Raw genomic sequence first — 51,867 nt, 5'->3', positions numbered from 1 at the left:
GGAAGATTTTGGGGAGGATTTTGGGGTGGATGTTGGGGACGATTTGGGAAGATTTTGGGGAGGATTTTGGGGTGGATGTTGGGGCACGATTTGGGAAGATTTTGGGGAGGATTTTGGGGTGGATTTTGGGGATGATTTGGGGGGATTTTGCACTTATATCGGGGGGCACACCGCTCCTGTCCCACACCTGTTTTTATTCTGGTTTGGGGTGGGGGGGGGGGGGGGTCCTCCCCTCCCCCCGGAGGAACCTTTTGAGGGGGGGTCCCACCCGCGCTGGGGAGTGCCGCCCCCCCCGTGACCCCCCCCCCCGTTTCCCCCCCCCAGAGCCTCTGGTTCGGGCCGGGGGGGGCGCGGGGGGGGGGTCCCCCGGGAGCCGCGGGGCCGTGCAGAGAACGCACTCGCTGCCGGTGCACAGCTCGGCGCTGCTCGCCTTTCCCAGGGTACGGGGGCTGCAAATGGGGCTGGGGACCCCAGAACATGGGGAGAGGGGGCTCTGGAAATGGGGGGGTACCCATAAACGGGGAGGGGTCCCTGCAGAGAACGCACTCGCTGCCGGCGCACGGCTCGGCGCTGCTCGCCTTTCCCCAGGGTACGGGGGGCTGCAAATGGGGCTGGTGGACCCCAGAAACATGGGGAGAGGGGCTCTGGAAATGGGGGGGTACCCATAAACGGGGAGGGGTCCCTGCAGAGAACGCACTCGCTGCCGGCGCACGGCTCGGCGCTGCTCGCCTTTCCCCAGGGGCTGGGGGACCCCGATTATGGGAAGGGGGGGGGCCTGGAAAATGGGAGGGACCCAAAAAAGGGGAGAGGACTCAAAAAATGTGGAGAGCGTCCCAAAAATTGGGGAGAGGGACCCCAAAATGAGGAGAAAACCCCAAATGCCAGTGCTGGGAGGGCTCAGGGTGCTGGGGGGGGTTTTGGGGTGGGGGATTTATTTTTGGGGGCCCCCCCTGACCCATTTTTTGTGTCCCCCCCCACCCCTCCCCAGAGTGTCCCCCCCCCGGGACTGACCTGGAGATCAACCCCACGCTGGAGTCGCTGTGTCTGAGCATGACGGAGCACGCCCTGGGCGGTACAGTGGGGACATGGGGGGACACTGGGGGGACATTGGGGACACTGGGGGGGACATTGGGGGGACATTGGGGACACTGGGGGGACACTGGGGGACATTGGGGACACTGGGGGGACATTGGGGGGACATTGGGGACACTGGGGGGACATTGGGGGAACATTGGGGACACTGGGGGGGCACTGGGGGGACATTGGGGACACTGAGGGACACTGGGGGGGCACTGGGGGGACACTGGGGACACTGAGGGGACACTGGGGGGGGCACTGGGGGGGACACTGGGGGACACTGGGGGGGCACTGGGGGGACATTGGGGGACACTGGGGGGACATTGGGGACACTGGGGGGACATTGGGGGGACACAGACACCAAGGGGGACATTTGAGGCCCCTGGGGGTGGGGACACGCAGGGATTTGGGGCAAGGATGGTGGGGACACCAAGGGGGACATGGAGGGGACACTGGGGGTGGGGGACACGGGGAGGGACATTGGGGACATTTGGGGACATGGGGGGATGGAGGGCAGGAATTGGGCTGGGGGGGGCACAGAGGGACCCCCGGGAGTTTTGGGGACCCCCTGACCCCCCGTTTTTTCCCCCCTCCCCCCAGACGGCACAGACAAAACCTCCACCATCTGATGGCGCCACCCCCTCCCCAAATGGGGGGGGCACCTCCTGACCCCCCAACCCCCCCCCAAAAAACACCGGGGGGAGGGGCAGCCCCCCCTCCCCTCCCCCACCGCCCCCGGGGGGTTTGGGGGGGTCCCCGGTGAGGGGGGAGGGGCCATGACACTACAGGGGGGGCTTTTGTTTGGGGGGGGTCGCGGGGGGGGGGGTCGCGGTTTCCTCCGTTTTTGAAATCCCCAGGATTTGGGGGATTTGCGGATTTTATTTCCTCTTTTTTCGTTTTTGGGGTGTTTTTTTCCTTTTTTTTGTTTTTGTTGTTTTTTTGGCTCTTTATTGTTATTATATTATTATTAATTAATTATTTCTGTCCTGGCCCCTCCGGGGGGGGGGGGGGGGGGGGAAAGGGAGGACTCGACCCCCGCCCCAAATTTAGGTACAACACCGCCCCTCCCCCCACGCCGGGCCCCCCCTCGGCACCGCCCCTCCCCCACCCCCGCCCCTCCCCCACCCCCCCCCCCCCCCCTTTGTAGCGCCGCGGCCCCAAAATAGAGACAAAAATCGTTATTTTAGATACATTTTATTATGAATCCTTTTGTTATGATATGGCTGGTAACCATTGACCTTATTAAACACAAAAACCGCACAAAAACCGCCGCTCTTCTGCCCCAAAACGGGGCCAGGGCTGGGGGAAACTGGGGGGTGGGATTTGGGGGTGGGGGGTAATTGGGGCGGTGGGATTTTGGGGGGGGTCACCCCCTCCTCACTCGCTGGAGGACTCGGAGCCTTCGCTGCCGCTTTCCTCCTCCCCCTCCTCCTCCTCCTCCTCCTCCTCCTCCTCCTCCTCCTCCTCCTCCTCCTCCTCCTCCTCCTCCTCCTCGCTGCCGCTGCCCTGGGGGCTGCGGGGCGCCGGCCCCCCCCTCCTCGCTGCCTTCCTCCTCCTCCTCCCTCCTCCTCCTCCTCCTCGTCGTTGTCGCTGCCGAAAATCTCCTCCTGGTCCCGCGCGGCCCGGGCGGCGTCGCTGCCCCCCCGGCGCCCCCCCGGCCGCCTTCGGCCTCCTCCTCCTCCTCATCCTCGCTGCAGGCGGAGCCGCCCCCGCGCTCCGAGCCCGAGCCGGAGCCTTCGGCCTCCTCCTCCTCCTCCTCGCTCTCGCTGTGCCCTTGTCCCGCTCCTCGTCTGCCCAGGGGGAAAGGGGGGACAGCAGTGGGCTGAGCCCCCTCCCCAAAACCAGGGGGGAAATGGGGCTGGGGGACTGGGGAGGGAATGGGGAATTGGGTGGAAACGGGGGAATTTGGGGAGGGGGATTTGAGTGGGAAATCGGGAATTTGGGGAGGGGGTTTGGGGTGCGGAAATTGGGTGGGAAATGGGGGAATTGGGGAGGGTGTTTGGGGAGGGAATGGGGGAATTGGGTGGCAAAGGGGGAATTTGCGAAGTGGATTTGGGGAGGGGGCTTTGGGTGGAAATGGGGGGATTTGGGGAGGGGGATTTGGGTGGGAAATGCAATTTGAGGAGGGGGATTTGGGTGGGAAAGGGGGGATTTGAGAGGAGGGATTTGGGATGAGGGGAATTTGGGGAGGGGGGTTTTGGGTGGGAAACAGGCAGATTTGGGGATGAGGGGGATTTTGGGAGGAGAATTTGGGGAGGGGATTGGGGTGGAAATGGAGGATTTGGGTGGGAAATTGGGGAATTTGGGAGGGGGATTTTGGGTAGAAAAGGGAAGGATTTGGGGACGGGGATTTGGGGGATTTTGGGTAGGAAATGGGGGAATTTGGGGAGGGGGATTTGGGGACGGGGGAATTTGGGGAGGGGGATTTGGGGCCCGAACCCGATCCCGGCGCTTCCTTCTCGGCCTCCATCTCCTCCTCCTCCTCCTCCTCGGGCTCGTGGTTCTCCAGCTGCGCCCGCCGGGCCTCCTGCGGGGGGATCGGGGGCTCAGGGGGGTCCCGGGGGGGTCGGGACCCTCCCCAAATCCCCCCCAGACCCCCCCCCCAAATCCCCACCTGCGCTCGAGCTCCTTCTCGTTCATGTCCCGGTGCTTCACCACCAGCACCGCGTTGGTGCCCGACTGCACCCCGGCGCGCGCCCGGCGCTTGCTCAGCCCGCACCCTGCGGGCAAACGGGGCTCGGGGGGCGCCCAAACCCCCAGGGACCCCAGGGACCCCCCAAAACCCCCAGGGACCCCCCAGGGACACCCCAAAACCCCCAGGGACCCCCAGGGACACCCTGCGGGCAAACGGGGGTCAGGGGCACCCAAACCACCAGGGACCCCCCTGAACCCCAAGGGACCCCAAGGACATCCCCAAACCCCCAGGGACACCCCAAGACCCCTCTGAACCCCCAACCAGTCCCTCCCAGTCTCCCCCAATCCCCTCCCAGTATCCCCCAGTTCCCCCAGTGTCCCCCTAGTCCCATTCCCAGTATCCCCCATTTTATCCCATAGCCCCAGTTTATCCAGTACATCCAGTTTCCCCAGTACCCCCCAGTATCTCCCAGTACATCCCAGTACGTCCCAGTCCCCACAGTGTCCCCCCATTTTATCCCATTCCCAGTACCACCCCAGTACATCCCAGTTTCCCCAGTTTATCCCAGTACATCCAGTACGTCCCAGTCCCCCCAGTATCCCCCATTTTATCCCATTCCCAGTACACCCCAGTACGTCCCAGTTTCCCCAGTACCCCCCAGTTTATCCCAGTACGTCCCAGTCCCCGCAGTGTCCCCCATTTTATCCCATTCCAGTCCCTCCCAGTACATCCCAGTCCCCCCAGTTTCCCCAGTATCTCCCAGTTTATCCCAGTATGTCCCAGTCCCGCCGTGTCCCCACCGGGTCTCCAGCTCGTTGTAGTAGACGCCGTCGCCCTCGCGGAGATGAAGAAATAATTCTCCTCGTAGCCCTTGCTGGCCTTGTTCTTCACGTTCCAGTTGTACTCGCGGGCGATCTTGTAGTCGTACCTGGGCAGGGGGCGCGGGGCCGGGGTCGGGAGGGGCCTGGGACCCCCAAAAATACCCAAATCCCCCCCCAAAATCCCGGGGTTCTGCCCCAAAACCTCCCCAAAATCTCGGGGTTCTGCCCAAAAATCCCCAAATCCCGGGTTCTGCCCCAAAACCTCCCTGAATTTTGGGAGCTTTGGGTTCATTCATTGCAGGGATTGTCTTTTGGGTCCCTTTAAGTTCTGGGGACCCTTCCCCGGTTTTGGGACCCCTCCTTATTTTTGGGACCCCTCCCCATTTTTGGGGTGCCCTGCCCAGTTTTTGGGATGCATGCCCGGTTTTTGGGGACCCCTGCCCGTTTTCAGGGGTGCCCTGCCCAGTTTTGGGGACCCCTGCCCGGTTTTTCGGGACCCCTGCCCGGTTTTGGGACCCCTGCCCGGTTTTTGGGTGCCCTGCCCAGTTTTGGGACCCCTGCCGGTTTTCGGGACCCCTGCCTGGTTTTTGGGACCCCTGCCCGGTTTTCGGGACCCCTGCCCGGTTTTTGGGGACCCCTGCCCGGTTTTTGTGACCCCTGCCTGGTTTCGGGGTGCCCTGCCCGGTTTTCGGGACCCCTGCCCGGTTTTCGGGACCCTGCCCGGTTTCGGGGTGCCCTACACGTCCTCGGGGGCGTAATCCACGTCCTCCTCCTGGTCCCGCTTGCGCTTCCTCAGCGTCTCCTCCACGGGCAGGAAATAGGCCACGAACTGGTTCCCTTCCTCGTCCATCATCCCCTGCAATCAGCACAAAATTACCCAAAATTGGCTCAAAATTACCCAAAAATCAGCACAAAATTATCCCCCAAAACAGCCAAAAATCACCCCCAAAAACCACCCCCAAAATCACCTCAAAACCAGCCCAAAATCAGCCCAAAATCACCTCAAAAACATCCCCAAATCAGCAAAAAACACCCCAAAATCACCTCAAAACCAGCCCCAAAATCAGCAAAAAACCAGCCCAAAACAGCCCCAAAATCAGCAGAAAACACCCCAAAACCAGCCCAGACTGGGGGATTTGACCATGGCCTGTGACATCATCTCCAGGACTGGGGTGATTTTGGGGTGAATTTGGGTGATTTTGGGACCTGATCATGGCCTGTGACATCATCTCCAGGACTGGGGTGATTTTGGGGTGAATTTGGGCGATTTTGGGACCTGATCATGGCCTGTGACATCATCTCCAGCGCCGCCGCCCCCGAGGTGTCCTTGGGCGCCGGGTCCGAGTCGAAAATCACTTGGGCACAGGGGTTGATCCACATCTGGGGGGAAAACGGCAAAAACGGGGAAAAATGGGGGAAAATCAAACAAAAAATGGGGAAAAATCAAACAAAAAATGGGGAAAATGGGAAAAGCGGGGGGAAATAGGGAAAAATCAGAAATAATGAAGGAAAATGGGAAAAAAGAGGGGAATGGGGATAAAATAGGGAAAATGGGGGAAAAAGAGGAGAAAATGGGGGAAAATGAGGGTAAATGGGAAAAACGGGGAAAATGGAAAAAAATGGGGAAAAGAAAGAAAAAAATGGGGAAAAATTGGGAAAAATGAGGGAAATGGGGGGAAATGGGGAAACCCGGAAAAATGGAGAAAATGGGGAAAAATCAGGAAAAATGGGGGAAAACCAGGAAAAACCCAAGGAAAATGGGGAAAAAGCAGGGAAAAAAAGGGAAAATGGGGGGAAATGGGGAAAATGGGTAAAATGAGGAAAACCAGGAAAAACCAGAAAATGGGGAAAAAATGGGGGGTTGGGAGGAGGAAGAAGGGAATGGAGGAGTGGGGGAAAATGGGGCATGGAAAATGGGGATTTGGGGAGGAAAAATTGGATTTTGGGGGGGAATACTGAATTTCGTGGGAGAATATTGTATTTTGGGGCAGGAATTTGGAATTTAAAGGTTTGCAAAGGAGCTGGGGGCGCCCCAAACCCACCTTGAAGTCGGGGAACACGGGCATCACCTCCAGGGGCGTCACCCGGGGTTTGCTGTAGTGCTGAGTGATCTGCACAGGCGAGGCCTGCGGTGAGCCCCAAAACACAGCCCGGGGACCCCCAAAACCCTCCCCAAAAAACCCCAAAACCATCTGCAAATTGTCCCAAAATCCTCCCCAAACTCACCCCAAAACCATCTGCCAATCTTCCTAAAATCCTCCCCAAAAAACCCCCAAACCTTCCCAAAAATCCTCCCCAAAAAACCCCAAAACCCTCCCCAAACTCACCCGAAAATCCTCCCCAAAAAACCCCAAAACCCTCCCTAAAAACCCCCCAAAACCATCTGCAAATCTTCCCAAAACCCTCCCCAAACTCACCCCAAAACCACCCCTAAAATTCCCCCAAAATGCCCCAAATCCGCACCGGTTTCTGGGCGTCCTCGAAGGTTAAACTGCCCCAAATCCCCAAATTTCCCCAAAACGCCCCAAACTGCCCCAAACTGCCCCAAATCTCCCCAAAATGCCCCAAACGCCCCAAATCCGCACCGGTTTCTGGGCGTCCTCGAAGGTTTTCTCGATGGCGGCGATCTGGCTGTCCCTGTCCTTGTAGATCTCCTCCTCTGTGAACTGCTGCTTCACCGAGACTCCGATCCTGACAGCGCGCCCAAAATCACCCAAAGTCACCCCAAAAACATCCCAAAAATATCCCCAAAATCACCCCAAAAACATCCCCAAATCACCCCAAAAACATCTCCAAAATCACTCCCAAAATTACCCAAACTAAACCCCAAAACACCCCCAAAATCACCCCAGATTCACCCCAAAACACTCCCCAAAATTACCCAGAGCTAACCCCAAAATCACCCCAAAAATCCCCCAAAATTTCCCCCCAAAAACTTCCCCCAAAAACCCTGTAATTTCCTGAAACCCTGAAATTTCTCCCAAAAACTCTGAAACTCCTCCTAAAAACCCCGGAACTGCCCCAAGAACCCCAAAACTCCCCCCAAAAAACCCCGCAATTTCCCCAAACAACCCTGAAATTTCCCCCCACAAATTCTGGAACTCCCCATAAAAACCGCCCCCAAACTCCCCCAAAAACGCCGTAATTTCCCCCAAACATCCCTAAGTCTCCCCAAAAGCCCCGAACCGGCGGGAATTTGCCCCAAACCCCCCGCGGCACTGACTTGACCTCGGGTTTCTCGTTGCTGACGCCGTAGCGGTTGAACTCGGTGCTGATGTACTCGGTCTTGCGCATCCAGGGCACCACCTTGGCGTGCTGCTGCGACCTGGGGGCACGCACCGCGCCGAGGCCAAACAGAACCGGCCCAGAATCAGCCCAGAATCGGCCCAAAACCAGCCCAAAACCAGCCCAGAACCAGCCCAGAATCGGCCCAAAACCAGCCCAGAATCTGCCCAGAATCAGCCCAGAATCAGCCCAGAATTACACCAAAATCAGCCCAAAACCAGCCCAGAATCAGCCCAGAATCTGCCCAGAATCAGCCCAAAATCTGCCCAGAATCAGCCCAGAATCTGCCCAGAATCGGCCCAAAACCAGCCCAGAATCAGCCCAAAACCAGCCCAGAATCAGCCCAGAATCGGCCCAAAACCAGCCCAAAACCAGCCCAGAATCAGCCCAGAATCTGCCCAGAATTACACCAAAATCAGCCCAAAATCAGCCCAGAATCAGCCCAAAATCAGCCCAGAATCAGCCCAGAATCTGCCCAGAATTACACCAAAATCAGCCCAAAATTGCATCAAAATCAACCCAGAATTAGCACAGAATCAGCCCAAAATGACACCAAAATCAACACAAAATCAACCCAAAACCACCCCCAAAATCAGCCCAGAATCAGCCCAAAGTCACCCCAGAACTGCCCCAAAACTGCCCCCAAAATCACCCCAAAACCATTTGGGATCTGGGGCAGATTTGGGGTCTGGGGCAATTTTGGGGTTCCCATTTGGGATTTGGGGCAGTTTTGGGGTCTGGGGCAGTTTTGGGGTTCCCATTTGGGGCAGTTTTGGGGCAGTTTTGGGGCAGTTTTGGGGGGCCCATTTGGGGCAGTTTTGGGGCAGTTTTGGGGGGCCCATTTGGGGCAGTTTTGGGGCAGCTTTGGGGTGCCCACTTGGGGCGGATTTGGGGCAGATTTGGGGCAGTTTTGGGGGGCCCATTTGGGGCAGTTTTGGAGCAGTTTTGGGGCACTTTTGGGGATCCCATTTGGGGCAGTTTTGGGGCAGTTTTGGGGGGCCCATTTGGGGCGGATTTGGGGCAGCTTTGGGGGGCCCATTTGGGGCGGATTTGGGGCAGTTTTGGGGGGCCCATTTGGAGCAGTTTTGGGGCACTTTTGGGGATCCCATTTGGGGCAGTTTTGGGGCAGTTTTGGGGGGCCCATTTGGGGCAGTTTTGGGGCAGTTTTGGGGGGCCCATTTGGGGCAGTTTTGGGGCACTTTTGGGGATCCCATTTGGGGCAGTTTTGGGGCACTTTTGGGGATCCCATTTGGGGCAGTTTTGGGGCAGTTTTGGGGGGCCCATTTGGGGCAGTTTTGGGGCACTTTTGGGGATCCCATTTGGGGCAGTTTTGGAACAGTTTTGGGGCAGTTTTGGGGGGCCCATTTGGGGCAGTTTTGGGTTCCGGGGTCACCTCTTGGAGCTGGTGGGTGCCTGGATCTCCTCCTCCAGCAGCTTCTCATCCGCGGGGTCCAGCAGCACTGGGAAAATGGGGCAAAAAACCCCAAAATTGGGTCAGACCAAAGGACTGGGGTCAGAACGAGGGGTTTGGGGGAAATCACCCCAAAACGGGGTCAGCACCGGGGGAAATGGGGGCGAAAAGCCCCAAAATTGGGTCAGACTGTGGGGTTTGGGGGTCAGCACTGCGGAAATGGGGCAAGAAACCCCAAAATTGGGTCGGACTGTGGGAAACCACCCCAAAACGGGGGCAGACCAAAGGGTTTGGGGGCAGTCCAAAGGGATTCGGGTCAGCCCCGGGGTTGTTTTGGGGTGATTTTAGGGCAGTTTTGGGCGCAATTCTGGGGGTAATTTTGGGGCGGTTTTGGGGGCAGGTTTTGGGTGATTTTAGGGCAGTTTTGGGGGTAATTTCGGAACAGTTTTTGGGTGATTTTAGGGCAGTTTTGGGGGCAGTTTTTGGGCTGTTTTAGGGCAGTTTTGGGATCCTTACCCCCAGGATCTATCCTGTTCGTGTCAGGGTTGATGAGATTGATGGGGGCAGTTTTGGGGGCTGTTTTTGGGTGATTTTAGGGCAGTTCTGGGGGTGATTTTGTGGCAGTTTTGGGGGCAGTTTTTGGGTGATTTTAAGGCAGTTTTGGGGTTGATTTTAGGGCAGTTTTGGGGGTAATTTTGGGGTGGTTTTGGGGGCAGTTTTTGGGTGATTTTAGGGCGGTTTTGGGGGTGATTTCAGGGTGGTTTCTGGGTGGTCTTGGGGTTGTTTTTGGGGCAGTTTTTGGGTGATTTTAGGGCAGTTTTGGGGGCAGTTTTTGGGCTGTTTTAGGGCAGTTTTGGGATCCTTACCCCCAGGATCTATCCTGTTCGTGTCAGGGTTGATGAGGTCCATGGGGGCGGTTTTGGGGCAGTATTTTGGGGCAGTTTTTGGGTGGTTTTGGGGCAGTTTTAGGGCAGTTTTTGGGCAGTTTTGGGGGCAGTTTTTTGGGTGATTTTTGGCCATTTTGGGGTCCTTACCCCCAGGATCTATCCTGTACGTGTCAGGGTTGATGAGGTCCATGGGGGCGGTTTTGGGGCAGTATTTTGGGGCAGTTTTTGGGTGGTTTTGGGGCAGTTTTAGGGCAGTTTTTGGGCAGTTTTGGGGGCAGTTTTTTGGGTGATTTTTGGCCATTTTGGGGTCCTTACCCCCAGGATCTATCCTGTACGTGTCAGGGTTGATGAGGTCCATGGGGGCGGTTTTGGGGCAGTATTTTGGGGCAGTATTTTGGGCGGTTTTGGGGGCAGTTTTTTGGTGATTTTGGGGCAGTTTTTTGGGTGACTTTTGGCCATTTTGGGGTCCTTACCCCCAGGATCTATCCTGTACGTGTCAGGGTTGATGAGGTCGATGGTGACCCCCAGGTCAGGCTCTGTCAGCAGATCGTGCTTGTGCTGCTTCTCCAGGGACGTGGCCTTGTACTGCACAAACCTGGGGGCAGGACCCCAAAATCAGCCCGAAAACCCACCAGGGTCAGCCCCAAAACCCACCAGGGTCAGCCCCAAACCCACCCCAAAACCCACTGAAATCAGCCCCAAAACCCACCAGGACTGACCCCAAAACCCACCGGGATTGGCCCCAAAATCCACCCCAAAATCAGCTCCAAAATCAGCCCCAAACTCAACCAAAACCCACCCCAAATTCAGCCCCAAAACCCATCAGGATCAGCCCCAAAACTCATGAGAATTGACCCCAAAACTCACCCCAAATGCCACCAGGACTGGCCCCAAAACCCACCCCAAAATCAGCCCCAAACTCCCCTCAGGATCCCCCCAAGACCCCCCCAAGACCCCCCCCAGAACTCCTCAAGACCACCCTGCACCCCCCAGAAACCCCCAGACCCCTCCGGGACATCCCAGACCCTTCCCAGGACCCCCCAGACCACCCCAGGACCCCTCAGGACCCCCAGGACCCCCCGTTACCGGCTCTGGTCGAAGGGGTACGTGATGAACTTGGGGTCGAACGGGATGTCGGGGAGGCTGTTGCAGAACTTGACCCGGCAAACGACCCCGGACCTGAGGAGGGGGAACCGGGGGGGGGCTCAGGGGGTCCCGAACGGGGCCCGGGACCCCCAAACCCGCCCCAATTCACCCCAAAACCGCCCGGGACCCCTCCCCGCCCCCCGCTCACCTCTCGGGGAGGGTCCGGTGCGAGCTCGGCCTGCGGGGAGGGGGGGGCGCGTCATGACGTCACGGGGGACCCCCGAACGCCTCCGTGACGTCACGGGGGGCCCCGTTGTGTACCCCACACACACAGCGCGGGGTGACGTCACGGGGGAATCCCGCCCCACCCCCACCCCGCCGCCACCGAGCGCGCCCCCCCGGCTGTGCGTGATGCGATGTGACGTCACGGCGGTGACGTCACGCCCCGTTACCGGTGGCCCGGCTCATCGCGCTGCGCCTGCGTCTGGATGGTGGGCGCCATGTTGACCCGCTACTTCCGGTCCTGCGCGGCGCCTGCTGACGACGTCACATCCGCCGCGCGCCGGAAGTGGCGGAAAACATGGCGGCGCCTCCGCCGCCTCCGGCCGGGCCGGGCCCGGGGCCGCCCTCAGCGCCCGCGGGGCCCGGAGCGGCGGCGGGGCCCGGAGCGGGGCCGGGACCGACCCCGGGGGCCGCCCAGGGCCCCGCGCTGCCTGCCCAGGCCGCGACCGCGCAGGCGCAGGACTTCGATCCCGTGCAGCGCTTCCGGCTGCTGCTGCCGCAGCTGAAGGAGAGCCTGCAGGTGGGCGGGGCCTGCGACAGGGGCGGGGTTTGCCGCCGGGGATGGGCGTGCATTGCCGCCGGGGATGGGCGTGGTTTGCCGCCGGAAACAGGCGGGGTTTGCCGCCGGGAATGGGCGTGGTTTGCAGACCACATTGGGCGGAGTTTGCCGCCGGTAATGGGCGTGGTTTGCCGCCGGGAGTGGGCGGGGTTTGCCGACCATATTGGGCGGAGTTTGCCGTCGGGATTGGGCGGGGTTTGCCGCCGGGAATGGGCGGGGTTTACCGGCCATATTGGGCGTGGTTTGCCGCCTGGATTGGGCGGAGTTTGCCGCCGGGAATGGGCGTGGTTTGCCGCCTGGATTGGGCGGGATTTGCCGCCTGGATTGGGCGTGGTTTGCCGCCGGGAATGGGCGGGATTTGCCTCCTGGATTGGGCGTGGTTTGTCGCCGGGAATGGGCGGAGTTTACCGCCGGGATGGGTGTGGTTTCCCGACGTGGGATGGGCGGGGTTTCCCGCCGCTAAGGGGCGTGGTTTTCCCGTGGGGGCGTGTCTCTCCTTGGCGTCCCCCGGAATTTTGGGGGTCCCTGGGGGGGTCCCAGGGCCTCCCTATCCCCCCCTCCCCGTTTTCCCTCCCGGTCATTTCCCACTGGGGCTGGGGGCGATGGGGCGGCTGTGGCTCCACCCCCTGACCCCCGTGACCCCTGTGACCCCTCCGTGACCCCTCTGTGACCCCCCGTGACCCCCCCGTCCCGCAGACCCTGATGAAGGTGGCGGCGCAGAACCTGGTGCAGAACTCCAGCATCGACAACGGGCAGTGAGTGACCCCAGGGACCCCCAGGGACCCCCAGGGACCACCAGTATAACCCAGTGACCCCCAGGGACCCCCAGGGACCCCAGGGACCCCCAGGGACCATCCCAGTGACCCCAGGGACCCCCAGGGACCACCAGTATAACCCAGTGACCCCCAGGGACCCCCAGGGACCACCATTATAACCCAGTGACCATCCCAATGACCCCAGGGACCCCCAGGGACCCCCAGGGACCCCCAGGGACCACCAGGGACCACCAGTATAACCCAGTGACCATCCCAGTCCCTCACAGTATAACCCAGTATAACCCAGTCCCTCCCAGTATATACTATATTTACTATATATATCCTATGTTACGATATTATAATTATTATATAATATTTATAATACATTTATATATTATGTGTCTGTGTATTTTATATACATTCTATTATATATAAATATGTTTATTTTTGTATGTATATAGTTTACATTTACATGTATGTTATATATATAAAAATACATGTATTTTATATATTTTTAATGTTATATTTGTTATTTTTTATTTGTTGTATTATATAATATTGTATTATAATACTATATTATATATTACAGTGTGTATAATATGTATATTATATATTGTATATTATAACCCAGTATAATCCAGTTCCCTCCCAGTGCCCCCCAGTCTCTCCTAGTGCTCCCAGTATAACCCAGTATAACCCAGTGACCCCCCAGTCCCCACCAGTTCCCCCCAGCCCCATTCCCAGTGCTCCCAGCCCATTCCCAGTCCCCCCCAGTATATCCCAGTCCGTTCCCAGTCCCTCCCAGTATATCCCAGCTCATTCCCAGTGCTCCCAGCCCCTTATCAGTCCCCCCCAGTATATCCCAGCCCATTCCCAGTCCCTCCCAGTATATCCCAGCCCATTCCCAGTCCCTCCCAGTGCTCCCAGTCCATTCCCAGTCCCCCCCAGTATATCCCAGCGCGTTCCCAGTGCTCCCAGCCCATTCCCAGTCCCCCCCAGCCCGTTCCCAGTGCTCCCAGTCACTCCCAGTCCCCGCAGGAAGAGCGCTGACGGGGCCCTGCAGCGCTTCGACAAGAGCCTGGAGGAGTTCTACGCCCTGTGCGACCAGCTGGAGCTGTGCCTGGTGAGAGAAACCCCAAAATCACCCAAATTTACCCCAAAAATATCCCCTAAATCCCACAAAACCCCTGTGCGACCAGCTGGAGCTGTGTCTGGTGAGAGAAACCCCAAAAACCTCCAAAATCACCCCAAAAATATCCCCAAAATAACCCCGAACCCCCTGTGCGACCAGCTGGAGCGCTGCTTGGTGAGAAATACCCAAAATCCCCAAATCTGCCCCAAATATAACCCCAAAAATCCCCTGTAAGTCCCATAACCCCCCCCCAAACCCCCTGTAACCCCTATAAACAGCCCAAAATCCCCAATTTTACCCCAAATTTTGGGGTTTTATTCAGCGTTTGGCCCACGAGTGCCTGGCGCCGAGCTCTCCAACTCACCCAAACCCCCATAAACACCCCAAAATTCTCATTTTTCACCCCAATTTGTGTCTGTTTTCAGCGTTTGGCCCACGAGTGCCTGGCGCAGAGCTTCGACAGCGCCAAGCACGCCCCAAACCCCCATAGACACCCCCAAATCCGCCCCAAATCCCCCTCAAACACCCCCAATTTCCCCAGTTTTGCCCCAATTTCACCCAAATTTACCTTTCTTGCAGAGGCTGGCCCACGAGTGCCTGGCGCAGAGCTTCGACAGCGCCAAGCACGCCCCCCGCGCTGGTGCCGGCGGCGCCCAAGGCCGAGGGGGGGTCCCTGGGGGGCTCCCTGGGGGTCCCGGGGGTCCCGGGGGGCGCCGAGAGCCTCCCGTACACGCAGTACCTGCCCCTGATCAAGGCGCAGATCGCCGGCGCCAAGGACATCCACAACGCGCTGCTCGAGGGCACCAACAAGATCACGGGGAGATTGCCGCCCCCGGGGGGGCCCTGAGGGGATTTGGGGGGGTTTGGGGGGATTTGGGGGGTCCTGACCCCATTTTGGGGTGATTTGGGCAGGTTTTGGGGGGTCCTGGGGGTCCCAGGGACATCCACAACGCGCTGCTCGAGGGCACCAACAAGATCACGGGGAGGCTGCCCCCTCCTGGGGGGCCCTGAGGGGATTTGGGGGGTCCTGGCCACATTTTGGGGGGCTTTGGGGGGTTTTGGGGGGTCCTGGCCACATTTTGGGGGGGTTTTGGGGGGTCCTGATGGGGTTTGGAGGGTCCTCGGGGTCCCAGGGACATCCACAACGCGCTGCTCGAGGGCACCAACAAGATCACAGGGAGATTGCCGCCCCCGGGGGGGCCCTGAGGGGATTTGGGGGAGGATTTTGGGGGATTTGGGGGGTCCTGACCCCATTTTGGGGGTCCTGATGGGGGTTGGGGGGGTCCTGGTGGGGTTTTGGGGGGGCTGCAACCCCCAGGACACCCCCAGAGCGGTGCTGGGGTGGGAGAGGGGGGACTGAGGCAGGGGCTGGGCCGGTTTGGGTGATTTTGGGCTGGTTTGGGGCAGTTTTGGGGGACTTTGAGGGTTTTGGGACCCCAAATCCCGGTTTGAGGAGTTTTGGGGTAAAACGTTGGATTTTTGTTAAATAAACCCGAGTTTTGAGAAACCAGCTCTTCGGCTTTTTCTCTGCGTGACGTCACGGGTGTGGGAGGAACATGGGACAGGCGGGGATTCGCCGTGACGTCACGGCCGGCGCGGGTGACGTCACACCCGTCACAAAAAAAAAAAAAACCGCGAAAAAAAAACCCCGGCGCGTTTTGGGCCTCTCGCGCCGCCGTCCGACGCCACCGAGTCTCGCGAGAGGAAGGGCGGGAAGTCTCGCGAGAGCGGGGCCCGGGAGCGACGCGGAGCGGCCGCGGGTCGGGACCGGAACCGGGAACCGCAGCAGGGCCCGGGAATCGCGACAGGGCCCGGGAACCGCAGCAGGAGCGGCACCGGGAGCGCCTCAGGCGGCGGCGGAGCCAGGCCCGGAGCGGAAGGCAGCGGGTGAGGGAGGGAGGCGGCGGCGGCGGCGCTCGGGGCGGCACCGGAGCCCTCAGGGCACCCTCAGACCGCTCAGATCCCTCAGGGCATCCTCAGAGCCCCACCCGGAGCCCTCAGAGCCCCCCGGGGCCCCTCAAAGCCCTCTCAGAGCGTCCGCGGAGCCGTCAGGGCAGCCCGGGAGCCCTCAGGGAGCCCTCAGGACCCCCCAAACCCCTCAGGACCCTCTTTACACGCTCCTTGTCCCCCCAGGACCCTCTTTACACTCTCCTTACCCCCCCAGGACCCCCTTTACACACTCCTTGCACCCCGAGGCCCCTCAGGACTCCCCAGACCCCTCAGGACCCCCTTTACAGGCTCCTTTCCCCCCCCGGCCCCTCAGGAGCCCCCTCAGAGCCCCCACAGCCCTGATTACGCTCCCCGGCCCCTCAGGAGCCCCCAGACCCCTCAGAGCCCCCTTTACAGGCTCCTTGCCCCCCCCAGACCCCTCAGGAGCCCCTCAGAGCCCCCCCAGAGCCCTGATTACGCTCCCCGGCCCCTCAGGAGCCCCCTCAGAGCCCTGAGGACGCTCCCTGGCCCCTCAGGAGCCCCCAGACCCCTCAGAGCCCCCTTTACAGGCTCCTTGCCCCCCCTCAGAGCCCCCCAGAGCCCTGATTACGCCCCCCGGCCCCTCAGGAGTCCCGCCACAGCCCTGAGGACGCTCCCCGGTCCCTCAGAGCCCCCCAGAGCCCTGATTACGCCCCCCGGCCCCTCAGGAGCCCCTCAGAGCCCCCCACAGCCCTGATTACGCCCCCGGCCCCTCAGGAGCCCCCCAGAGCCCTGAGGACGCTCCCCGGCCCCTCAGGAGCCCCCTCAGAGCCCCCCACAGCCCTGATTACGCCCCCCGGCCCCTCAGGAGCCCCTCAGAGCCCCCCACAGCCCTGATTACGCCCCCGGCCCCTCAGGAGCCCCCCAGAGCCCCCCAGAGCCCTGAGGACGCCCCCGGCCCCTCAGGAGCCCCTCAGAGCCCCCCGGAGCCCTGATTACGCCCCCCGGCCCCTCAGGAGCCCCTCAGAGCCCCCCGGAGCCCTGATTACGCCCCCCGGCCCCTCAGGAGCCCCCTCAGAGCCCCCCACAGCCCTGATTACGCCCCCCGGCCCCTCAGAGCCCCCCACAGCCCTGAGGACGCCCCCGGCCCCTCAGGAGCCCCCTCAGAGCCCCCCAGAGCCCTGAGGACGCCCCCCGGCCCCTCAGGAGCCCCCTCAGAGCCCCCCGGAGCCCTGATTACGCCCCCCGGCCCCTCAGGAGCCCCCCAGAGCCCTGAGGACGCCCCCGGCCCCTCAGGAGCCCCCTCAGAGCCCCCCAGAGCCCTGATTACGCCCCCCGGCCCCTCAGGAGCCCCTCAGAGCCCCCCGGAGCCCTGATTACGCCCCCCGGCCCCTCAGGAGCCCCCTCAGAGCCCCCCGGAGCCCTGATTACGCCCCCCGGCCCCTCAGGAGCCCCTCAGAGCCCCCCGGAGCCCTGATTACGCCCCCCGGCCCCTCAGGAGCCCCTCAGAGCCCCCCGGAGCCCTGATTACGCCCCCCGGCCCCTCAGGAGCCCCGGCTCGCGGCGGCCATGTCGGACAGCGACGAGAGCAACTTCTCCGAGGAGGAGAGCGAGCGCAGCAGCGACGAGGGCGACGACAACGAGGCACGGCCCGGCGCCGGGGGGGTTCGGGGCACTTTGGGGGTGTTTGTGGGGGTTTTGGGGGGATTTCTGGGATTTGGGAGGGATTTTGAGAGGATTTTGGGGAGGTAATGGTGGGGGGGGTTTGGCGGGTTTTGGGGGAGATTTAGGGGGATTTTAGAGGGGGTTTGGGCAGATTTTGGGGGTTTTTTGGGGGGGGCTTTGGGTGGATTTTGGTTTTTTTGGGGGTAGTTGGGGCGTCTTGGGGCTTGGAGGAGTTTTGAGGGGATTTTGGGGGGAGTTTAGGGAGGTTTTGAGGGATATTGAGGGGATTTTGGGAAGGATTTGGGGTTTTTTTGGGGGGCAGTTGAGGGGATATTGGGGAGTTTGGGGGCATTTGGGTTGTTTTTGGGGTTTGGGGGAATTTTTGGGGGGGACTTGGTGGTTTTTGGTGGACTTTGAGGGGACTTTGTGGTATTTTGGGGGATTTCTGGGGAGTTTGGGAGATTTGGTGTGGATTCTGGGAGTTTTGGGGATTTTGAAGGGGGTTTGGGGGGGGGAATTTTGTGGGGTTTTGGGATATTTTTGGGGCGGGGGGATCTTGGGGGGAATTTTTGGGGCATTTTGGGGGTATTTTGGAGGGATTTGGGGGATTTTTTGGGGGTGTTTGTGGGATTTTGGATTATATTGACGAGGGCTTTGGGGGATTCGGGGTGATATTGGAGGGATTTGGGGACATTTTGGGGGTCCCTGAGCCCCCGTTTGCCCCCCAGCCCGAGGAGCAGCGCGGCGGCGGCAGCGGCAAGGAGGAGCCCGAGGAGGAGGAGGAGGAGGAGGAAGAGGAGGAGGAGGAGGAGGAGTACGATGAGGAGGAGGAGGAGGAGGAAGACGACGACCGGCCGGCCAAGAAGCCGCGGCACGGGGGCTTCATCCTGGACGAGGCTGGTGAGGGGAATCTGGGGGGATTTTGGGGGACCTGAGGGGGTTTTGGGGCACTCTGGGGGGCTCTGAGGGGGTTTTGAGTGAATTTTGGGGGGTTTGGGGAGTTTTGGAGGGGGTTGTGGGGAGTCTGGGGGGATTTGGGGAGGGTTCTGGGGCTAGAAGGGGTTTGGGAGGGTCTGGGGGCTTTGGGGGTGTCTGGCAGGGTTTTTGGGGGGTCTCTGGGGGTCTCCAGGGCGCTGACACCCCCTCCCCTCTGTGGCAGACGTTGATGATGAGTACGAGGATGAAGATCAGTGGGAAGATGGGGCTGAGGACATCCTGGAGAAAGGTGAGAGCTGGGCAGGGGGCTGCAAACCCACCCACCCACACACCTGGGGGCTGCAAACCCACCCACCCACACACCTGGGGGGCTGCAGAAACCCACCCACCCACACACCTGGGGGCTGCAAAAACCCACCCACCCACACACCTGGGGGCTGCAGGGAGGGACGGGGGGGCCCTGCATGGGGGTGGGTGCCTGCTGCCCCCTCCCCAAATACCCTGAACTCCTTTTCCTGCCCCCAAACTGCCCTTTCCTGCCCCAAAATTACCCTCCCCAAAACTGCCCTCCCCCAAAAGTGCCCTTTCCTGCCCCAAATCCCTTTTTCCCCAAAATCCCCTTTTTCCCTAAATCCCCATTTTCCCCCCCAAATCCCCTTTCCCCACCCCCTTTTCCCGGGGTCTCCTCCATCTCATCTGCTCTGCCTGGGTTTTTTCCGTTGCGTTTTTTGTTTTCTGTTATTTTTCCCCAAACCCCCGTTTTCCCCCCCAAACCCCTTTATCCCTAAATCCCCCCTTTTCCCTAAATCCCCATTTTTCCCCCCAAACCCCGGGGTCCCCCCTGTCCCCCCCATCCCCTCCATCTCATCCGCTCTGCCTGGGTTTTTTCCGTTGCATTTTTTTGTTTTCTGTTATTTTCCCCCAAACCCCCGTTTTTCCCCCCAAACCCCGGTTTTGCTGTTGATTTCTCCATCCTCCACCGCCACCTCCTCCTCCTCCTCCCGCTCCCCGGGGCAGAGGAGATCGAAGGTAAGAGCCCCCTCCCCAAACCCCCCAAACGCCCCCCGGATCCCCAGATGGCCCCGAATGCCCCAGAACCCCTGTGCTCCTCTTCCTCAGCGTCCAACATCGACAACGTCATGGTGGACGAGGATCGCTCGGGGGCGCGGCGCCTGCAGAACCTCTGGAGGTCACCCGCACCCATTTCTGCCCTTTTCACTCCATTTTCCACCTTTTTACCCACTTTCCCCTCGTTTTCCCCCATTTCCGCTGAGTTCTTGCTGGTTTCCCTTCCTTCTCCCCCATTTTCCCCTTGTTTTCCCTGATTTTTGCTGTTTAGTCTTCTTTTTTCCCCCATTTCCGCCTGTCTTCCCCTGGTTTTCCCCCATTTTTCCCCATTTTCCCTTGTTTTCCCCAGTTTTCTCCTGTTTTCCTGAATTTTTGCTGTTTCCTATTTTTTTCCCCCATTTCCGCCTGTCTTCCCCTGGTTTTCCCCCATTTTTCCCCGTTTTCCCTTGTTTTCCCCAGTTTTCTCCTGTTTTCCTGAATTTTTGCTGTTTCCTATTTTTTTCCCCCATTTCCACCTGTCTTCCCCTGGTTTTCCCCCATTTTTTGCTGGTTTTCTTTCCTTTTCCCCATTTCCCTTTTGTTTTCCCCCATTTTCCCCAATTTTTTGCCTTTTCCCCCCATTTTCCCATGTTTTTCTCTTTTTCCCCCATTTCTCCCAATTTTTCCCAATTTTCCCCTCTTTCCGCATGTTTTTCCCCCATTCCTGCATTTTCCCCCTATTTCCCTATTACCCATCGTTTTTCCCACATTTCCTCCATTTTTTCCAATTTCCCCCCGTTTTTGCCCATTTTTCCCCATTTTCCCCGTTTCTGTCTGGTTTTTCCCGTTTCCGGCTGATTTTCCCCCGTTTTCCCTCGCAGGGACCAGCGAGAGGAGGAGCTGGGCGAGTACTACATGAAGAAATACGCCAAGTCCTCCGTGGGCGAGACGTGAGTGACCAGCGAGTGACCCCTGAGTGACCAGCGAGTGACCCCTGACCCCTGAGTGACCCCTGAGTGACTGCTGAGTGACCACTGACCACTGAGAGTGACCACTGACCACTGAGTGATTCCCCCGAGTGACCCCTGAGTGCCTGCTGAGTGACCCCTGACCCCCCTGAGTGACCACTGACCACTGAGAGTGACCACTGACCACTGAGAGTGCTCAATCACTCACTGACCCTGAGTGATTGCCCCTGAGTCACCAATGAGTGACCACTGAGAGTGACCACTGACCACTGAGAGTGACCACTGACCACTGAGAGTGCTCAATCACTCACTGACCCTGAGTGATTGCCCCTGAGTCACCAATGAGTGACCACTGAGAGTGACCACTGACCACTGAGAGTGACCACTGACTGCTGAGTGACCACTGAAAGTGACCCCTGACTGACTCCCTGACTGATCACTGAGTGACCACTGACCCGAGTGACCCCTGAGTGACCACTGACCACTGAGAGTGACCACTGACCCCTGAGTGACCCCTGACCCCCCTGAGTGACCACTGACCACTGAGAGTGACCACTGACCCGAGTGACCCCTGAGTGACCAATGAGTGACCACTGACCACTGAGTGATTCCCCCTGAGTGACCAGTGAGTGACCACTGACCATTGGGAGTGACCACTGACTGCTGAGTGACCACTGAAAGTGACCCCTGACTGACTCCCTGACTGATCACTGAGTGACCACTGACCCCTGAGTGACCCCTGACCCCCCGAGTGACCACTGACCACTGAGAGTGACCACTGACCCCTGAGTGACCACTGAGAGTGACCACTGACCACTGACCCTGAGTGACCACTGACCCTGAGTGATTGGCCCTGAGTGACCACTGAGAGTGACCACTGAGAGTGACCACTGACCGCTGAGTGACCCCCATCTGTCCCATCCCCTGGCCCCGCCCCCTGATTTTGGGCTGTTTTCCCCGTTTTTTTGGGGCATTTTCCCCGTTTTTTGGGGTGTTTTCCCCGCCCCTGATTTTGGGGTGTTTTCCCCGTTTTCGCAGAGTTTACGGCGGCTCCGACGAGCTCTCGGATGACATCACCCAGCAGCAGCTGCTGCCCGGCGTCAAGTGAGATTTGGGGAGAAAAACAGCGATTTTGGGTCAGGATTGGGGATTTTGGGGCAGGATTGAGGAATTTGGGGGCAGAATTCCAAAGAATCAGAACTGATTTGGGGGGAAAAACAGGGAATTTGGGGCTGGGGTCCTGGGAACGGGAACTGAGCTGTGGTAAAAAAGGGGAAATTTGAGTTGGAATTCCCAGAAATGGGAACTCAGCTGGGGTGAAACCGGGGGAATTTGGGTCAGAATTGGGGGTTTGGGTCAGGGGTCCTGAAAATGGGAACTAAGCTGGGGTAAAACAGGCGGAATTTGGGTCAGACCCCCAAAATAACGAATTTTTGCTGTCCCCCCCCCCCCCAGGGACCCCAATCTCTGGACAGTCAAGTGCAAGGTGGGTGCTGGGGGGTGACCTAAACCCCCAAAAATTGGGGTTTTTGCCCCAAAACCCCCTCTGAGCCCAAACCCTGCTGATTTTGCCCAAATTCCGCCGTTTTCACCCCAGATCGGGGAGGAGCGCGCCACGGCCATCGCCCTGATGCGGAAATTCATCGCGTACCAGTACACGGAGACGGTGAGCACTGGGGACACACCTGGGCACACCTGGGCACACCTGGGCACACCTGTATGTGGGGACAATGGGGACACACCTGTACACGGAGACGGTGAGCGCTGGGGACACACCTGGGCACACCTGTGCATGGGGGCACATCTGTGCATGGGGACACACCTGTGCATGGGGACAATGGGGACACACCTGTACATGGAGACGGTGAGCGCTGGGGACACACCTGGGCACACCTGGGCACACCTGTATGTGGGGACTCACCTGTGCACACCTGTACACAGCTGTGCATAGGGACAGTAGGGACCCACCTGTACATGGGGACACTGAGGCTGTGCTGGTCTGTACTGGGCTCTCCCCAGTGTCACACCTGTGTCACACCTGTGTCACACCTGTGTCACACCTGTGTCCCCGTGTCCCCAGCCCCTGCAGATCAAGTCGGTGGTGGCACCTGAGCACGTGCGCGGGTACCTGTACGTGGAGGCACACCCGTACACACCCGTACACACCTGTACACACCTGGACACACCTGGACACAGGGACACAGGGACACAGGGGCTGTACCTGGCTGTCCCCAGTGTCACACCTGTGTCACACCCATGTCACACCTGTGTCCCCAGCCCCTGCAGATCAAGTCGGTGGTGGCACCTGAGCACGTGCGCGGGTACCTGTATGTGGAGGCACACCTGTACACACCTGTACACACCTGTACACAGGGTCACAGGGACACAGGGGCTATACTGGGCTGTACCTGGCTGTCCCCAGTGTCACACCTGTGTCACACCTGTGTCACACCTGTGTCCCCAGCCCCTGCAGATCAAGTCGGTGGTGGCACCTGAGCACATGCGTGGGTACCTGTATGTGGAGGCACACCTGTACACACCTGTACACACCTGTACACAGGGTCACAGGGACACAGGGGCTATACTGGGCTGTACCTGGCTGTCCCCAGTGTCACACCTGTGTCACACCCGTGTCCCCCCGTGTCCCCAGCCCCTGCAGATCAAGTCGGTGGTGGCACCTGAGCACGTGCGCGGGTACCTGTACGTGGAGGCCTACAAGCAGACGCACGTCAAGCAGGCCATCGAGGGCGTGGGCAACCTGCGCCTGGGCTACTGGAACCAGCAGATGGTGCCCATCAAGGAGATGACCGACGTGCTCAAGGTGGTCAAGGAGGTCACCAACCTGAAACCCAAGGCCTGGGTGCGCCTCAAGAGGGGCATCTACAAGGACGACATCGCCCAGGTGAGCGGGGGACACACCTGGGGGACACCTGGGGGAGCAGGGGACACCTGGGGACACACCTGGGGGAACAGGGGACACATGGGGACACCTGGGGGACTGGGGACACACCTGGGGGGGAGGGGACACACCTGGGGGAGGCAGGGGACACACCTGGGGGGGAGGGGACACACCTGGGGGAACAGGGGACACATGGGGACACACCTGGGGGGGAGGGGACACACCTGGGGGAGGCAGGGGACACACCTGGGGGAACAGGGGACACCTGGGAGGGGAGGAGAGACACCTGGGGACACACCTGGGTGCGCCTCAAGAGGGGCATCTACAAGGACGACATCGCCCAGGTGAGCGGGGGACACACCTGGGGGACACCTGGGGGAGCAGGGGACACACCTGGGGGACACCTGGGGGAGCAGGGGACACCTGGGGACACCTGGGGGACTGGGGACACACCTGGGGGGGAGGGGACACACCTGGGGCCGCAGCTGGCGGCGCAGGGCTCACCTGAGGAACACATGGGGGACACACCTTGCGGGGAGGGGACACATCTGGGAGGGGAGGTGACACACCCCGGGGGAAAGTGACACACCTGGCTCACCTGAGCCCCGCCTGTGCCCAGGTGGATTACGTGGAGCCCAGCCAGAACCAGATCTCGCTCAAGATGATCCCCAGGATCGACTTCGACCGCATCAAGGCCCGGATGAGCCTGGTGAGGGAGGGGGGATGCACCTGGGGCAGGTGAGGGGGTCCCGGGGCAGATCCCAGGGCAGTGGATCCCCAGTCAGGTCCCTGGTCAGATCTTTGATCAGATCCCCGAGCAGAGCTCAGCTCCCAGCTCAGCGCATCCCTGCTCAGATCAGATCCCAGCTCAGACCCCGGTTCAGGGGATCCCTGAGCAGAGCCCTGGTCAAATCCCAGCTCGGTGGATCTGCGATCGAGTCCCGGGTCAGTGGATCCCTGGTTAGATCCACAATCAGATCCCAGTTCTGGGAATCCCCCAGCAGATCCCCAGTCAGACACCCCAGAAGATTCCTGAGCAGATCCCAGCTCAGTGGATCCCCAATGGGATCAGATCCGTGCTCAGATCCCCACTCGGCTCCCAGCTCAGATCCCAGCTCAGATCAGATCCTCAACCAAATCCCAGCTCAGTGGATCCCCAATCAGGTGCTCAGTCAGCTCCCAGCTCAGCACATCCCAGCTCAGATCTCTCTCAGATCCCTCTCAGCGGATCCCTCTCAGTGGATCCCTCACAGTGGATCCCAGCTCAGATCTCTCTCAGATCCCTCGCAGTGGATCCCAGCTCAGATCTCTCTCAGATCCCTCGCAGTGGATCCCTCTCAGCGGATCCCTCTCATTTCCCCTCTCTCTCTCTCCCCCCACAGAAGGATTGGTTCGCCAAGCGCAAGAAGTTCAAGCGGCCGCCCCAGCGCCTCTTCGACGCCGAGAAAATCCGGTACGGCCGGGAATGGGGGGGACCCCGGGACCCCCTGAGACCCCCTGACCCACCCCAGGACCCCCCGACCCACCCTGGGACCCCCCGGGACCCCCTGATCCCCGCGATCCCCCTGCAGCTCCCTGGGCGGGGACGTGGCCTCCGACGGCGACTTCCTGATCTTCGAGGGCAACCGCTACAGCCGCAAGGGCTTCCTGTTCAAGAGCTTCGCCATGTCGGCCGTGGTGAGCCCAAATCTGCCCAAATCTGACCCAAAATCTGCCCCTTGTATCGTGAAGTGTGACTGCGCTGTCCAAAATCCGCCCGTTCTCCCCAAAACCTGCCTGTTCCAACCCAAACTGTGCCGCAAGGGCTTCCTGTTCAAGAGCTTTGCTATGTCAACTGTGCTGAGCCCAAAAACGCCAAAATCCAGCCCAAAATGGGCCTGTTCCATCCAAACTGTTTGATTTTACCCGAAACTGTGTGATTTCACCCCAAACCCAGAACACGGAGGGCGTCAAGCCCACGCTGTCCGAGCTGGAGAAATTCGAGGATTTTACCCCAAACTGTTTGATTTTCCCCCAGACCCTGGGTTTTCACCCCAAACTGTTTGATTTCACCCCAAACTGTTTGATTTCACGCCAAACCATTTAATTTTACCCAAAACCCTGCGATTTCACCCCAAACCCAGATCACGGAGGGCGTCAAGCCCACGCTGTCCGAGCTGGAGAAATTCGAGGACCAACCCGAGGGCATCGACCTGGAGGTGGTGACCGAGAGCACAGGTAAGGAACGCTCCATTCCCAAACCCCCAACTCCCGCCCAGAGTGCCCCAAAAGCGCCGGAATTCACCCCAAAACGCCGCAGGCAAGGAGCGCGAGCACAACTTCCAGCCCGGCGACAACGTGGAGGTGTGCGAGGGCGAGCTCATCAACCTGCAGGGCAAGATCCTCAGCGTGGACGGCAACAAGATCACCATCATGCCCAAGCACGAGGACCTCAAGGTGGGGAACGCCCGGAAAACCCCGACCCGGGGCGGAGTTTGGGGCGGAAAAACGGGAATTTGGGTTTTTCGGCAGGACATGCTGGAGTTCCCGGCGCAGGAGCTGCGCAAGTACTTCAGGATGGGCGACCACGTGAAGGTGATAGCGGGCAGGTTCGAGGGGGACACCGGGCTCATCGTCAGGGTGGAGGAGAACTTCGTGATCCTCTTCTCGGACCTGACCATGCACGAGGTGGGAATGGGGCGAAAAACGGCGAAAACGGGGAAAAAATATGAAAATCGGGGAAAACCCAGTGAAAATCGGGAAAAAACAGGGGGAAAATGGGGTGAAACAGCATAAAATGGGGGGTGAGGAGAACTTGGTGATCCTGTTCTCGGACCTGACCGTGCACGAGGTGGGAATGGGGCGAGAAACGGGGAAAACAGGAAAAAACGGGAAAAAATGGGAAAAAACTGTGAAAAAGGGGGGTAAAATGAGTGGAACAGGGGGTAAAACAGGATGAAATGAGGGGAAATGGAGGGGGAGGAGAACTGGTGATCCTGTTCTCGGACCTGACCATGCACGAGGTGGGAATGGGGCGAAAAGGGGCAAAAACGGGGAAAAAAAGTGAAAATTGGGAAAAAAACTGAGGGAAAAGGGGGTAAAATGTGATAAAATGAGGGGAAATGGAGGGGGCAGGAGAACTTTGTGATGCTGTTCTCAGAACTCACTGTTCAAAAGGTGAAAAATGGGGAAAAAGATCACAAAAATGGGGGAAAAGATAAAGAACCTGGAGGAAACTGGGAAAAAAACCAGAAAATTCACAGGAAAACTGGGAAAAAATGGGAAGACAGAGGAAACCAGGAAAAAACTGGGAAAGACATGGGGAAAACTGTGGAAAAATAGGAAAATGTGAGGAAAACTGAGAAAAACCAGGAAAAAATGGGGAAAATCTGGGAAAAAGCAGTGAGAACTGGGCGAAGGGGTTTTGGGGTGAAACCCGGCGGTTTTGGGGCCTGCACCCAGCCGGTTTCTCGCTTTTCCTGCCCCAGCTGAAGGTGCTGCCCCGGGACCTGCAGCTCTGCTCCGAGACGGCCTCGGGGGTGGACGTGGGGGGGCAGCACGAGTGGGGGGAGCTGGTGCAGCTGGACCCCCAAACCGTGGGCGTCATCGTGCGCCTGGAGCGCGAGACGTTCCAGGTGAGACCCCCGAAGAACACCCCAAAATCCTGGCCAAAATCCCCCCGAAAACCCCCCAAAATTCCCTCAAAAAACCACCCAAAATCCTGGCCAAAATCCCCCCGAAAACCCCCCAAAATTCCCTCAAAAAACCACCCAAAATCCTGGCCAAAATCCCCCCCAAAACCCCCCCAAATTCCCTCAAAAAAATACCCAAAATCCTGGCCAAAATCCCCCCCAAAATTCCCCAAAATAACCCCCAAAATCATGGCCAAAATCCCCCAAAAAACCCCCCAAAATCCTGGCCAAAGTCTCCCAAAAAACCACCCCAAATCCTGGTCAAAATCCCCCCCAAAATCCCCCCGAAAATCCCCCCCAAAATTCCCCAAAATAACCCCCAAAATCCTGGCCAAAGTCCCCCAAAAACCCCTCCCAGGTGACCCCAGGTGTGTCCTCAGGTGCTGAACATGTACGGCAGGGTGGTGACGGTGTGCCACCAGGCTGTCCCGGGTGTACCCCAGGTGTATCCCAGGTGTATCTCTCCCTGTCCTAGGTGTTGAACATGTACGGCAAGGTGGTGATGGTGCGCCACCAGGCTGTCCCAGGTAGCCCCAGGTGTATCCCAGGTGTATCCCAGCTATCCCAGGTGTATCCGGGTGTATCCCAGGTGTATCTCTCCCTGTCCCAGGTGTTGAACATGTACGGCAAGGTGGTGACGGTGCGCCACCAGGCTGTCCCAGATAGCCCCAGGTGTATCCCAGGTGTATCCCAGCTATCCCAGGTGTATCCCAGGTGTATCCAGGTGTATCCGGGTGTATCCAGGTGTATCTCTCCCTGTCCCAGGTGTTGAACATGTACGGCAAGGTGGTGATGGTGCGCCACCAGGCTGTCCCAGGTAGCCCCAGGTGTATCCCAGGTGTATCCCAGCTATCCCAGGTGTATCCCAGGTGTATCCAGGTGTATCCGGGTGTATCCAGGTGTATCTCTCCCTGCCCCAGGTGCTGAACATGTACGGCAAGGTGGTGACGGTGCGCCACCAGGCGGTGACGCGCAAGAAGGACAATCGCTTCGCGGTGGCGCTGGACTCGGAGCAGAACAACATCCACGTCAAGGACATCGTCAAAGTCATCGACGGCCCCCACTCCGTGCGTTTCGGGGCGATTTGGGGTGTTTTGGGGCAGATTCGGGGGGTTTGGGGGATCCTGGGATACACCTGGGGGAGATTTGGGTCATTTTGGGGCAGATTCGGGGGCTTTGGGGAGCAGAACAACATCCACGTCAAGGACATCGTCAAAGTCGTCGACGGCCCCCACTCCGTGCGTTTTGGGGCGATTTTGGGGAGATTTGGGGGGTTTGGAGGCTCCTGGGGGGGTTGGGAGGTCCTCAGGGTGTTTGGGGCATCCTCAGGAATTTTGGGGGACTCACCCAGGAATTTTGGGGCCCTCCCGCCCCAATTTTGGGGGTCTCACCTGTTAATCTGGGGTGGGGTGTCACACATTCATTTTGGGGGGCTCTCTCCCACACTAATTTGGGGCTCCCCCACCCCAATTTGGGGATCTCACCCGTTAATTCGGGGGCGGGTCTCACACACTAATTTGGGGGGGCTCTCCCACCCCAATTTGGGGGTCTCACCCGTTAATTCGGGGGTCTCAGCCCTGCGTTTGCCCCCTGCCCTGCCCAGGGCCGCGAGGGCGAGATCCGGCACCTGTTCCGCGGCTTCGCCTTCCTGCACTGCAAGAAGCTGGTGGAGAACGGGGGCATGTTCGTGTGCAAGACGCGCCACCTGGTGCTGGCGGGGGGCTCCAAGGTCAGACCCCTCCCCGCTTTCCCGGATTTGCCCGTTTTCCCCCTTTTTGCCCCCATTCCGACCCCGTTTTCCCGCCCGCAGCCTCGCGACGTCACCAACTTCGCCATGTGCGGCTTCACGCCCATGTCCCCCCGCATCAGCAGCCCCATGCACCCCAGCGGCGCCGGTGAGTGCCTGGGGAGGGGTCCCGGGGACCCTCGGGACCCCTCTGAGCCCCCCGCGCCCCCCACCAGGGCAGAGGGGCGCATTTGGGGCCGCTCAGTGATTTGGGGAGGGGTCTGGGGGTCTCTGAGCCCCCCGTGCCCCCCAGCAGGGCAGAGGGGGGCATTTGGGGCTGGGGGGTGATTTGGGGAGGGGTCTGGGGGTCTCTGAGCCCTCCGCGCCCCCCACCAGGGCAGAGGGGCGCATTTGGGGCTGGGGGGTGATTTGGGGATGGGTCTGGGGGTCTCTGAGCCCCCCGTGCCCCTCACCAGGGCAGAGGGGCGCATTTGGGGCTGGGGGGTGATTTGGGGAGGGGTCTGGGGGTGTCTGAGCCCCCCGTGCCCCCCACCAGGGCAGAGGGGCGCATTTGGGGCTGGGGGCCTCAGCCGGGGCCGCGGCCGGCGCGACAACGACCTCATCGGGCAGACGGTGCGCATCTCGCAGGGGCCCTACAAAGGTGGGTGTGCGCGCGTGGGACCCCCCCCCAAATCCCCAGGGACCCCCTCGGGGGGCTCCCGAACCCCCAGAGACCCCCAGGGACCCCCTGAGCCCCCCAAATGCCCCCCAAACGCCCAGGGTACATCGGCGTGGTGAAGGACGCCACGGAGTCGACGGCGCGCGTGGAGCTGCACTCGACGTGCCAGACCATCAGCGTGGACAGGCAGAGACTGACCACCGTGTGAGTGACCGCTGGGGACACTGGGGACACCCTGGGGCTGGGGACACCCTGGGGACACATTGGGGACACCCCTGGGGCTGGGGACACCCTGGGGACACATTGGGGACAGCCCCGGGACAGTGCCAGACCATCAGCGTGGACAGGCAGAGACTGACCACCGTGTGAGTGACCGCTGGGGACACTGGGGACACCCTGGGGACACCCCTGGGGCTGGGGACACCCTGGGGACACATTGGGGACACCCCTGGGGCTGGGGACACCCTGGGGACACATTGGGGACACCCCTGGGGCTGGGGACACCCTGGGGACACATTGGGGACAGCCCTGGGGCTGGGGACACCCTGGGGACACATTGGGGACACCCCTGGGGCTGGGGACACCCTGGGGACACATTGGGGACACCCCTGGGGCTGGGGACACCCTGGGGACACATTGGGGACAGCCCCGGGACAGTGCCAGACCATCAGCGTGGACAGGCAGAGACTGACCACCGTGTGAGTGACCCCTGGGGACACTGGGGACACCTGGGGACACCCCTGGAATTGTCCTGGGGACACATTGGGGTCTGGGGGTGACCCTGAGGGGGTCTCTGACACCCCTGAGAGGGTCCTGGATCCCCCCCGGCTCCTGGAGGGGTCCCTGTCCCCTGTGTGACCCCGTGTGACCCCTGTGTGACCCCCTCTCTCTGTCCCCTGTGTGACCCCTCTCTGTCCCCGTTGTGTCCCCACAGGGGCTCCCGGGGGTCTGGGGTCTCTGTGACCCCTGTGTGACCCCTGTGTGACCCCGTGTGACCCCTGTGTCCCCCATTGTGTCCCCACAGGGGCTCCCGGCGCCCCGGGGGTCTCACCTCGGCCTACGGGAGGACCCCCATGTACGGCTCGCAGACCCCCATGTACGGCTCGGGGTCCCGGACCCCCATGTACGGCTCACAGACCCCCCTGCACGACGGTGAGTGTGGCACGGGGACACTGGGGACACCATTGGGGACATTGGGGACATTGGGGACACCATTGGGGACATTGGGGACACCATTGGGGACACCATTGGGGACACCCCCGTGTACGGCTCACAGACCCCCCTGCACGACGGTGAGTGTGGCACGGGGACACTGGGGACACCATTGGGGACACCATTGGGGACATTGGGGACACCCCCGTGTACGGCTCACAGACCCCCCTGCACGACGGTGAGTGTGGCACGGGGACACCATTGGGGACACCATTGGGGACACCATTGGGGACATTGGGGACAACATTGGGGACATCATTGGGGATATTGGGGACACCATTGGGGACATTGGGGACACTGCTGGGGCAGTTTGGGGACACTGCCGGGGACATTGGAGACCATTCCAAGGCTGTTTTGGGACATTTGGGGACAATTTGGGGACAATTCTGGAGCAGTCTGGGGACAGTTCAAGGAAATTTGGGGACCATTCCGGGGCAATTTGGGGACGTTGGGGACAATTCTGGGGACATTTGGGACACTGGGGACATTTCTGGGGCAATTTGGGGCAATTCTGGGGCAGTTTGGGGACATTTGGGGCAATTCTGGGGCAGTTTGGGGACATTCTGGGGCAATTTGGGGACAATTCTGGGCCGTTTGGGGACATTTGGGGACATTCTGGGGCAGTTTGGTCAGGGGTCCCTCTGGGGCTCTCGGGACACTTTGGGGTGGCATTCATTAATTTTGGGGTGGCATCCATTAATGTTGGGATTTTGGGGTGACATTCATTAATTTTGGGGTGGCATTCATTAATGTTGGGATTTTGGGGTGACATTCATTAATTTCGGGGTGGCATTCATTAATGTTGGGATTTTGGGGTGGCATTCATTAATGTTGGGATTTTGGGGTGGCATTCATTAATTTTGGGGTGACATTCATTAATTTCGGGGTGGCATTCATTAATGTTGGGATTTCGGAGTGGCATTCATTAATGTTGGTATTTTGGGGTGACATTCATTAATTTTGGGGTGACATTCATTAATTTCGGGGTGGCATTCATTAATGTTGGGATTTTGGGGTGGCATTCATTAATGTTGGGATTTTGGGGTGGCATTCATTAATGTTGGGATTTTGGGGTGACATTCATTAATTTTGGGGTGACGTTCATTAATGTTGGTGTTTTGGGGTCCCCAGGGAGCCGCACCCCCCACTACGGCTCGCAGACCCCCCTGCACGACGGGAGCCGGACCCCGGCCCAGAGTGGGGCCTGGGACCCCAACAACCCCAACACGCCTTCGAGGTGAGACCCCTCCTCAAATTAACCAAAATAACCCAAATTTAACCCAAAATTACTTTAAAATAACCCCAACAACCCCAACACGCCTTCGAGGCGAGACCCCTCCTCAAATTAACCAAAATAACCCAAATTTAACCCAAAATTACTTTAAAATAACCCCAACAACCCCAACACGCCTTCGAGGCGAGACCCCCACCCAAATTAACCAAAATAACCCAAAATTACCTTAAAATAACCCCAACAACCCCAACACGCCTTCGAGGTGAGACCCCCACCCAAAATAACCCCAAAATAACCCCAATTTTGGGGGGGTCTCTCTCTCTGGGGTCGAGTTCCCATTTTCGGGGACCCCTCCCCAATTTCCCCTCTCTGGGGGGGGTTCCCATTTTTGGGGACCCCTCCCCAATTTCCTGGGGCCAGGTTCCCGTTTTTGGGACCCTTCCCCAGTTTCCCCTCTCTGGGGTGTGGTTCCCGTTTTGGGGACCCCTCCCCAGTTTCCCCTCTCTGGGGTGTCATTCCCATTTTTGGGGACCCCTCCCCAGTTTCCCCTCTCTGGGGTGTGGTTCCCGTTTTGGGGACCCCTCCCCAATTTCCCCTCGCTCCAGGGCTGACGAGGATTTCGAGTACGGCTTCGAGGACGAGCCCACGCCGTCCCCCCAGGGCTACGGGGGGACCCCCAACCCGCAGACCCCCGGGTACCCCGACCCCGCGTCCCCCCAAGTGAGCCAGCCCTACAACCCGCAGACCCCCGGGACCCCCGCCATGTGAGTGAGGAATAACCCAAAATCCCCCGAAATCACCCCAAAAAATCACCCTGAAATCTCCATCGTTGGTGTGGGAGGGGACCCCAAAATGGAGCCTTGGTGCTTTGGGGGGGGTTGGGGTGGGTGTGAGCCAGGTGTGCCCAGGTGTGCTCTCACCTGTACTCAGGTGTGAGCCAGATGTGCCCTGGGCATTACCTGGGTGTGAGCCAGGTGTGCCCAGGTGTTACCCAGGTGTGCCCTCACCTGTGCCCACCTGTCCCCACCTGTCCCTCACCTGTGCTCACCTGTCCCCGCCTGTGCCCAGGTGTTTCTCACCTGTCCCCACTGTCCCCACCTGTGCCCAGGTGTTTCTCACCTGTCCCCACTGTCCCCACCTGTGCCCAGGTGTTTCTCACCTGTCCCCACCTGTCCCCCCTGTGCCCAGGTGTTTCTCACCTGTCCCCCCCTGTGCCCAGGTGTTTCTCACCTGTCCCCCCTGTGCCCAGGTGTTTCTCACCTGTCCCCACCTGTGCCCAGGTGTTTCTCACCTGTCCCCACCTGTCCCCCCTGTGCCCAGGTGTTTCTCACCTGTCCCCCCCTGTGCCCAGGTGTTTCTCACCTGTCCCCCCCTGTGCCCAGGTGTTTCTCACCTGTCCGTCTCCGCAGGTACAACACGGAGCAGTTCTCCCCCTACGCCGTCCCCTCCCCCCAGGGCTCCTACCAGCCCAGCCCCTCCCCCCAGAGCTACCACCAGGTGGCGCCGAGCCCGGTGGGGTACCAGAACACGCACTCACCTGCGAGCTACCACCCCACGCCCTCACCTATGGCTTACCAGGTACCCAGAACCCCCAAAATGAGCCCCAAAATGACCCCGGCCCCAAAAAGCCCCGTCCTGATAGCACAGACCTGCCCCAAACTGCCCCAAACTGCCCCAAACCCACCTGGGGCACTGAACACGCACTCACCTGCGAGCTACCACCCCACGCCCTCACCTATGGCTTACCAGGTACCCAGAACCCCCAAAATGAGCCCCAAAATGACCCCGGCCCCAAAAATCCCCCAGATCCCCCAAATCACCCCAAAATCCCCTTGTAGCCCCCAGACCCTCTGATACCCCAAACCCTGTTATAGCCCCCAGACCCCCTTAAATCACCCCAAAACCTCTTTGTACCCCCCCAGAGCCCCCTAATCCCCCCAAAATCCCCTTAAATCACCCCAAAACCTCTTTGTACCCCCCCAGAGCCCCCTAATCCCCTTTTAGCCCCCCCAGACCCCCTTTAACCCCCCCAAGCCCCCCAATAGCACCCCAGACCCCCTTTTGTCCCCCCCAAATCGCTTTGTAGCCCCCCCAGACCCCCTTTAATGCCCCCCAGACCTGTTATAGCCCCCCCATAACCGTGTCCCCATTGCCCCCCAGGCCGGCCCGAGCCCCAGCCCGGTGGGCTACAGCCCCATGACACCCCCAGACCCATTTAATCCCCCCCAAACCCCACAGTAACCCCCCAATAACCCCCTTTAATCTCCCCCAGACCCATTTTAGCCCCCAATAACCCCCTTGTTTTACCCTCTCGGGCCAGTCCCAGCCCGGTGGGCGACAGCCCCATGACACCCCCAGACCCATTTGTACCCCCAGTAACTCTGTTTCTCCTGCCCCCAGCCCCAGCCCGGTGGGCTACAGCCCCGTGACACCCCCAGACCCATTTGTACCCCCAATAACCCTGTTTCTCCTGCCCCCAGCCCCAGCCCGGTGGGCTACAGCCCCATGACACCCCCAGACCCATTTGTACCCCCAGTAACCCTGTTTCTCCTGCCCCCAGCCCCAGCCCCAGCCCGGTGGGCTACAGCCCCGTGACACCCCCAGACCCATTTGTACCCCCAATAACCCTGTTTCTCCTGCCCCCAGGCCAGTCCCAGCCCCAGCCCGGTGGGCTACATCCCCATGACACCCCCAGACCCATTTGTACCCCCAATAACCCCCTTGTTTTACCCTCCCAGGCCAGCCCCAGCCCCAGCCCGGTGGGCTACAGCCCCATGACCCCCGGCGCCCCCTCCCCGGGCGGGTACAACCCCCACACCCCCGGCTCGGGCATCGAGGCGGGCGCGGGCGGCGACTGGGTGACCACGGACATCCAGGTGAAGGTCAGGGACTCGTACCTGGACAGCGCCGCCGTGGGCCAGACCGGGGTCATCCGGAGCGTCACGGTACCTGGGCGTGGAAACGGGGGGGATTTGGGGGGGATTTGGGGGGGTTTTGGGGGGTTTGGGGGCGCTGGGTGAGCACGGAGATCCAGGTGAAGGTCAGGGACTCGTGCCTGGACAGCGCCAGGTACGTGGGGAGGGGGTTTGGGGGGGCTACAAAAGGGTTTGGGAGGGTTTGGGGGGTCACAGGTGGATTTGGGGGGGATTTGGGGGGGATTTGGGGGATCACAAAGGGGGTTTGGGGGGTCTGGGTGAGCACGGAGATCCAGGTGAAGGTCAGGGACTCGTACCTGGACAGCGCCAGGTACGTAGGGAGGGGGTTTGGGGGATCACAGGTGGATTTGGGTGGGTTTGGGGGTATTTTTGGGGGGGTTTTGGGCATATTTTGGGGGTCCCCAATGCTAACACCCCCTCCCCAGGGCGGGATGTGCTTGGTGTACCTGAAGGACAGCGAGAAGGTGGATTTGGGGGGATTTTGGGGGTCACAGGTGGATTTGGGTATTTTGGGGATATTTTGGGGGTCCCCAGTGCTGACTCCCCCTCCCCAGGGCGGGATGTGCTCGGTGTACCTGAAGGACAGCGAGAAGGTGGTCAGCGTGTCCAGCGAGCACCTGGAGCCCGTCACGCCCACCAAGAGCAACAAGGTGGGACCCCCGACACACCTGGGCACACCTGGGGTCCCCCAAGCTCCCCAAATCCCCCCTGAGCCCCCCAGAATCCCCCCAAATTCACCCCAAATCACCCCAAACCCCTCTGGGACTCCCCCTAAACCCTCTTTTCCCCATTTTTGCCCATTTTTGCCCCTCAGGTGGTAATGAGCCTGGGTGAGGACCGCGAGGCCACCGGGATCCTCCTGATCCCCCCAAAACCTCCCCAAATCCCCCCAAAATCCCCCCAAAATCCCCCCAGAACTCCTCTGAGACCACCCAAACCCCTCTGGGACTCCCCCTAAACCCTTTTTTTCCCGTTTTTGCCCCATTTTGCCCCTCAGGTGAAGGTGATCCTGGGCGAGGACCGCGAGGCCACCGGGATCCCCCCAGATCTCCCCAAACCTCCTCAAATCCCCCCAAAATCACCCCAAATTCACCCCAAATCACCCCAAACCCCTCTGGGACTCCCCCTAAACCCTTTTTTCCCCATTTTTTCCCATTTTTGCCCCTCAGGTGAAGGTGATCCTGGGCGAGGACCGCGAGGCCACCGGGATCCTGCTCAGCATCGACGGCGAGGACGGCATCGTGCGCATGGACCTGGAGGAGCAGCTCAAGATCCTCAACCTGCGCTTCCTGGGCAAGCTGCTCGAGGCCTGAGCCCCCCGCGGACCCCAGACCCATTTATGCCCTCTTTACCCCTTTTTTCCCTCTTTTTTCCCCTTTTTTTTCCCCCGTATTTTGGCCATTTTTTGCCATTTTTTGCCCATTTTCCCGCCATTTTCTGCCCCTTTCCCCCCCCCCTTTCTTTTCCCATTTTTTGCCCATTTTTCCCCCTTTTCTCCCCTATTTTTCGCCCCTTTCCCCCCCTTTTTTTCTCCATTTTTCACCCCTTTTTTGCCCCATTTTTTGCCCCTTTTCCCCCCTTTTTTGCCCCATTTCTGCCCCGTTCCTGCTCTCCCCTCGTTGCTGTTTCCAGTTTTTGGTGTTTAGTAAAGGCGCAGCACTCGGAGTTTTTGATCTGGTTTTGGGGCCAGTTTCGGGGGATTTGGGGCTCTTTTGGGTCCGGTTTTGGGGCCTGTTTGGGGGGAATTGGGGCTGGTTTTGGGGCCAGTTTCGGAGCACTTGGGGCTGATTTTGGAGCAAGTTTGGGGGCCCATTATGGGGGATTTGGGGCCGGTTTTGGGGCCCTTTTTGGGGCCAGTTTGGGGGAATTTGGGACAAGTTAAGAGGGGTTTGGGCCTGGTTTCCAGACCCATTTTGGGGGAAATTTGGGCCGGTTTCGGGACAAGTTTTGGGGGGCTTGGGGCTGAATTCGGGATCCATTTTGGGGCCAGTTTCAGGGATACGGAGTCTTTTTCAAGGCCCATTTTGGGGCCAAGTTTGGGGATTTCAGGGCTGGTTTCGGGGGCAGTTTGGGGATTTTGGGGCCGCTCTCGGGGCCCATTTTGAGGCTAAGTTTGGGCATTTTAGGGCCAACTTTGGGGATTTCGGGTCCGGTTTTGGGGCCAACTTTGCGGATTTCGGGGCCGCTCTCGGGGCTCGTGACGCCGCCATTGCCCCGGCCCCGCCTCAGCGCCTTCCCGCCTTCGCGCCCCTCTCGCCGCCGCCCGCTCTGATTGGCTGCCGCGCCTCTGGCCCCGCCTCCCCCACACCCCCATTGGCCGCCCGCCTCGCCGCCATTGGCTAAACCCCTCCCCGCCCCGCCCCTCTCCCTCACCTCTCGCCTCTGATTGGCTCTCCCCTCACTCACCCCCCGGCTCCCATTGGCCGCCGCCGCCGCGCCGGCGCGTTGCCGTACAGCAGCATGGCGGCGTCCATGGCGGCCCGAGCGGCGGCCTGGGGGCTGCGGCGGGCCCGGGCCGCGACCCCCGGGACTCCCGGGACCCCCGCGCCGCCCTCCGGGCCCCGCCGCGCCCTAAACGGCCCCGCCGCAGGCTCCGACACGGCCGCGGTGCTGCGGGAGCGGCTGCGGCAGCGCCAGGTGCGGACACGGGCAGGGGGCGGGCGGGGCGGGCCCGGCGGGCTGCGGGACCCCCGAGGGTCACCCGGTGTGCCCAGGTGCGCTCAGGTGCGTCCAGGTGCGCCCAGGTGTGCCCGAGCGTGCCCTGGGTGTCCCCGCGTGTGTCCTGGTGTCACCAGGTGTCCCGTGTCTCACCGGTCTCACCTGTCGCCAGGTGTCCAGCGCCGCTCCCCAGGATGAGGATCGGGGCTCCCCGGGCTCCCCGGGCTCCCTGCGGCTCCTGGCTCTGCGCCTGGGGGGGCTCCTGGCGGCCGCCGGAGGGGCGGCCGTGCTCTACGTGTTCGGTGAGTGCCGGGTGTCACCAGAATGTCACCTGCAGTGTCCCCACATGCCCCAAAAGTGTCCCCAGAAGGGTCACTAATGTCCCCAAAAACGTCCCCAAAAAGGTCACCAAGTGTCCCCCAAAATGTCCCCAAAAGTGTCCCCGAAAGGGTCCCCAGAATGTCCCCAAAAGGGTCCCCAAAAATGTCCCCAAAACTGTCACTAAAAGTGTCCCCAAAAGTGTTCCCAGAAGGGTCACTAATGTCCCCAAAAAGGTCCCCAAAAAGGTCACCAAATGTCCCCCAAAATGTCCTCAAAAGGGTCCCCAAAAATGTCCCCCAAATATCCCCAAATGTCGCCAGGAATGTCCCCAAAAATGTCCCCAAATGTCCCCAAAAGTGTCCCTAAAAGGGTCCCCAAAGGTGTCACAAATCTCCCCCAAAATGTCCCCAAAAATGTCCCTTAAAGTGTCACCAAAATGTCCCCCAAAATGTCCCCAAGTGTCCCCAGGTGTCCCCAAGTGTCCCCATTTCCTCCCCAGGCAGCAACTCCGTGGACGAGCACGGGGACAAGGTGAGGTGACAGCGGGGGGGGGGGGGTGTGACAATGGGGACAATCGGTGACCATCGGTGAGAATTGTCCCCAATTGTCCCCAATTGTCCCCAGTTGTCCCCAGAGGGGGTGGCAGGACAGGGAGCGGGGAGGGGGGGGCCGTCCTTGTGTCACTTTTGTCCCTTTTTTGTCCCTTTTCTGTTACTTTTTTGTCCCTTTTTTGTCACTTCTTTGTCACTTCTGTCCCTTTCTTTTTTTGTCACTTTTTTGTCACTTTTGTCACTTCTGTCCCTTTTTTGTCACCCCATCCCCTTCCTGCCGGCGGGGACATCAAAGGGGGTGGCAGCGGGTGACAATGGCCCGGGGGAGGGGACAACAGGACGTGAGGGGCTCGGTGTCACCTCCGTGTGAATTGTCACCGTCCCCGGGCTGGCCCTGTCCCCTCTGTGTCCCTTTTGTGTCCCCTTTGTGTCCCCTCGGGGTCCCCCCAAAATGTCATCGAAATGTCCCCAAAATGTCCTCCCAATGTCCCCACAATGTCCTCAAAATGTCCTCCCAAAATGTCCCCTCATTGTACCCTCTCTGTCCCCCCAATGTCCCCTCACTGTCCCCTCTCTGTCCCCTCACTGTCCCCTCACTGTCCCCCCAATGTCCCCTCACTGTCCCCCCAATGTCCCCCCAATGTCCCCTCACTGTCCCCCCAATGTCCCCTCACTGTCCCCTCATTGTCCCCTCATTGTCCCCTCAATGTCCCCCCAATGTCCCCTCTCTGTCCCCTCTCTGTCCCCTCTCTGTCCCCCCAATGTCCCCCCAATGTCCCCTCATTGTCCCCTCATTGTCCCCTCTCTGTCTCCCCAATGTCCCCCCAATGTCCCCTCTCTGTCCCCTCTGTGTCCCCACAGATCCCCGACGAGTTTGACAACGGTGAGTGACCCCGGGAGGGGACAGGGGAGGTGACAGTGCCACCGCCCCCAATGTCCCCCCATTGCCACCCTCAGTGTCCCCTGTGTCCCCCTCAGTGTCACCACGCCCTCAATGCCACCCCCAATGTCCCCTCATTGTCCCCTCGGTGCCACCACCCCCATTGTCCCCTCGGTGTCCCCATCCCGGTGCCGTTTGTCCCCTTGGTGCCGCCCCAATGTCCCCTCAGTGTCCCCTCATTGTCCCCTCGGTGCCACCCTCAGTGTCCCCCCAATTGCCTCTGCCATTGTCCCCTCATTGTCCCCTCGGTGCCACCCCCGTCCCTTTCACACCCGGTGTGACCCAAAAGGGGAGGGGGGGAGGGGTCCCTGTCCCCTCTGCGTGTCCCTGTCCCTTTCTGGGGGGTCCCTGTCCCTTTTTGTGGGTCTGGGGGTGTCCCTGTCCCTTTTTGGGGGGTCCCTGTCCCTTTTTGGGGGGTCCCTGTCCCTTTTTGGGGGGTCCCTGTCCCTTTTTGTGGGTCTGGGGGTGTCCCTGTCCCTTTCTGGGGGGTCCCTGTCCCCCTCTGTCTCTTTGGGGAGGGGTCTGGGGGGGGTCCCTGTCCCTTTTGGGGAGGTTCTTGGGGGTCCCTGTCCCCTCTGTCCCTTTTTGGGGGTCTGGGGGTGTCCCTGTCCCTTTTTGGGGGGTCCCTGTCCCTCTGGGGGGGGTCCCTGTCCCTTTTTGGGGGGTCTCTGTCCCTTTTTGTGGGTCTGGGGTCTCTCCTGTCCCTTTCTGGGGGTCTCTGGGGATGTCCCTGTCCCCTCTGTCCCTTTTTGTGGGTCTGGGGTCTCTCCTGTCCCTTTTTGTGGGTCTGGGGGTGTCCCTGTCCCTTTTTGTGGGTCTGGGGTCTCTCCTGTCCCTTTTTGGGGGTCTCTGGGGGTGTCCCTGTCCCCTCTGTCCCTTTTTGTGGGTCTGGGGTCTCTCCTGTCCCTCTGGGGTCTCACGGGGGCTCCCCCAGACCCGGTGGGGATCCGGCACCTGCGCAGAACCTACAAATACTTCAAGGACTACAGACAGGTGAGGCGGGGCAGGGGGGTTTGGGGGGTCCCGGGGGGGATTTGGGGGGTCCTGGGGGGATTTGGGGGGTCCTGAGGCTCTGGAGGGGGTCCTGGGGGGATTTGGGGGTTCCCAGGGGGTCCCCGGGGTTGGGGAAGGGGATGAGGGGGTGGGGGCTCCTGGGGCAATTGGGGAGGGGGGTGACCTCGACTTTGGGGTCCCTGTCCCCCTTTTGGGTGTCCCCAATATACCCAATGTCCCAATTTTGGGGTCCCTGTCCCCATTTTGGGGGTCCCTGTCCCCATGGGGGGGTCCCCAATGTCCCCAATGTCCCAATTTTGGGGTTTCTCTCCCCAATTTGGGGGTCCCTGTCCCCCTCCCCAGATGATCATCGAGCCCACCAGCCCCAAGCTGCTGCCCCTGTCCCCATTTGGAGGGGTCCCTGTGCCCATTTTGGGGTCCCCAATGTCCCCATTTGGGGGTTTCTCTCCCCGTTTTGGGGTCCCTGTGCCCATTTTGGGGTTCCTGTCCCAATTTTGGGGTTTCTCTCCCCGTTTTGGGGTTCCTGTCCCAGTTTTGGGGTTCCTGTCCCAATTTTGGGGTTTCTCTCCCCATTTTGGGGTTCCTGTCCCAGTTTTGGGGTTTCTCTCCCCGTTTTGGGGTTCCTGTCCCAGTTTTGGGGTTTCTCTCCCCGTTTTGGGGGTCTCCCTCCCCAGATGATCATCGAGCCCACCAGCCCCAAGCTGCTGCCGGACCCGCTGCGGGAGCCGTACTACCAACCGCCCTACACGCTGGTGATCGAGCTCACGGGGGTCCTGCTGCACCCCGAGTGGTCGGTGAGCGACCCCAAAACCCCCGCGATTCACCCCAAAAACACCACAATCCAAAAATCCCCCAAAAATGGCTAAAATCCCCCCCAAAAAAACCCAAAAACCCAGCCTAAAACCAGCCCAGAAACCCCAGAAATGTCACAGAGCTCACGGGGCTCCTGCTGCACCCCGAGCGACCCCAAAATCCCCACAATTCACCCCAAAACCACCAAAACCCCCAAATCCCCAAAAACAGCTAAAAACCCAAAAAAAACCCCAATAAAACCCAGCCTAAAAATACCCCAAATCTGCCCCAAACTACCGGAATTTGCCCAAAACCACCGGAATTCGCCCCAAACCGCCGTAATTTGCCCCAAACCACCGTAACTTGCCCCAAACCGCTGTAATTTGCCCAAAACCCCGGGAATTTGCCCCAAACGCAGCTGGTGACGGGCTGGAGGTTCAAGAAGCGCCCGGGCATCGAGCACCTCCTGCAGCAGCTGGCGCCGCTCTACGAGATTGTCGTGTTCACCTCGGAGACCGGCATGGTGAGGGGCTCTGGGGGCAATTCGGGGCATTTTGGGGCTTTGGGGGGGTTTGGGGGAATTGGGGGGAAATTTTGGGGGATTTTGGGGTTTTTTTTAGGGAGCTCGATGGTTCAGGGATTGCCCAAGATGTCTCTGAAAAGGGACTGCAAAACCAGTCTGAAATCCCCCCAAAAAACATCCCAAAACGCCCCAAAACAACGGCCTAAAACCCCCCAAAAACCAACACAAAAACCATCCCAAAACCAGTACAAAACTCCCGAATAAACCACCCCAAAATCCCCCAAAAAACCACCCCAAAATCCCCCAAAAAATCAGCCCAAAACGAGCCCAAAACCCCTCCAAAAAAACAGCCAAAACCATCCCAAAAATGCCCCCAAAACCACCATTAAACCCCCCAAAAAAAACACTCAAAAACCACCCCAAAACCCCCCAAAAATACTCCAACCCCAGCCCAAAACCACCCTGGCAATCACCCCAAAACCACCCTAAAACCCCACAAAAAATCCCCCCCAAAACCACCCCAAAACCTCCCAAAAAATCAGCCCAAAACCCCTCCAAAAAAACAGCCAAAAACACTCCAAAACCCCCCAAAAGATCACCTGAAAACCACCCCAAAAGCACCATTAAATCCCCAAAAAAACACCCCGAACTCAGCCCAAAACCCTCCAAAAAACACCCCAAAACCACCCCAAAACCTCCCAAAAAATTACCCCAAAGGCAGCCCAAAATCTCCCAAAGAACAGCCCCAAAACAGCCCCAAAACCAGTACAAAAACCTCCCAAAAAAAGACCCCAAAATCCCAGAAAACCACCCCAAAACCACAGAAAAGCTGGCTGCATTTTGGGGCCACTTTGTGGGTTTTTGGGGACGCTGCCAGGACGGACTGGGGACAACCCGGGGTGCCCCAAAACCGCCAGAAATGACCCAAAACCACCAGAAACGACCCCCAAACCACCAGAAACGGCCCCAAATCCCCAGAAATAACCCCAGACTGCCCGAAATGACCCAAAACCGCCAGAATTAACCCCAAAACCCCCGCAGACGGCGTTCCCGCTGATCGACAGCATCGACCCGCACGGCTTCGTGTCCTACCGGCTCTTCCGCGACGCCACGCGCTACATGGACGGGCACCACGTCAAGGTGGGCTCTCGTTTTGGGGCGAAAAACCCCCATTTTGGGTCACTCCATACTCCCTAACCACAGCCCCTCGTTTTGGGGTGAAAATCCCCGATTTTGGGGTGTCTCCTTGTAGGATATCTCGTGACTGAACCGAGACCCGGCGCGGGTGGTGGTCATGGATTTTGGGGTGAAAATCCCAGATTTTGGGTCATTCCACAATCCCTGACCCCAGCCCCTCATTTTGGGGTGAAAACCCCATATTTTGGGGGTGAAAATCCCGGATTTTGGGTCATTCCACAATTCCTAACCCCAGCCCCTCGTTTTGGGGTGAAAACCCCAGATTTGGGAGTGAAAATCCCACATTTTGGGTCATTCCACAATCCCTAACCCCAGCCCCTCGTTTTGGGGTGAAAACCCCAGATTTGGGGATGAAAACCCCAGATTTTGGGGGTGAAAATCCCGGATTTTGGGTCATTTCACAGGATATCTCGTGCCTGAACCGCGACCCGGCGCGTGGTGGTCGTGGATTGGCGCCGGGACTCGTTTTGGGGTGGGAATCGCGGGTTTTGGGGCGGGAACCCCGGGTTTTGGGTTACACCCCCATATTTTGGGGTGGGAATCCCGGATTTTGGGTTTTCTTGCAGGATATCTCGTGCCTGAACCGCGACCCGGCGCGCGTGGTGGTCGTGGACTGGCGCCGGGACTCGTTCCGGCTGCAGCCCCACAACGGGCTGGCGCTGCCGCGCTGGGACGGCGGCTCCGAGGACCGGGCGCTCTTCGACCTCGCTGCCTTCCTCAAAAGTGCGTGAAACAGCCCCAAAACCACCCCGAAATGCCCTTAAACCCACCCAAAATCCATCAAAACCCACCCAGAACTCACCAAACCCACCTAAACCCACCCCAAATCCATCCAAACCCACCCAAACCCCAGCGGCTCCGAGGACCGGGCGCTCTTCGACCTCGCTGCCTTCCTCAAAAGTGCGTGAAACAGCCCCAAAACCACCCCGAAATGCCCTTAAACCCACCCAAAATCCATTGAAACCCACCCAGAATTAACCCAGATTGACCCAAACCCACCCGGAACTCACCAAAACCCATTTGAACCACTCAAAATCCCTAAAATTCCCCCAAAATCCGCCTGGAATCCACCCCAAATCCTGAAGATCTACCCCAAATCCCTTGAAATCCCCAAATCCCCAAAACCCAACACAAATCACCCCTAAATGCCCCCCAAATCCCCCAGTTTTTCCCCAAATTGCCCCGAGGCACCCAGAATCCCCAAAATCCCTGGATTGCACCCAAAATGCCCCAAAATCCCCCCCGATTTCACCCCAAATCCCTAAATTCACCCCAAATCCATATCAGGTACCTAAAATCCACCTCAAATTCCCCCAGTTCCACCCCAGAATCTCCCAAATCTCCAAATTTTACCCAAAACGCCCCAATTCCACCCCAAATGCCGCAGCCATCGCCCTCAGCGGGGTGGAGGACGTGCGCTCGGGACTGCAGTGAGGACGAACCCCCCCAAATCCCCCCAAACCCACCCAAAATCCCCCCAAAAGTCCCCATTTCCACCCAAAATCCCCAATTTTACCCAAAACGCCCCAATTTCACCCCAAATCCCGCAGCCATCGCCCTCAGCGGGGTGGAGGACGTGCGCTCGGTGCTGCAGAATTATTCCCACGAGGACGATCCCCTGGCGGCGTTCCTGCGGCGCCGGACGCGCCTGGAGGAGGTGAGGGCACCTGGGCACACCTGGGACACACCTGGGCACACCTGGGGGCACCTGAAAACACACCTGGGCACACCTGGGGGCACCTGGGATACACCTGGGCACACCTGGGAGGGGCTGGGCACACCTGGGGGCACCCATAAATACACCTGGGCACACCTGGGACACACCTGGGCACACCTGGGGGCACCTGGGATACACCTGGGCACACCTGGGAGGGGCTGGGCACACCTGGGGGCACCCATAAATACACCTGGGCACACCTGGGCACACCTGGGGGCACCTGGGATACACCTGGGCACACCTGGGAGGGGCTGGGCACACCTGGGGGCACCCATAAATACACCTGGGCACACCTGGGGGCACCTGGGATACACCTGGGCACACCTGGGAGGGGCTGGGCACACACCTGGGCACACCTGGGGGCACCCATAAATACACCTGGGCACACCTGGGGGCACCCATAAATACACCTGGGCACACCTGACATACCTTAGGGGGCACCTGAGATACACCTGGGCACACACCTGGGCACACCTGGGCACACCTGTCGCACCTGTGCAGGAGGAGCAGCAGCGCCTGGCCGAGCTGGCGCAGAGGTTGGGCACACACAGGGGTTACCTGGGGGGTTCTATGGGGCACACCTGGCACACACCTGGCACACCTGGGCACACACCTGTCCCACACCTGTCGCACCTGCGCAGGAGGAGCAGCAGCGCCTGGCCGAGCTGGCGCAGGGCCGGAAGCCGCCCGGGGCCTTCCTGGGCTCCCTCGCCGGGCGCCTCTGGCCACGCTCCAAGCAGCAGTGACGTCGCCGATGACGTCACCGATGACATCATCGCCTCCACCTGCGCGGGACTCCGCCCCCGGGCGGGGGAAGGGGGGGGAGGGGATTGGGGGAGGGGTCCGGGGGGGTCCCGGCCCCGATTTGGGGCGAATAAAGGCGGAAATGGAGCTCGGGGAGCGCTGTGGTGCGCGGGGAAAGTTTGGGGTGAAACCCCGCGGGATTGGGAGGGTTGGGGTGAATTCCCCGTTTCTGGGTCCAAATTCTCCTTTTTGGGGTGGGTTTGGGGCCGAATCCCCATTTTCTGGGGCAAAATTCCCCTTTTTTGGGGCTGAATCCCGTGGGTTTGAGAGGTTTCGGGGCAGAATCCTCTTTTTGGGGCCAAATTCCACAGTTTTGGTAGGTTTTGGGGCAAAATCCCCCTTTTTGGGGCTAAATCTTCCTTTTTGGGGAGGTTTTGAGGTCGAATCCCCATTTTTGGGGCAAAATTCCCCTTTTTTGGAGCTGAATCCCCATTTTTGGGAGGTTTGGGGCTGAATTCTCGGTTTTGGGTGGATTTGGGAGGTTTGGGGAAAAATTTCCTCTTTTTTGGGGCTAAATCCCCGTTTTTCGGGTGGGTTTCGGGTGGGATCCCCATTTTTGGGAGGTTTCAGGCTGAATTCCCCTCTTTGGGGGTGAATCCCCCTTTCAGGGAGGTTTTGGGCAGAATCCTCATTTTTGGGAAGTTTTGGGCTAAATCCCCCTCTTTGGAGAGATTTTGGGGCCAAACCCCACGGTTTTGGGAGCTTTTTGGGGTGGGACTCCCCTTTTTGGGAGCTTTTTGGGGTGGAATTCGCCTTTTTGGGGCGCTTTTGGGTCCGAATCTCGCGGGTCTGGGAGGGATTTTTCCCTTTTTTGGGTCCCAATCGCCTTTTTTGGAGTTGTGGGCGTGGCTCCGCCCAAGTGGGCGTGGCTTTCCCCCTTTAAATGGGTCTGGGGGCGTCCCTGGGCTCAGAGCCCGCCGCTCCCGGCCCCGACGGGACCCCCGGGACCCCCCCATGGCGCCCCTCCCCCTCCGGGCCTTCCTCCTCCTCCTCCTCCTCCTCGGCCCCGCCCCGGTGAGGGGGGGGCGCAGTTGGGGGGGGGGTCCTGGGGGGAATTTTGGGGGGTCCTGAGGGGCTTTGGGGGGTCCTGGGGGTCTCTTGGGGGGGTTTTGGGGAGGATTTGGGGGTCCCGGGGGGTTTTGGGGGCGATTTTGGGGTCTCCGAGGGGGTTTTGGGGCATTTGGGGAGGATTTTGGGGACCTTGGGGGCAATTTTGGGGTCTCTGGGGGGGATTTGGGGGGTCCTGGGGGGCGTTTTGGGCTTGAATTTGGGGCTGGGGGGATTTGGGGGCTCTTGGGGGTAATTTTGGGGCTCTTGGGGGAATTTTGGGGGGTCCTGGGGGGCGTTTTGGGGTTCTCTGAGGTAAATTTGGGGATCTTTCGGGCAATTTTGGGGGTCCTGGGGGCGATTTTCGGGTTTCTGGGGTAACTTTGGGGGTCTCGGGGACAATTTGGGGTCTTGGGGAGGATTTTGGGGGTCTTGAGGGGGGAGATTTTGGCACACTGGGGGCGGTTTGGGGGTCTCAGCTGTCATTTTGGGGCTCTTTGGGGTAATTTTGGGCTCTCGGGGTTAATTTTGGGGGTCCGGGTGCAATTTTGGGGTAATTTCGGGGGTTTTTAGGGTCCCTGGGTGTAATTTTGGGTTAAATTTCGGTGATTTTAGGTTCTCCCCTCGGTGGTCCTGGAGGTGCGCGTGCTGTCGGCGCCCTTTGGGTGCAATTTTGGGTCAATTTCGGGGGATTTCGGGCCCGCCCCTCGGGGGTCCCGGGGTGTAATTTTGGGGTAATTTGGGGGTGATTTTTGGGGTGATTTTGGTGTAATTTTGGGAGTGATTTTGGTGTAATTTTGGGAGTGATTTTGGGTTAATTTTGGTGTAATTTTGGGAGTGATTTTGGTGTAATTTTGGGAGTGATTTTGGGTTAATTTTGGTGTAATTTTGGGAGTGATTTTGGTGTAATTTTGGGAGTGATTTTGGGTTAATTTTGGTGTGATTTTGGGAGTGATTTTGGGTTGATTTTGGTGTAACTTTGGGGTGATTTTGGGGTGACTATGGTGCGATTTTGGGTTAAGTTCGGGTGATTTCGGGTACCTTCAGGCTCTCCCCTCGCTGGTCCTTGAGGTGCGCGTGCTCTCGGCGTGGGCGGGGCCCCGGGCGGGAGGGGGCGGTCCCTGCGGGGCCCCGCCCCCCCGCTCGTGCCGCCTCCAGTTCCGGCTGTGTCTCCGCCCCCCCGGCGGGGGGAGGGGCTGCGGCCTGGGGGTCGCCCAGAGCCCCCCCGGGCCCCCCCCCGCGCCCGGAGCCCCCCCGCGTGCTGCGGCTGCCGCTGCCCTTCCATTGGCCGGTGAGACCCCGCCCCTAAATCCGCGGGACCCCGCCCCTAAATCCGCGACCCCCATCCCAAAATGGGGGACCCCTCCCCAAAATCCCAGACCCCCGCCCCAATCTGAGACCCCTCCCCAAAATCCGGGACCCCTCCCCGAGATGCGAGACCCCTCCCCAAATTCTCGTGCCCCCCCTCAACCCGAGCCCCCTCCCCAAATTCTCCGTGCCCCCCCTCAACCCGAGCCCCCTCCCCAAATTCTCCGTGCCCCCCCCAGGGCAGCGTCGCGCTCGTGGTCGAGTCCTGGCGGCTGCAGGAGAGCGGCGCCCCCGGTGAGGGGGATCTGGGGGGGATCTGGGGGGCATTTGGGGGTCTCGGGGTGAAATCTGGGGTTGGCAGGGAAAGCTCAGGGACTTGGGGCGATTTTGGGGCCCGGGGGGAATTTGAGGGGTCTCGAGGGGGAAATCTGGGGTTTGGGGGGAGAAATTTGGGAGCTCAGGGCAGAATTTGGGGGTCTTGGGGGAGAAATTTGGGACTTGGGGCAGATTTTGGGGGTCTTGGGGAGGTCTTGGGGTTTGAGGGGGGAATTTGGGAGTCTTGGGGGAAATTTGGGGTTTAGGGGGGAATTTGGGGGGGGTCTTGGGGGGATAATTTGGGGTCTTGAGGGGGAAATTTGGGGGTCTTGGGGGTAAATTTTGGCTTTGGGGGAGAAATTTGGGTTCGGGGGGGGAAATTTGGGGACAAACCCGGGGCTTTTGGGGGGGATTTTGGGGTGAATTGGGTCTGGGGGTTCGCGGGTGGGTCCGGGGGTGTCCGGGGGGGTCCCGGCCGTGCTGACCCCCCCGCTGTCCCCAGGCCCCCCCCTGCGCCTCGTGGCCCGCGCGGTTTCGCGGCCGCGCCTCAGCCCGGGGGGGCCCTGGCGGGGGGGGGGCGGGGGGGGGGGGGCTGCGCTTCGGGGCGCGCCTGCGCTGCCCCTCCCCCACCCGGGACCCCCCCCCCGCCCCCCCCGCGGCTGCCGACCCCCCCCCCGGGGCTGCTGGAGCGCCCCCGGTGAGTGAAACCCCCTCCCCAAAAATAACCCCAAAAAACACCTGAGACCCCCCCCCCCCCCAAAAATAACCCAAAACACACCCAAAAAATAACCCAAATCCCCCCCCCAAAAAAAAAACCCCCAAAATAACCTGAACCCCCCCCCCAAGAATTACCCAAAACACCCCCCCAAAAAATACCTGAAACCGCCTCCCCAAAAATACCTGAAATACCCCCGAAAAATAACCTGAACCCCCCCAAAAATACCCAAACCCCCCCCCAAAAATAACCTGAAACCACCCCAAAAAATACCCAAATCCCCCCCCCCAAAAAATAACCTGAAACCACCCCAAAAAATACCCAAATCCCCCCCCCCCCAAAAATAACCTGAGACCACCCCAAAAAATACCCCAACCCCGCCCCCAAAAATAACCTGAACCCCCCCCAAAAATAACCCGAAACCCCCCAAAAACATCCCCGAAACCCCCCAAAAATGAACCCCAAATCCCCTCCTTGGGACCCCCCCCGCGGGTTTGGGGGTCCCCCGACCCCCCCACGGCTCTGGGGGTCTCTGACCCCCCCCCCCCCCCCCCCCTTGTCCCCCCAGGGCGGTGTCGGGGGGGTCCCTGCGCCCCCCCCAGCCCCTGCGGCACCACCGGCGGCGGCTGCGCGGTGAGTGCGACCCCCCCCCCCCCCGGAGACCCCCACCCAAAACCCCCCCAGGACCCCCCGGATCCCCCCATTCCGGTAACGCCTCTGTCCCCGCAGGGTCCCGGCAGCGGCTGCCACGTCCCGGGGGTCCCGGGGGTCCCGGGGGTGGTCCCGGACCCTCCGTCAGCGGCCCCGGTGGTCCCGGTGGCGACCCCCAGAGCCCCGTCCCCGTCCTCGCCCCTCCCGGGGGTCCCTGGTGCCGTCCTGGGGGTCCCGGGGGTCCCAGAGCCCCTCCCGGGGGTCCCTGATGCCGTCCCGGGGGTCTCAGCCCATCTCCCGGGGGTCCCCGGTGCCATCCTGGGGGTCCCGGGGGTCCCAGAGCCCCTCCCGGGGGTCCCGAAGGTCCCAGACCCACTCCCAGGGGTCCCAAAGCCCCTCCTGAAGGTGCCAGAGCCCCTCCCGGGGGTCTCAGCTCATATCCCGGGGGTCCCAGAGCCTCTTCTGGGGGTCCCAAAGGTCCCGGAGCCCCTCCCGAGGGTCTCAGAGCCCCTCTCGTTGGTCCCGGGGGTCTCAGCCCATCTCCCGATGGTCCCGGGGGTCCCGGAGCCCCTCCCAGGGGTCCCAGAGCCCCTCCCGGGGGTCTCAGATCCTGTCCCGGGGGTCCCGGAGCCCCTCTCGTTGGTCCCGGGGGTCTCAGCCCATCTCCCGATGGTCCCAGGGGTCCCGGGGGTCCCGGAGCCCCTCCCGGGGGTCTCAGATCCCGTCCCGGGGGTCCCGGAGCCCCTCTCGTTGGTCCCGGGGGTCTCAGCCCATCTCCCGATGGTCCCAGGGGTCCCGGGGGTCCCGGAGCCCCTCCCGGGGGTCTCAGATCCTGTCCCGGGGGTCCCGGAGCCCCTCTCGTTGGTCCCGGGGGTCTCAGCCCATCTCCCGATGGTCCCGGGGGTCCCGGGGGTCCCAGAGCCCCTCCCGGGGGTCCCGGGGGTCCCGTTCCCCCTGCCCGAGGTGCCCCCCTCCCCCTGTGCCCTCGGGCCCTGCTTCAACGGCGGCGCCTGCGCCCCCCGACCCCCGGCCCGGGACCCCCGGGAGCCCCCCCGGGACCCCCCCCGGGACCCCCGGGTACAGCTGCCGCTGCCCGCCCGGCTTCCGCGGCTCCAACTGCGAGCGGCGCGCCGATCGCTGCGAGCCCAGCTACTGCCTCAACGGTGAGAAACGGCCCAAAATACCCCTAAATTAACCCAAAAACCTGCCCAAAAAATAACCCAAAAAATCCCAAAAAAATCACCCAAAAAACCCCCAAACCCGCCCGGCTTCCGCGGCTCCAACTGCGAGCGGCGCGCCGATCGCTGCGAGCCCAAGCTACTGCCTCAACGGTGAGAAATGGCCCAAATCACCCCAAAATCCAAAAGAAAAACCACCAAAACCCGCAGTTTTTCTAGTTTTTCTCGTTTTCCCCCCATTTTCCCTTTATTTTCCCTCATTTTTTCCCCCATTTTCCCCTTATTTTGCTCCCGTTTTTTTCTCATTTTTCCATTTTCCCTTTATTTTGCCCCATTTCCCCCCCATTCCCCCCCCATTTTCCCCTTATTTTACTCCCATTTTTTTTCTCATTTTCCCCCCATTTTCCCTTAATTTTCCCCCCATTTTTCTCCTTATTTTCCCCCATTTTTTCTCATTTTTTCCCCCATTTCCCCCCCCCATTTTCCCACTCATTTTCCCCCCATCTTCCCCTTATTTTCCTCCCATTCTCCCCCCCCCATTTTCCCTTTATTTTCCCTTATTTCCCCCCCATTTTTCTCATTTTTTCCTCCCATTCCCCCCCCCCCATTTCCCTTTATTTCCCCTTTATTTTCCCTCCGTTTTCTCATTTTTTCCTCCCATTTCCCCCCCATTTTCCCTTTATTTCCCCTTATTTCCCCCCATTTTTCCTCATTTTTTCCTCCCATTCCCCCCCCCATTTTCCCTTTATTTCCCCTTTATTTTCCCCCATTTTTCTCATTTTTTCCTCCCATTCCCCCCCCAATTTTCCCTTTTTTTTCCCCTTATTTCCCCCCATTTTCCCCTTATTTTCCCCCCATTTTTCTCATTTTTTCCTCCCATTTCCCCCCCTATTTTCCCTTTATTTCCCCTTTATTTTCCCCCCATTTTTCTCATTTTTTCCTCCCATTCCCCCCCAATTTTCCCTTTTTTTTCCCCTTATTTTCCCCCCATTTTCCCCTTATTTTCCCCCCATTTTTCTCATTTTTTCCTCCCATCCCCCCCCCCATTTTCCCTTTATTTCCCCCTTATTTTCCCCCCGTTTTTCTCATTTTTTCCTCCCATTCCCCCCCCCCATTTTCCCTTTTTTTCCCCCTTATTTTCCCCCCATTTTCCCCTTATTTTCCCCCCATTTTTCTCATTTTTTCCTCCCATTCCCCCCCCCCATTTTCCCTTTTTTTTCCCCTTATTTTCCCCCCATTTTCCCCTTATTTTCCCCCCATTTTTCTCATTTTTTCCTCCCATTCCCCCCCCCATTTTCCCTTTATTTCCCCTTTATTTTCCCCCC

The 51,867-nt window shown here is 59.9% G+C and overlaps 4 protein-coding genes across 4 annotated transcripts; 3 read left to right on the top strand and 1 right to left on the bottom strand.

The window, feature by feature from the left end:
• Nucleotides 1-2,544: 2,544 nt before the first annotated feature.
• On the bottom strand, nucleotides 2,545-11,859 carry PAF1 (PAF1 homolog, Paf1/RNA polymerase II complex component; the record flags this gene model as incomplete). The annotated part of the gene is given in 20 exon segments (XM_058824540.1): nucleotides 2,545-2,613; nucleotides 2,615-2,639; nucleotides 2,641-2,734; nucleotides 2,737-2,845; nucleotides 2,848-2,867; nucleotides 3,517-3,610; nucleotides 3,697-3,789; nucleotides 3,791-3,797; nucleotides 4,513-4,555; nucleotides 4,558-4,640; nucleotides 5,274-5,390; nucleotides 5,810-5,913; nucleotides 6,576-6,644; nucleotides 7,119-7,224; nucleotides 7,757-7,858; nucleotides 9,212-9,278; nucleotides 10,590-10,711; nucleotides 11,203-11,295; nucleotides 11,411-11,440; nucleotides 11,655-11,859. Coding segments are annotated over 20 exon segments (1,497 nt in total), but the record flags the coding sequence as incomplete, so codon positions are not given.
• MED29 (mediator complex subunit 29) lies at nucleotides 11,783-14,777 on the top strand. The gene is given in 5 exon segments (XM_058824541.1): nucleotides 11,783-12,004; nucleotides 12,740-12,798; nucleotides 13,837-13,921; nucleotides 14,510-14,560; nucleotides 14,562-14,777. Coding segments are annotated over 5 exon segments (633 nt in total).
• Nucleotides 14,778-15,666: 889 nt separating this feature from the next.
• On the top strand, nucleotides 15,667-36,424 carry SUPT5H (SPT5 homolog, DSIF elongation factor subunit). Its single transcript, XM_058824539.1, has 30 exons — nucleotides 15,667-15,817; nucleotides 17,387-17,503; nucleotides 18,280-18,403; nucleotides 18,663-18,728; nucleotides 19,457-19,468; nucleotides 19,559-19,628; nucleotides 20,368-20,436; nucleotides 21,493-21,558; nucleotides 21,910-21,940; nucleotides 22,052-22,120; nucleotides 23,105-23,356; nucleotides 23,973-24,062; nucleotides 24,736-24,806; nucleotides 24,925-25,030; nucleotides 25,477-25,570; nucleotides 25,653-25,789; nucleotides 25,865-26,020; nucleotides 26,821-26,967; nucleotides 27,945-28,091; nucleotides 28,628-28,753; nucleotides 28,835-28,919; nucleotides 29,307-29,411; nucleotides 29,531-29,633; nucleotides 30,454-30,581; nucleotides 31,773-31,878; nucleotides 32,481-32,639; nucleotides 33,285-33,453; nucleotides 34,614-34,820; nucleotides 35,366-35,461; nucleotides 35,981-36,424. Exons 2-30 carry the CDS (start codon nucleotides 17,408-17,410, stop codon nucleotides 36,122-36,124), a joined length of 3,231 nt encoding a protein of 1,076 aa, XP_058680522.1. The 5' UTR covers nucleotides 15,667-15,817; nucleotides 17,387-17,407; the 3' UTR covers nucleotides 36,125-36,424.
• An 827-nt stretch (nucleotides 36,425-37,251) lies between these two features.
• Nucleotides 37,252-45,353, top strand: TIMM50 (translocase of inner mitochondrial membrane 50). Its single transcript, XM_058824542.1, has 11 exons — nucleotides 37,252-37,448; nucleotides 37,642-37,771; nucleotides 38,290-38,321; nucleotides 39,203-39,224; nucleotides 40,216-40,274; nucleotides 40,970-41,089; nucleotides 41,506-41,610; nucleotides 42,652-42,750; nucleotides 43,374-43,530; nucleotides 44,358-44,464; nucleotides 45,166-45,353. The coding sequence occupies exons 1-11, from the start codon at nucleotides 37,272-37,274 to the stop codon at nucleotides 45,268-45,270; spliced, it is 1,113 nt and encodes a 370-aa protein (XP_058680525.1). The 5' UTR covers nucleotides 37,252-37,271; the 3' UTR covers nucleotides 45,271-45,353.
• Nucleotides 45,354-51,867: the final 6,514 nt, after the last annotated feature.

This window comes from Ammospiza caudacuta, assembly GCF_027887145.1.
Source record: "Ammospiza caudacuta isolate bAmmCau1 chromosome 35 unlocalized genomic scaffold, bAmmCau1.pri SUPER_35_unloc_1, whole genome shotgun sequence".
In the NCBI taxonomy this organism is placed as follows: Eukaryota; Metazoa; Chordata; class Aves; order Passeriformes; family Passerellidae; genus Ammospiza; species Ammospiza caudacuta.
This window is presented reverse-complemented; position numbering and strand designations above follow the sequence as displayed.

What these genes read in the sequence shown, in the direction of transcription:
- SUPT5H (XM_058824539.1), top strand. Translation starts at nt 17,408, where the DNA reads ATGTCGGACAGCGACGAGAGCAACTTCTCCGAGGAGGAGAGCGAGCGC. An exon ending in CAGCTGCTGCCCGGCGTCAA is followed by an intron (nt 21,559 to 21,909) that starts GTGAGATTTGGG and finishes CCCCCCCCCCAG; the next exon opens with GGACCCCAATCTCTGGACAG. An exon ending in TCAAGGCCCGGATGAGCCTG is followed by an intron (nt 24,063 to 24,735) that starts GTGAGGGAGGGG and finishes CTCCCCCCACAG; the next exon opens with AAGGATTGGTTCGCCAAGCG.
- TIMM50 (XM_058824542.1), top strand. Translation starts at nt 37,272, where the DNA reads ATGGCGGCGTCCATGGCGGCCCGAGCGGCGGCCTGGGGGCTGCGGCGG. An exon ending in ACTTCAAGGACTACAGACAG is followed by an intron (nt 40,275 to 40,969) that starts GTGAGGCGGGGC and finishes CTCCCTCCCCAG; the next exon opens with ATGATCATCGAGCCCACCAG. An exon ending in GCCGGACGCGCCTGGAGGAG is followed by an intron (nt 44,465 to 45,165) that starts GTGAGGGCACCT and finishes GCACCTGCGCAG; the next exon opens with GAGGAGCAGCAGCGCCTGGC.